Source organism: Chelon labrosus, assembly GCF_963514085.1.
Source record: "Chelon labrosus genome assembly, chromosome: 16".
Classification (NCBI taxonomy): domain Eukaryota; kingdom Metazoa; phylum Chordata; class Actinopteri; order Mugiliformes; family Mugilidae; genus Chelon; species Chelon labrosus.
In genome coordinates this window covers 26012813-26084201 of record NC_140349.1, presented here as the reverse complement: position 1 = coordinate 26084201, position 71389 = coordinate 26012813, and the positions used below count along the sequence as shown (strand labels likewise).

At 41.8% G+C, this 71389-nt stretch overlaps 4 protein-coding genes across 7 annotated transcripts; 1 reads left to right on the top strand and 3 right to left on the bottom strand.

Annotated features, from left to right (window-relative positions):
* Window positions 1-11181: 11181 nt before the first annotated feature.
* nhsl3 (NHS like 3) lies at window positions 11182-45239 on the top strand. Of its 3 annotated transcripts, XM_084562940.1 has the most exons (10): window positions 11182-11376; window positions 11927-12321; window positions 38763-38921; window positions 39065-39108; window positions 39238-39376; window positions 40460-40567; window positions 40658-40824; window positions 40934-41125; window positions 41247-44640; window positions 45099-45239. In XM_084562940.1, the coding sequence occupies exons 2-10, from the start codon at window positions 12096-12098 to the stop codon at window positions 45137-45139; spliced, it is 4470 nt and encodes a 1489-aa protein (XP_084419066.1). In that variant the 5' UTR covers window positions 11182-11376; window positions 11927-12095; the 3' UTR covers window positions 45140-45239. The 3 variants fall into 3 exon arrangements, with proteins under 3 accessions (XP_084419066.1, XP_084419067.1, XP_084419068.1); XM_084562941.1 differs by having other exon boundaries at window positions 11182-12321; window positions 40937-41125; XM_084562942.1 differs by lacking the exons at window positions 11182-11376; window positions 11927-12321 and adding an exon at window positions 21249-21613.
* yars1 (tyrosyl-tRNA synthetase 1) lies at window positions 45159-52568 on the bottom strand. 2 transcript variants are annotated; one of them, XM_084562943.1, is made up of 14 exons: window positions 51811-52568; window positions 50784-50857; window positions 50554-50700; window positions 50259-50434; window positions 50009-50138; window positions 49794-49874; window positions 49483-49575; window positions 49262-49397; window positions 49082-49167; window positions 48831-48966; window positions 48637-48749; window positions 48333-48526; window positions 47607-47745; window positions 45159-47525 (listed from the first exon to the last, which is right to left on the bottom strand). In XM_084562943.1, the coding sequence occupies exons 2-14, from the start codon at window positions 50838-50840 to the stop codon at window positions 47415-47417; spliced, it is 1599 nt and encodes a 532-aa protein (XP_084419069.1). In that variant the 5' UTR covers window positions 50841-50857; window positions 51811-52568; the 3' UTR covers window positions 45159-47414. The 2 variants fall into 2 exon arrangements, with proteins under 2 accessions (XP_084419069.1, XP_084419070.1); XM_084562944.1 differs by lacking the exon at window positions 51811-52568 and having other exon boundaries at window positions 50784-51033.
* A 1202-nt stretch (window positions 52569-53770) lies between these two features.
* LOC311501688 (SOSS complex subunit C-like) lies at window positions 53771-54513 on the bottom strand. Its single transcript, XM_084563649.1, has one exon. The coding sequence runs from the start codon at window positions 54229-54231 to the stop codon at window positions 53920-53922; it is 312 nt and encodes a 103-aa protein (XP_084419775.1). The 5' UTR covers window positions 54232-54513; the 3' UTR covers window positions 53771-53919.
* A 599-nt stretch (window positions 54514-55112) lies between these two features.
* Window positions 55113-70824, bottom strand: mfsd2ab (MFSD2 lysolipid transporter A, lysophospholipid b). Its single transcript, XM_084563842.1, has 14 exons — window positions 70581-70824; window positions 67545-67670; window positions 66150-66274; window positions 62402-62525; window positions 61668-61746; window positions 61384-61553; window positions 61171-61261; window positions 60643-60761; window positions 59748-59831; window positions 57984-58067; window positions 57739-57851; window positions 57509-57652; window positions 56969-57145; window positions 55113-56883 (listed from the first exon to the last, which is right to left on the bottom strand). The coding sequence occupies exons 1-14, from the start codon at window positions 70671-70673 to the stop codon at window positions 56829-56831; spliced, it is 1584 nt and encodes a 527-aa protein (XP_084419968.1). The 5' UTR covers window positions 70674-70824; the 3' UTR covers window positions 55113-56828.
* Window positions 70825-71389: the final 565 nt, after the last annotated feature.

Here is a 71389-nt window from a genome sequence, read left to right as displayed (position 1 = left end):
TCTGCACATTTTTATTTAATTTCACCCACAGAGCTATGATATGTTTTTTTGATATAAACTCGTGTGATAGACTGTCTTTGTGCTAATGAAACACTAACGTCGATATGCAGTACATTTGACGTGACCTGTTTGTTTTTTGTTTTTTATTGCCCAATTCATATTTCATACGTTTCTTGTAAGAACACTACTGTCAGACACCACTAGATGGCCCCACAGTTTAAAGTGAACGCCTCATAATAAGGGTATTAAAAAGAAAATTTATTAAGATTAAGATTAAGTGTCTATCGGCCAAGTATACTTGTGTATACAAGGAATTTGGTCTCTGCATTTATCCCATCCGTGAATTAGTGAACACAAAGCACACAGTGAGGTGAAGCACACACTAACCCGGAGCAGTGAGCTACCATGCTACAGCGGCACTCGGGGAGCAGTGAGGGGTTAGGTGCCTTGCTCAAGGGCACTTCAGCCGCTTTCTACCGGTCGGGGGTTCGAACCGGCAACCCTCCGGTCACAAGCCCAAAGCGCTAACCAGTAGGCCACGGCTGCCCCTAATGCTGAATGTTAAAGGTTTAGGATTGTCATGACTATACCTTAGATATTGTGTTTTTTCACATTATCTCAAATTTCTAATTGGAAAGCAATTTCCTTTTTACTAGAAAGAAAAGGGTTAAACTATCCAGTGTTAATTTACTGCAAACCCCACGTCACAGTTACTTCATATTTATTTGTCCCTTTTTTACTAAATATACTTTAGGTGCAGTTAACACCTAGTAAAATGTCCCTTGCGCTCACGACAAGATGTAATGTTTACCTAATTCATTGCTGTGTTTTGGTGTGTCTAGGTACCGGGAGACAGGCGGTAATTTACGTGACGTTATATCCAAGGTTTATCTTTCTCATCACATTGTTTAACGCTGTGGTGATGCACACCCACACAGCCTCTGGGATCTACAAAGAGACTGGGATTCTCCCTTGCTTGCTTGCCATGAAAAAACACCCTCTTTATAGTTCTTATTTGACTCTGTTCAGTGTAATTCCTTGGTAGTGGACAGAGACGTTATCAGTGTGTGTGTATGTGTGGGTGTAGAGTTAAACATGAGGGAAACCAAATATTTAAGGGGGTGTTGTGGTTGGGAGCCCAGTGTCCCACTGAGGTAGGCCATATGCTGGACTTTCATTTGGACTGGTCTGTCACTGTCTGCTCCAATTTGCAGTCCAAACTCACCAGAACATCCTGTCTGTGTGTCCTCCTTCTGTTTCTCTTCTCTTTCCACCCTTCATCATCTCACAAACAGACAAGGTATCGCTATCCACAGAAAGCCAAAATCATTAAGGTTTTTTTTTTCAGTCTCATCCATTTCCTTTATTACAGAGATGTGAAACATACTGAGGTTGTGGAGTTTATGTGTTTATTTTCTGGCAAAAAGACAGAGAGACACTTTTGTCTGATTGGCACGCAATCAGATTTTTGAGGAGGACCACTATGTGGGTCATTATACAATTTATTCAGTTATATTACCATTTACCCTTATTCACTAAATTTGTTATGAGATCAGTTAAGCTGACTATGATAGATAGATCAACAAGTGCTCTATTTAGGAAATGATTTAATGTAGAAGACATTTCAGTGGTGGCAATTTCAGTTGTGTATGTTTTAGAATAAGAGATAGATCACATGATTCTCTAAAAAAGCACCCACCTGCCTGCAGGTAGAGTTAAAATAACGCCACTCCTTTTAGTCAGCATGCGTTTCTTTTATTAATGCATTAAATTTGCTTATGCAAACCCATGGTAATGGAAATGAGACATGAAATGTTCTAAAATTACACTATTGATCCACATGAACAACAACTCTGAAATTTTACAGTACATTAAAAATTTTAAAACTATTCATTAGGTAAGGATTGAAGTGACATATATTCTCAATATAATGTATAAAATGTACAACATAAGTAATACATAAACATCTCTTAATGCAGTTTTTGTGGAACTGCCAGTGCTGACTAATTAATCCAATAGTGACAAAGTTGTTTAATGTCAACAGAAATCTTTCTGACATTGTGGCAATCAGTGATAATGTTACTGCTTTGTCTCACTTATAAAGCTATCATAGATAATGTGTCGTATGATAGAACAGAGGTACATAACTTGCCATTGCGCAAATCTATTTATTTTGTACACTGGGTGCCAAGGACAAGTCAGATGAGCATGGATGTATGCCATTTTTATTCGCAATCACACTTTGCAATCTCACTTTCACACCTTTCCAGAATATCCAGTCTTCTGTTGTTAAGTCACTATTGAACTGCCTTGTCTAAGGGCACCTTGACAAATGTTTATTGAGCTAGATCAGAACACTGCTTCTTTAGTGTTCGAAGGCACAATCTCTCAGCTGGTCTTTAGATTTACGCTTATGACCGTGTGAAAATGAAACTTTGGCCTTGGTTGTCCCTGGCTTGCTGTCATGTCATGCAACATACAGCACAGTCTAGAGAAGGTTAAGTGTGCTTTAATGACAGTGACCTTATCTGGTGTTTACTTTGAAGAGAGTGCTTCTGCTATATAATTGTCGACTGTCATCTTCATACCGTCACCAGCCACTCAGTGTTTGTACCAGCTGGCTTTTCATAGTCTTAAGGGACCACTTAATATAATGAAGTAGAGGACCCCAGGTTTTTTTCAGTGTGTTTTTCCACTGTTCTGGATTAAGAATGTTTCCTCTGTTTAATGATGTTGGACATGCTTACCATTAAAAAGATGCAGAGCAGCTTCAGCTTGATCCTACAGCGCTCTGATTAGGCTATTTATCTCTCACAGAACTCCTTTCAAAGTAGACTACTCCGATTTAAAGTCAAAATGTAGACAGAGATAGAGCCCATATTTGTCCGTATTGCATCAGTTATTTTGTTCAGTGTATCACTTTTATGTTGTTGCTCAGACACAGCCAGTTCCCATGAAGGGACACGTCAGATATGGATAGATAAGATGAGATCATTTGTGTTCAGCCAGCCAGGATCGTTCTGCGTTGCTGGTGACAGACTTGATGTACAGAGTGAACAGTGTCCACATTTATCAAATGTTCAATACTGATATCCAAAGCCTTTTAGATTTACAGTAAAGAGAGACTTCGAATTGAGTTTGTTTATGTGACCAAGAGTTTGTGTGTATGCAAGGCTGCGTGTGCAAACTTGTAAGATTTGCATTTGCTGTTGGTCTACAGAATTCCTGTAAATGAAAATAAGATCGTTTTCCGCCAACCGGGTTACATAATTCCTCTTACCTCATGAAATTTCCTCACACTGATTTGTATCAATGATGGAGGGGGTATATTTGGTGTCGTAAGAGCCAGATGTGTTGTACACTTGTTTCAGGAAATGTTTCTGCAGCCATACTCGTCTTTCCATCAGCTTTGCCCAGACTCAAATATCTCTACAGCTCTTGAATAGATGAACATGGGAGTTGTGGGATAGTGGTTATAGAGCAACTTTGGGACTAGGTTTCACATCCCTCCATGTCCATGGCTGAGGTGTCTTGAGCAAGCTCCCCAAACTGTACCCCTGGCACAGCACAAGTGGCAGCCCACTCCCATCCATTTGTGAAACAGAGAAAGAATTTTCCCCATGAGGGATCCATAAAGGAAAATAACAAAGTCCCCTGAGGATTAAACCTTCTGATTTTAATGAAAGATATTCAGGATTCAAATAGGCAGATTATTTTTTTTGCTGGTGTTATCTTTGTGACTAGGTTAAACTTTCTTTTTTCCATAAAGTTGACAATTGTGGTTTACGCTGAAATGTCTCAACATATTATCACAAATCCGAAATTATTATAAAATATGCTTATATATTATTATTAAAATAATATTTTATCAAATAACTGCAAATCTATCATCATTAGCTGTACTTGTCTTTTAGTTCTAATCACTATTTTAGTATGAAAAAACAGACTAGTCATCTCTCACCAGTCAGAGGCTCACCAAGCTCCACTTTTAGTCACAACTATGTTCGTCTGAAGCTTGCCTCTAAATCCAAACATATAAAGCTTAGAAGTCAGTGCTGTTAGTACTATGAGCCACTGGCTGGTGTGTGTTTGCATTCTTTAGGGAAACTGCAGCTTTTAATGGTATAGTGTAAATGTTAGTTTGAAGCACTACACTAAATATTGTGATAGCTACTTTGACCGCAGTAAGTTTTAAAAGTTAAAAACGATTTCCTTCCATAGTCAGACGCGCTGGGCTTGGACTGTACCAATATGTTCTTAATCCCTGTTGTTTTAAGAAACAGTTTCACTCAAGAGAATTGCCTGTCAGTTTTCAGCTCTCTTAATGAGAAGCTGTGCAAGGGCCAATCCTGTTATTTTGAAAAAGAATAGACAGAGGTCGCCCCAGGTTTCCTGGCTGTGACGTCAGTGCCTCAATTGAACGACCCCCTGGAGAAAGCGAAAACAGACATATGTCCAAAGAGAGAGACAAAGAAAGAAAGAGGGATAGTTGGATGGGATGGATGGAAAGCTGTGGCCTGTTTTTGTCCAGCCCCAAACAGCCCAGCAGCGACCACACCCTCTCAGGAATTCCTGCTGCAAAAACATTTCAAGCCATGTTTGGGAGCAGTTCAGCCTTAAAATAAAATGTTCAGTGTTTTCTTACTTGAAAAGCCTCCATGTTACATAATGCAGTGTATATGGATGACTGTGGTTGATCAAAAGCATACTGATACATTAGTAGTTAAAATATCTATCTCATAGAGATTGAGTCCTGGTTGATTTTCCATCCAAGTGTAGTCACCCATTCCCATGTGGCCGATCCCGAGCCTTTCCATGGAACCCTGGGGCTGTGCCGTGGATTTCTCCTTCAGTGCTCAAATGTCTTCATGCTCAAGCCACAGACCTTCCATCCAGATAGATAAGTCCAAAGGCCTGTAAATAGTATATACTATATATAGTATAGTGTATATATAGTATATACCCATGCAACTGAGCAGAACTCGTGCACTTTGTCCCTCTACCCAAACTTCCCACAGCTCTAGAGACTGCTCAGCTCCTTGTCCAAAATGTGTTCTGCCTCCATGGGATTCCCTGTGACATTGTTTCTGACCGTGGGCCGCAGTTCACTTCTCATGTCTGGAGGGCTTTCTGTCGTGCCTTAGGTGGAACGATGAGTTTGTCATCTGGCTTCCGTTCACAAACTAACAGGCAGACGGAGCAGGCTAACCAACATCTGGAGGCAAATTTGAGGTATGTGACGGCCTCCAACCCTGACTCTTGGAGTTCTCATCTTCAGTGGATTGAATATACCCATAATTTCCAGTCAAGTGACGCCACAGGTGTGTCACATATTGGAAAAATTTCTGGAGTAGTTCTCTGTTGTCTAAAACTACTATTACATTCCAATCAAGCTGAACCCTACTTGAGGACTTTCCACTCTCCCACTCATCGCCAGTTCTTCAGTTTACCCCTGTGGTAACACAAGAACCAGCTATTGTCGCATAGCCTATTTTCTTCGTGCCCAATCCGAATAACCTACTTTTCTGTTTGCTACAGGTACAGCCGATGCTCCAGCCTTTTTTGCCAGCCAGCTCCTCCAGATTTTTTTTGTCTTGTAACTCCACTTGAGTTTTGTTTACATTAAAGTCCTGTCCTTGAGCCTGAACTCTTCAGTCTTGTGCCTGGGTTCTTTCCTTCAAGTTGTCCACGCAATAACATAAGCACTAAAGTAGTGTAGCCCACTGACTAAAATGGAGTTGACAAAGTATTTTGTTAGTCCAACTCAATGCAGTTTAACAATACTACAAACAACAACCTCCAACAATATCGTAACCTTCATAAGGATAGGATTTAGTGCTGGACTGTTATGTGAAAGTGAATTGGTTTTCAGTAGTGTACCTAATGAAGTGGCAAGTGAGTGTACATATTGAGGTACAATAGAATACAACCATAGGTACAACATTGCGTTACCTAATTTACTGATATACAGCATACTGTAGTAGTATATTTAAAGATGACTACAACTGAGAAGGATACATATAACCAATATAAATACTTTATGCAAGAAAATGTTACTGAATGTCATATTTCTCATGTGTGGGCCTCAGTTTCTTGGTTCAAGTTAAAAATAACATATGCTAACGGCCAATTTCATGGGGGACATAACAGACAAAAAGAAAAAGGAACAATTGCAGACTTTAGTCCAAGAAAAAAGGAAAATAACAAGGAGTTCCCTTTGTTTAAGAAAAAAAAAAAAAAGGCTATTTAGTCCTAAATATTTGTGTGGGTTTTATTTGAGTAAATTGTGCATGAAGGTCTATGTTTGTATGCATGTATGAATTGCTTACCAGATGGCTTTCTACACAGCCTGTGTATTTTGGCTCTGAATGCTCCCAGATTCTGAGAAATGCTTGACCGTCCACTGTAAAAACAGTTTCACTGAACATCACACGCCCAGGACTTTGTATGTTTGTCCTGACTGGGTTTGATTATTACATCTTTAGTGAACACACATCAGTAAGAATAGCTGCTCATTCTTACATTTAAAGTTGCCTTTGTTTAATTTACATCTGTGTGTGTCCAGAAAGGGTCCAGTCAACCTGTACAGGCCAGCTTCAACTTGTCCAGGCAAAGGCAAACACTGATTGGTCAATAAAATGTGATGAAAGGCTTGAGTTGATGGCCAACATGGAGTTCCCAAACACCTCCTCCTCTTCTCTAGATGGTATCAGACAGAACAAAATCTTTCAGATGCACATGTACAAGCTAACTCTAACCCTGTTACATTTAGTTTCTGACAATGTGTGCTTCGAGGCAATCGAATTTATCATTTATCTGCCTGTCGAATTAATTTCCAAATAATAAATTTTACCTCTGTCCTTAAGAGTAAATGTCAGAGTTACTTTTTCTAGGATATGGCTTTTTGTTTTCTAACAAGTAAATCCTTTCACCTAATTTGTTTCTGTCATCTGACTCTAAATTCCAAAACAGCCATGTTTTATGTCTTGGTTTTCAATAGGTTTAACCCTTTTTTCATCTTTCTCTTCTTCTCATTTTACTTAGACTTCTCACCAGAGGCATGACTCATGATATTTCTTCCAGCCAATTAAGTGGACATCCCTCTGTCTCACTCTTGCAACCTTATAACCTAGTATTGTTGTGCCTGAAAAAGAGGGAGGTCAGAGGAATGTGGCAGTGACAGTGAGGGGCTATCGGCATGTCTGGACATGGACAACTGGAGTGCAAAGGGGTCAAAGGGGCCTATGCGCCTTTAACTCTTGGACCATATTGGTTTGTAGTTTAGTTTGTTCCTATTCTATACCGCATTTTTAAACCAGGTCTCACTGCCAACAGACACTCTCGATCTCTATTCTAGTAGGCTGGTGAGACAAAGCAGTCTCTGTTCTGCAAAGGAATACATTCTGTGTGATTTACAGCTGAGAATCAACCTGGGATAGTCCTCCGTTGTCTAAAACTACTATTACATTCCAAAGTTCTCTCTCTGTCCTCATTTTTTCTTCCTCTCACCTCCCTTGCCACCCCTCCCATCCTCTCAGCTGGTTGAAGTTATAAATAATGGACTGTGGAATTTACTTTTACTGTTTTCTTGTGCTTTCGACTGCTCGTTGGTCCTTAGAAATGCATTTCTGGAGGATAAACATGAATATGAAACTAGTGCAGTTTGTTGTTGTAGTTTCAATGTTGCGTATGCTTTGTTGGAGAAATGGACAGTCAGAAGCAGTCGGTGCAGAAGGAATGCGGCTGTCGCAGGACAAAAGCAGGTCGGGAATGATAATGCTGGTCTGAGAGAGCTTGGCTTATCCCAACCGGCAGTATGGATTTCCTGCCTGCTGCCTACTTTCAGTCACATCTAACACACGTACACACTCACACAAACACACACACACACACCCACACACAGATCACCAACAGAAAGTTCATGTCTGTTATTACCGTGTTGGTAGTGTCTAGTCATGTCTGTTTATGGTGTCATGTGTGACTGGGCAGTCTCCAGCCCATTGTTGTCTCTTATATTAGCTGTATCCTTACACCCCATTATATGAGCGGAGATGTTACATTTCAATATTAACATTTCGTTACAATTATAGTTTTAACCAGTAATTCCAGAGAGGCTAGACCACAAAAGAAATTGTGCACTTATGCTGATATTGCGGTGCTTTTATTTCAGGTTGTCAGTATTGATGGAAATATTGGAATTTTTCATGAATGCCACAATGTTTATTGATTCTCAGCCATGCTAGGCACCTAGGCTACTCTAGGCAAGAAGTGTTGATAAGTCGGTCTGTCACTATTGTCCCCTTGGAAATATTTCACTAATGATATGTTAACGATGAACACATTAGTTACAGCAATAATTAGCATGTTAACTTTGTCATTGTAAAGGTGCCAATATGCATTAGCATTCAACGCAAAGTGCTCAAAGCACCATGTAATGCATGTATTTTAAGAAAATATGCTACATTGTCATGTTTACCAATAGTGTGTCATTTACATTTGACTTGTTTTGGGTACTGGTTGCTGCAGGGCAGTGTGTTCCTGATGTGCAGAGCTACGTGCTACTGATCTGTGGACCTGCCCCCACCAACCTGCCCACTGTTTATCGCTTACAGCCACCCATTTCTACCAAACTGTTTTTACATAATGCATAATTATCCAATCTGCTTATGATATTCATACATTATTCCAGCCTAGTCACCTGTAATATTGACACCAAGCATCACTGTTTATCCTTGTAATATTTGAGCACATCTTACCCACCAAGTTATTTCAGACTCTGGGTTCTATAAAGGATCTTGTGATCACAATTTAAACTGAACTGAAAATGATTTGCAGTTACTATTTATACATAACATGTTTTGGCAAAACTATTTTTGCAACACTTAGAAATTACACTGATCGGGCATAACATTTTGGCCACATTTCTAATATTGTGTAGGTCTCCCTTGTGCCTCCGAGACAGTTTTGACTCATCAGAGAATGGACATGGGCCTTCTGAGGGTGTCCTGTGGTGTCTGGCAACAGAATGTTGTTAGTGGGGGTCTTTGGGTCCAATGGGTTGGGTAGAGGGGCCTCTGTGGATCAGATTTGTTCCAGTGCATCCCACAGATACTTGATCTAGGTGGGTGGTACATGTCTAAGTAACATCCACATGAATGTCAGGTCTAAAAGTTCCCCAGCAGAACATTGGATTGTCACAAGATGGTCAAAGTTATTTACTTCTCTTGTCAGTGGTTTTAATGTTGTGGCTGATCGGTGTAGATTCCAAGACTTGTTTAGTAGTCCTTTTGCCTATATACTGTTTATTAACATGTAATTTTTCTGTGGCACGTAACGGCTTTTTAAAGGACGTGTGTGTTTATGTGGACGTAGCCATAAAGGGTAGCTACGACAGTTGTTAGAAAGAGAGCTAGAGAGAGAAACTGTGCGAGGGTGATACATTCCCCAGTAAGCTCATACTGTTCTGGTGGTTAATGATTTCGTACCTCTTCCTGCACACACACATATTCACACAGGCTCTCCACAGCCCCCTTGCAGACACACTGAGGGTGGCTGTTTTTCTTGTATTGCCATGGAAATGTTAAAACATTTCAATCTGTTAGGCATGAGTGAACTAACCTATGACTCATTTTAAGCCCTCCCTGTTCAACAGTGCACACATACAGTATGAGTCGCTCCACCTCTCTCATTCTGTCTCACAGACACAACCTCATCACACACAGACATCATGAATTATCCCATAATCCAATTTTTGGGAGTCGCTAATTAAATTTCATGTGTTTTAAGAGGGACTCTAAATGGCCTAAATGTGACAAAATGTATACTGTGTATTTTATGAACTGACTCCACATGTATTTATTCATTCTTTCCTGAACATAATCCTCCCGTTTTTTTCATTATGCTTTTCTCTTGAGTTATAGCAAAGGGCTGCTGATGGTGCGGAGAGCGTATCATCATCTTGAGGGGTGGGGGCCATTAAACTTGAAGCATATGAGAACCATATGTTGGATGACTTCCTTTTAAGCCTGACTGACAGACATATACTTAGGCGCTGCTCCAGAAATAGCCCAGGAATCCCAACAGACAGGTAATTTGGCTGCCTCATCTCAGGAGCTAAATGAAGACAGTGACCCAACGCTCAGAGGACATGGATGAGGCAGACCTTATGATATCATAAATTATGATGGTAACCACATGGGTCCAGTGCAAGGAATTTATTCTGACATGCTGTGTGTGGACTTACAAGAGGTAGTGGTTCATTTTGTAATTTCATCATGGTTACTGAAGAACATATAGCATACATGTTCAACCCCTTGCGTCTAACCGTCAAATTGTGTCATAGACTATCATCTTAGTGTGTGATTTCTTTCTCCTTGTCCACCTTCACCTCCTATCCTCCTGCTCACCGTATAGGTCTCCTGCATATTTAAACTAGATGAGCCAGTCCCTTTCAAACACACTTATGTGCACTCCACCCACTTCAATCACGGTCTCCCCCGACCCACCCATCCAAAAACGGTGATGTCAGCTTGTCTCGTTCTCACCACTGTGCAATTTTTAACTCACGTCAGATGTCCGAGGGGGGTGAGTACAACTGAACGTGACTTAAAGGAAACTGGCCCCTTGTGACTTGCCCTACCTGTCTGCCTAATTGTGTGCGTGTTTGTGTGTGTGTGTGTCACATTTAACAAGGAGTGTCGGGTTTCCACCTGGCTCCACAGTGACAGGAAAGAGCCACCCCCTCTTATCTGCAAAAACACAGATCAGTCTCTTCACCTTTGCCAGGAGACCTTTCAGCACTGGACTGTTCAGTAGTTTCTCAAGGAGCTAGGTCATAAGATTTCCCTCTTTATTTCCTCTCAAAATAACCCAACCTATTCCTTCTGTTAAAGCCACAGGTTTCCTGTCTTATATTTTGAATATAGCGTTATCTATCTTTAGTTACGCTGATTCAAGATGTGTATTTTTCTTTCCTAGCTGCCGTGATGGAGCCAGACCCACCTATCCTGAGTGAGCCTGGGACTGCTGCACCTGATCCCCGTAAAGGTGGCTAAGAGAAAAGTCAAAGGAATATCCAACTGTGGGACACGAGACGACAAAGTAAAGGACTTCACTGTGAAGCTAAAATGCTGAAGCCCAGCTGTTTGGAATGCAGAGAGAAGCAACTATTGCTATGTGGCTAACTCCAAACAGTGCTGTAAGAGGGTGGAGGAGAGGCTGGCTCTCACACAGAGGGAGGGACTGACTGCTCAGAGAGCATGGAGCTTCATTCACTCTGCTAAACACACACACACACACACACACACATGCTCTGCGAGGCTGTTCTCGGGCTGAGAGAAAAGAGGGGAGCGGAGGAGAGGACAGCACGCTCGCTAAGTAAGTTGCCCACACTTACGTCTGACTCTTTTACAGCAAACTTTTTGTTTAGTCTGTCAATCTGACAACATGTAGAGACTGCTTTTTGTGTGTAATTCTTTGTGTGTCATTTTTTTAATGAAGTAAAACATGTGCATTTACAGTTTTTTTGTATTTCTCTCTCTTCCTTAACATGGTTTTCTGCTGATGTGAACCACATGGTTACATGCACACACATACATTGACGCTGCAGAGGTCTGGCACTCTTCCCTGGGGCCATGACGTACACAAAAATGAGAGAATAGCAAAGGGAGAGTGGAGGCAGATGAGTGAAAGGAAAACTCTAGCAGAACAATGCAGGAATGTTCTTAATACTCTGCTAGCAGTCAGTTTTATCCTCTTTTCTGATTTTATTTTTTTTGTAACAACCGTGCATGAGTTTGTCTCATTCCAGTTAATCTAATAAATCTGGACTTTTTCTTTTCTCTTTACTTTCACTCTCAAACTATTTTTTTACATCTTTCCCTCTTTCCCTCTGCCTCTCATCCTGCTGATCTCATTGTTGTCCCAGGTGGTGACAGGCAGGAAAAACAGATACTAAGAGAGACCAAAGAGGGACAGAGGCACTCATCAGACCGTGGTGAGCAGGGAGGCTGCGGATTCTGTAACTTATTGCCGACAGAGGACATACTGAACCAGGTGGAGGCACCGGGCCTTAGCTTCCAAGACCAACCTCCAGGATGTCCCGGAGGAGGTCTACGGGTGACCTGGTACCCAGGGACATCACTGAGATCTTAGCCCGGGAGGTGAGGGCTCAGCGTGGGCAGAGGAAGCCAGGAAGCTCATTTGGACAGGCCTTCAGCTGGTTAAAAGGGAGCCGGAGGAAGAAGAACATTGGCAATGGTCTGAACCGCACCGGTGTGACAGACACCAAACTGGGAATTCAAAACCATGACTCTTCAAAAGGTGAGTGGGTTGTCATGTTGCACTTGACCTTCTTTTTAGTTTAGGTATTCAGCAGATGCTTCAACACAGAGAGACACGGTAAAACCATTTGGAAGCTCTAGTCGCCAGATACTTACACTCTAAATGGAAGTTATTTTGAAGGAATGTAGTATTTCACAGTATTTTCATAGTATTTCAGTACAGTGGGTCAATAGACTTTATTAATTGTAGTTGTATTTATGAATATTTAAAAAAAAACATATCTATGTCTGCATTTGAACTAGTAAAATGACAAATTTCATCTCTGAAAGTATTAATGCTGCACAGGCCAATATAAATAAATAAAATGTCCTTCCTAATTTGTAATGATCTGATATTTGTAATAGAAATGCAGCTGTTTGGAGAGACGAACCCACACAGAATGATAATCCAAGCAAGAACTATGCTGTTCCCTTAGGTTTACATACCTGAACTGTTTATGTTTATGGAAGAGCAAAGAGAGTTAGTTTAACCAGAAACTAGCTGGTTAACAGCAGCATTTGCTGTGGTAGCTGAAGAGCCAGACATTTCCCTTCTGAGACAAAAATACTACTGCAAAATATGGTCATTGTTGCTCTGTGTTAGCTCAACCATTCTTCATAACAGCTTTATAATGTTGTGAATGTTGTGTTGTGGCTAATTTGGTAAATACTTTCTGCTGAGTGAATTGAGAGATGACTATGCAGAAAATCTTTCTGAAATTAAAGGTCTCAGCTCTGTTAGAACTTGTCACGGACATTTTTTCCAAGGTTAAGTTTAGCTGAGAATTTAAACCACGCTTTGTTTGTTTGGCATCTTTGCTGCATAATTCTGTCCTATTTTATCTGTCACGATCACAGACTGCCCTGATAAGTTTCTGAGGAATATGGTGATTTATGGATTAAGATGGAGAGATTGTGTTATCGCCATGGCATCAGTCTGGACTTTTATAACTCGGCAAAAGTGACACACACAAATAGAGTGACACAGGGGTCTAATCCCCTTTTCTGTTTACTGGTGCGTTTGCTTGGTCGGCAGCACAGAGATTACCCACAGTCCCCATTTCCTGTTTTTGTTCCATCCCTAAACCCGAAGCTTTCTCTTCTGTCACTGTGCATGTGTGTATATGTGTGTTTCTGTAGCAACGCCCGGAAATCCAGACTCCCGTTTTTTCAGACTTTTTTGGTCTGCCTTCGTTGTGGTTTTCAAACTCACTCCACCTAAAAGGGACTTCCATGCTTCCTCATTAAGCCTTACATTGTAGTTTTGTAAGGTCTATGGAGAACTATGAACATTGGATGGGTAACAGACAGTGACTAAGTTTGAAACCAAAGATTAACCAGTACTGCTTCTAATTCCCCTACAGAGGATGTGGCCACGGGCTGATGTTAAGAATGTGTGGGAACCCTGTTTTGTTGGCATTTTGAGTCTGGGATTTTTCCATTTTAAAACTAAAGAGAGCCACTGTTGAAGCATGAGAAGAAACAGTCCATAGATAGTCGTGAACATCCAGCTTGGCAAGGAGTTGGAGCTTCAAAAGTGGGGGTGCAAGGAGCCAAGTTATATTTTTGGAGCTCAATATTATATATCTACAGTAGTTTCCACAGTTTTCCATCGTAGCTATGTTTATACAAAGTTACTGGTTTTTTTTACTTTGTGTTGAACAACTGCTAGTTAATTAACTAGTTTGTGTTTTTCAGTAAGTTAATGAAAGGAAAAATCGTACTGTTTGACAAAGAGCCCTTTCTGTCTCACCTGTTTCTGTGTGTGTGTCAACGTATTGTTAGGTTTGGATTGTCTTGTTTTCTTTGGCACTTTGTCTTGAAAGTAAGGGAGGAGTGTTTTTCCCACCATTAAAAAATTGGTGCCATGCTCCTTCATTTTCTTCCCGTTACGGTTCATTCTTTCTGGACCCGGTGGGTGACTTTATCAACATGAAGAGATAAAGAACGAGTCTCTTCTGAGAAGGGTACAAACGTGTCGTAATTTCTGCAGACTCGAACACACACACGCACACACATACACACATCATCATATTCCCCTTTACTGAGTGTGTGTTTTGGTTTTGTTTGCTTATTGGTTTAAGGCTAGACCCGTGTGCCTTCTCCACGTATACATTAAAACCCTGTTTTCTACATGTAGCCTAGATGCTTGATTAAACATGTTGCACATATACAGAACACATGGAAGACAGAACAGCAAAAAATGCCAGGGCACATGCTTACTGGTGATGCTCTAATTTTGATATGATTATGTCTGGAATTTTTTGCAAATCCAAATTTCCTGTAAAATTGTGAATTATGACCAATCATATTCAGAATAAAATATAGGTTTGAAAGCGACCTAAACTGTCTATTCTACGTAGTATGTAGGATATATATGATACCATGATAGTATGATAGTATGACATTTTTCTATTTAGAAAAGTAAAGAAGTCCTTCTGAGCATTTTCACTGTTTTTGTCAGTTGTTGTCACCTCTTTCAATAAAACTCTCTGAAGTAGTGATTGCGCAAGAAGCAAGTAAAATATGACCCACTTTTTTTTTATCTGTGTGTCTGCGCTGTTACTGTAAAATCTCTGCACTAGTGTGAAGTGTGTTTAAAACTTTTCACCATGGACCAATAAAACCTTCCATGTTTCATACTGCCTGTTCATTGAACACTACTTTTTGCTTAAAAAATCCCTAAATGGATCACTTCGACTTTGATGACAGCCTTCCTATGATATGCAAAGCTGTACCTGTCACTGGTAACACCAAGTGATGGTGGCTTGGTTAGGAAATAGTTACTAGTAAAAATCCATTCATTATTTTTGCGTTTCACTGTCGTCTTGTAGCATTTGCACAAGATTGAACTCTGATGTCAACAAAAAGCAAATTCTCTTAAATAGCACTCTTTTTATTTTTCTGAGATGACCCCTTGCATCTTCCCGTCCTACGTATGTAACCTCTTGACTGGCTCAGATCTGGTCTCCTGTGATACAGAGCTCTGCAGTTCAGCCCCGACTGCTAGCTATATTTCTGGAGATAAATGTATATAAAAAAGAACCCTCTGATGGGTGAAATTCCTGGGAGCTGTGTATCAGAGAAGTTTCTATGTGTGTGTGTCAAGGTCTCTTAGTGTGCATGTGAGCGTGTACGGCAGCCTGGATGCCAGATTGGACCTAGAGTTATGCGATGTAGACCAGAGATTACAACGAATCACAAAGCCCCTTTCAGCCTTGAGAGGACTCTTAGGGAACAGTCTCTCAATGCTTTTTTAATTAGAAAGACTTTAGTACACAGTAGTACACACACACGTGCACACACACACATCTCTCTCAGGTTTTTGCAGTCTCCTTGAGCATTCATTACAGCGTATTACTGTTTTTGATTTGCCTCTAGGATTACACCCTCTATTTAGCACCACTGCGGGCGTTTTGGTCTTCAGTGCTTAGCATTGTGTAATCAGCGTGTGTTTATTGTTGTGCGTTGTGTTTGACCGAGTGCTACCCTGTATCAGAGGGTATCTCTGTCTTTGTGTGTCAGCGGCATATTGCCGGGCTTATGGCGGCGCCAAGCTAGCGCCAACATTAGTCATTACATCACCTCCACACGCACAAAAACAGACAAGGGCGTACAGATTCCTCGCAACTACCTGCTTTGTCCAGCGCAACAGCCATCTTTTGCTGTGGGCTGTTTCAGCAGTGAGATCATTTTGAGCAATCCCTGGGATTCCACTTGTGCTTCCGTGTGTGTAGTCCTTGTTTTCTGCACGTGTGAAGCGTTGTGTGTACTCATATCTGTGCTTTGTCCTGTGTCACAAATCAAGGCCTGTTTGTAACAGATCCTGTTTTTTGCTTGATTTTCTCTATCTGCATGGGAATGTGTATGTGTGTGTGTTTGGGTGTGTGTGTGTGTGTGTGTGTGTGTGTGTGTGACTGCCACATCATAAAACACAGTCAGGGTGTGTAGATTCACAAACTATAATACAGATTACAGACCTAACAGTGTAATTGAAGAGCAAACATCTCATTACACTGAGAACATTGTATACAGCCTTGGCTCTATTACAGGCCACAACTCAGCTGCTTTCGTTCAGTTTGACAGGATGAGGGCAGCAAGTGGAGGGCGAAGAATGATGTGTAGTAGAAAGGGAGGAGTGTGAAAGTTTAATGCACCCCCCGCTATGCCCCCTGCAAATATCATTCAACACTCACACACGCACACACACACACACTTTGATAAGTGAGGTAATTTTACCTGGGTAAGCAGATACCCGCGACCCTTGTCTGTCACCGCCAACTTAAAGCCGCGTCCGTGCGGTAGACATCTCCTGGGCAATGGCTTTGTGAAGAGCACGTTGCCATACCAGCAATACCACAAGGTGACAGTAGGGTCCAACTGTGATGCTGCAGTGAAATATTTAATTGTCTTTCAGGTTTCATATGAGGTTATACGATTAGTAGTAGTACGCAGAGGTATGTTTCAGCACAGTGTAGAGCAGATGGAGGTAATGTGCAAGGAAGAGGAAGATATGTTAAGAACTGCAGTCATACCCACTCACTGTTCATACGGTCCAACTAAACAAACTCATAAAGTCAGAGCAAAACATAATCTGTAATAATTTGTAACCTGTAATGTATAGGGCACTACGTGCAGCAAATATCAGTAGTTTTTAACATATTTTTTTATATTCCCATAGAGAATCGTACACACTCATGGTACTCCTTGTAAAAATTTATTTCATTTGGACTTACATGTCCAAAGGAAGAGGTTTCTAAAGCTACTTGTGATCATCATCCAACATTTTTTCCAGAAGTGCTGTTTATGGATTAAAAGGTAATTTGTTGTTTTATAGGTCATGGCGTGTGTTTGATGTGGCAGGGAAGCAGCTGGAAGACATCACTGTGAGACTGAGGGAGTGGAAGTCTGTATACACAGGGATATACAACTCATTTACCCTCAGGACTTTGTGTTTGTGGAGGGGGTTCCTGTTGCATAATATGTGGTAATGGATACACCTGTTGAAGGCTGTTTACCTGATTCAGCTGCGTGTTCTCTGCGAAGACAAGAATAGATGGTGACGAAGCAACTTCAGTAGAGTGGCACTTGGGACCATATACAGTATGTTCTACTAGATAACCCGAGCACATAACCTAGAATGTCTTGAAACACACAACAATGTCAATTGATCTTAGGTTTGTAGATGTATAAATGAAAATGTCCCCACTCACATAATATCTAATCTTATCTATTTATCTTCAGGTACTTAATCATTAGACAAGAGAACTGGATTTTATTCATCTGGAACAACAGTTAGTGTTCTACTAATAACACAAAATACTATATTAACTAGTCTATAGATAAGACATCCAGCACCAACAGTAGAACTTACATTTTCTTTTCAAGTTTTATTTGGTCTTTACATGCACATTTTATGGTCTAACATAAGCAGAGGATACATAGTGACATTCAGAACATCCTGAACTTATTTTTCCCACTGCTCAGCAGAAAATATGCTGCAGTTGTCAAAACGCTTTACAGTTTCCGAGATAAACACATTTGTCACCATACGTAGGTAAACAGCACTACGTCCTCAAGGTTGAATGTCTCTGCCAACCTGTCAAGTAGCTCTTTACATCCATGTCTAGACTCTTATCATCCTTATAGAGATGACTATATAATATACACTACTACTGTTGTCTTGGTAGAACCTTATGATGTCACAGTAGAGTTGACCCATAGAATGTAATACATACTACTCACTTGAATATAACAGACAGTTTCCTATGAATTCTTGAATTATGAACGGAAACATGTTTTGTAAAGTCATAAAAACCACCAAAGATAATTCCTTCAAGATGTTCCTGTATATTGTGTTTGTTAGAGTGGGATGGAGGGATGGTCGTCTGGAAACAAAAACATTGAAGCTTACAGCTGTTGCTGGAGAGGAGCTATAAAAACTTACTCCCAAGCAGAAATCCCTTGGGTTTTCTGATTAAGCTAAAGCTGAAGTACCAAAAACTGCAGTTCCTCAAATGGCCACTTGAGGCTTGCTCCAAAAATGCATCAGTTGCTGTGGGAAATCATGTTAAAATGCCAAACTTTAGAGCAGACATTTGGCATATTTACAGACTTGTACTTTTTCCACTCACTACGACTGCATAGAGGGTGTATTTTTATGCATAATTAGGTGTGCGGCCATTTTAGGAAACACAATTGTGGCCTCACAGGTTGTTAGCTTCCCACCTTAGCTCCACGAAGATTCTATCTCGCTTTTGAATTAGCCAGGAGATAGGTGTAGTCAGGCTCTGACAAGATGCAACAGCCAGAGCCACCACACTTCAAAACTGCTCTTCAGGAATCCTATGAGAGGCGTCACTGGGGGTGTGTCCGACTTTGCGTTGCATGCATTATCCTGTCAGATCTCATCTAGTCTCATGTGATTTTTCTTGCCAGCAGATGGCGCAGGTCAGACTGAAACTGCAGTCTATATCTGAAACGGTTGCTCTTTAAGGTCTGTAGGTCTGTGCCTGAATGACAGCGGTTTTGCATCAACGGCTTTGCATTTCTGATTGTCCTTAGGGTTTCTATGGAGATGGCAGAGCCTTGCCACAAGATGGGGGTGGTGGGCTGATGTTTGCTGGTTTATTAAACGTGAAGAGCTAACTGTGAAGACTCATACCAAGGCGAATAGGTATGATCAAGGTCATATACAGTAGGACGATGCGTGATGACTTATTCAGACAAATATCCTTATTCAACCAGCTGTCAGACACACACACACGCACACACACTAATCAAAGTACAAACAAAAACATTTATAATGGTATATTCCCTAATCCTGTCTTGAGATATTAGGGGCGGTCACCCTGACAACAGCATTCCTCTACACAAATAGTCTTTAATGTAGACACACGCACACACACACACACACACACACACACTGACTCTGCTCTCGTTTGAGTTCCCCGCAACTGTCAAAACCTAAAATCTCCCTCGACTGTGACACATGCTTTGATCACTCTCCTATTTAAATGTATCTAGGGCATGTTTGGCGCGATCATTTGCTGCTCGCTGGTGTAGACAGGTTACAGAACATCCAGTGGAGACACACACACACACTAAGTGCACTCTCATAGCCCTGTGACAGATGAGATAGCGAGCTCGGAGTACTCTAGCAGCACAAATGTACTGGGTGTGGTTCTGATGGGGCTGCATTAGGAGGAAGCACATCTTTCTGACCAATTTATTGCATATCATTTTACATTCTGAAATAAGGAGCTGTGGTGTTATCACATATGTGCGTCTTTGCTTTTGCTTTCTCTTATTAAGATTTGTTTTTACACATTCTATGAGCATTCATTTTTTGGAAATTCCCAGTAAGCCCTCTTTCACTTTAGATTCAATTCCTCCTCTAGAAGAACGAGAGATTGTAAATTCTTTACGCAGCAGCTCTCCCCTTCCACACTACACACCCCCTCCACCCACAGTCAGTAAATCTGCTTTTTATTGGAGGCTTTTTATCTTCCAGCAGTTCTCCACACAACAGAGGAGTAGGGCATGGTGGGGGTTGTGAGCAGAATAGGGAGACCATGATGAGGAGTGTGTGGTTTCATTTTCTTGCTCCTGATCGTTTCTCTCCCTCTTCCTCTTCCTCCATTTTGTTCCTGCGAGGAATCTCAGTTTCACATGATGCGAGAAGCGTGCTTCATGCAGATGGTGTCATCTATCCGCTCCCATGCAGTATATCTCTCCCTGACCTCGATCTGGATCACTGCAATTGATCCACTACCTCTGGGAGTGGTGTCACCGCCATTTAGTGACGCCAAAGACATGACATCATCATTGTGGGACATACCCTGCCAAATTATCACTTTTTAGCTGTGTCAGATAGTTCAGAGAGATGGAAGAAGACAGATAATGAGGAATGACAGAAAAAAAAAGAGTAACAGTAAGATTGGAAGTTTGTTAGCACTTATTCTATAATCCCTTCATCTGCTTCCTAACGTTTGCTGAACATTTGACAAACATCTTTGGTGCCTTTTTTTTTTAACACAAGAGATGTTTCATCTCTACAATTCCCATCATCTCTCTTCCTCAAACTCACACGGAAGCCTCAGCATCTGTATTTCCTCTAAGCATAGCTGAAATGTTTTCCTCTCAAAACAAGCTTTCATCTGTCTGATCGATTGCCCGGAACAGATTCTGCTCTTTCTGGTTTTTATCCGTGCCAGTGACTGCATGTGTACAGTCAGATGTGTTTGTACGTGTGTACGTTTCAGAATTTCAAAAGGTCCCAGACAGGAGAGCTGCCAAGTTCAGTTGAAATATTAAGCAGCCCTTCACCGTTTTAAGTCGCCTCACTCGCCTCTGCCTCAGTATTTATTCCTTATTTTTGCTACTTATTCCTGAGCATAAACACCACTTATATGCTGCTGTCGTCCCATCAGCAGCTTTGTGTGTGTGTGTGTGTGGTGGTGGGGATGGGGGTTAGACCGTGACAGACGAATCAGTGGTTTCTACATCACCACATTGTGTTGACAGGATCTGTCAGCTGTGCTTGTAATGGTTTGCAATAAAGACAACTGATCACCACTTACTACAGGAGGAAAGAGAGTTGCTTCTGGCCTCGAGAGAAAGGGAATAATTTGATGATCTGTGTGATGGAGATGAGTGTTTGTGTTTTCTTTCCTGTCTGACACTGAAAAGGCTCAGCTGAGTGAGCGCTCGGCTTGGGAGCACAGCGATCACAGAGGCAGAGAGTGGGAGGGGCACTTGCACACGCGCACACATACTCTCTCACACTCATACACATACATACGTACACACACTCTTGAGCTTGTCAGTAGCTGGATGTTGCTTGGATGTACATGACTAGCAGTGTGTCAGCTCGGTTAACAGGACTGATTTGAGATCTTTTTTTTGGCTTGCTGGATCTGCATCTATGATAGTGTCAGACCTGGATCCTGTTTGTTTTACAGGAATGGTGTCAGTGGGTCTTTAGCACAGATTCTCCACAGTGTGGTGTTGGTGTGTCAGCAGGAGTTATTCGACCACGGGAACTCAGCAGTGCATTATTCACTTGGGCAAGCTGGAGAGGGAGCAGGATGTGATATTAAAGGATGATGCGATGGTAGACCCTTTTTAGGGACTTCAGGATTGCCCCGACATGGGGAACAGCGTCCAGAAGAAGAAGAAGAAGGTCCAGACAGAAAAAAACTTGTCTCCACCTCCATCCCTGAGCTCAAGTCCCATTCGGCAAAAGCCTAGCAACTTCTGGCTGTTTGGACGATCAGACAAAGCGAAAGCAGGTAAGAGGAAATTCTGAATAGCTGGCCATAAGTGATATATGATCTACAATCATCAATCATGTCCTTCAAAGAATATCTATTCAGAAATTAGTTATTTTTTAAATTTGACTTTTGAATGTGAGGAGTTGGAGAAGAGATGAGACTGAACTGAGTTATTGAGACTGTGTGTTATGCTTGAGTGTGTATTCATGTGAATCAGTTCCTACAGTAAGCCTTTTAGGTGCAGAGTGACAGTATTCCCATGCTGACTTCACCTTAGTCAGCTTCAAGGCTTCCTGCTTATTGCACACGTGTGCAGAAGAAGGTTGCGTGCTGGCAAAAGTGTTTGGGTTTTTTTCTTCTGCTTTTGTTCCGGTGGATTCATTCTCCTGCTGACCTGAGGACTAAGACAACAGTGCATTTTTACTATAACAGTGACTCTGAATTGGACTTTTTTTTTTTTCTTTCACTGCTGTTTTTCAACCACCTTAATACATCTGTGTGGCAGAAAGAGTTGGGCATTATTTTATGACTGTGAGCTGTTACTGCAGTGGAAAGTAGAGCCTGTCCCAGGTCGGGAGTTGTCTCTGTTAAGTGTACCCGAAGCAACAATAACCCTCGACAAACAGGTTCAACACAAGCTCACACACAGATAGTCAGATAACCCCGCTGAGGTTTAATAGAGTGCCTTTGCTTTTTGTTCCATGATTTCACTCCTCAACCGAAACTATTTTTGTTTTAGTTTTCTCTTCATGATTTGAGCCCGTCTCTCTTTTTGAATTAAATGTAGTTTCTGGATAGTTGGTTCACCAGTACACACGTATTAATGTCACAGTTGAAAAGCAGCATAAAAATCTAATTTTACACATGGTGTTTTATTTTGACATTTATTCTCGGTTTGTCTCCAAGGACTTTTTGTCAGAAGCAATGAGCTTGTACTTTCCTCTTTTTTTCAGAATTCTAATGATTTGTGATTAGAGAAATGGTGGATAGATATTGATGGGCATGTTGGGCTACTGAAGACATGAACTATGACCAACACTGGCTTGAACCACACAGCACGAACAAGATGAACAGACTTGTTGTTGATTTTCTGTTGCGGTGAGGCTTTTATATTAAAGTATAATGCATTTTACAAAAAAAGAACACTTCAATTCAGACTTCAGCAAATCTCGTGTGACTGAAAGTTGTCCCAAATCCTACTTCTTTCAACTAAAATAGTTGACACATATAAACCCTGTGTGTTAGAGTTATGGTGTTTTGCATCAGCTGTCAGTAAAGGCACGAACATCGCTTATCTAATCATCAAGAATGCATTTCTGTATTTCTGTGCACAAAATAGACGATGACGGTGTGCGCGTATAGGCAAATTTCCTCTCGGGGTGGTCGATCCTGGGCGTGCCTGATTGTCGTCCTCTGTTCTCCTGCATTCACCACCTCATTCACAGGGAGTTTATTCAGAAACTTGGGGTGTGAAAGCATTCCTGCATTCCAGCCCATTTCCTTACGCATGGGCACCCGTCCTGCATGCAAACACACAATTTCTCATTGCACTTCAAAATTTTTGTAGCTGCTTTTTGCAACACAACAAACATAATAAAACCAGGCAGAGCAAGACAGAAGAGATACATTCTATCGCATATCTTTGCACACATGTTCATGTGGGTTGATGCAATGCTAGGTAATGGATTAGAGTCTCAGTAAAAGCAGCAAGCCTCACAGAATCAGACTTCTCTGCTATGGCCACTTGTTAAATAACTCAGCAACTCCATGCTCCCGAAATATCCTCTTTGTGGTTCTGGGTGCGTTCCAAAACTAAGTCCTGCCTTATGTCCTTCATAACACCTGAGGGGTTGTTTACGTCTGGAGTTTCACACTTCCCACACTGAGAAACTACTGTTCGTGACACACCGACTACCTGGCTTTTTCTCTATTTTTGGTCAAGGTCATCTAGAGGAGTGTTATGTTCTTCGTGTCATGCTTCCCTCAAAGTAATTCAGAGAACATTTTAGTAAAGATTTCAGATTTTATGGCAAATTGAATCCGCTGATATGTGATCCTCTCTTGGCATTCTCACAGGCAAATCTTACAGAAGGTAATATAGCTACTTAGCATATCCAACAAGGATGCCTGTTCATCTGATGATGTGAGCCCTGCTGTACACACAGGTGGTCAGCAGTTCAGAGGGAGACACAAACTCACTGTCATCCTTTCATTCTCGGGCACCTTTGAAGTTTTATAGAATCATGTGATGCAGCTGATGGGTCTCCAGATGTTTCATATTACTTTCTCATAACTGTCCATTCTGTGGCGGGGGCCTCGGCTTACATCACATGATAATCTGACTCAGAAAGTGCCTTCACTAAAGCTGAGTTGCCAAATGACAATATCCAATAAACCAGTGTAACTGTAACCCTGAAATTTAGTGTACATTCCTCTCTGTGTCCTCCTCCTCATGTGGTTATCCTCTTGACCTTGGATTGTGGGCGATTTAGTAATCTTCCACCGTTCGAAAGAAAAGATATTTGCATGTGGATTTGTGCTGGCTGCACACCTTTGACATTGGAAAACTGAAAAAGATCAAATAAAATTGTGGGCAACAGATGATTGAGAGGTTATGGAAAGTGAAAACTGATGACAGAATTAGGGAGGTGACTCTAGTCTCAAGAATATAATGGGCACAGAAGCAGAGAGGAACATGTTGTGTAGCCTGTGTATATAATACGAGAACAAGGCTGCAAGAAGATTTCCCTGCCAATTTCATTACAGCTGTCTTAGACGGAGTGTGCTTTTCCATATTCCATTATCCTACTGTGTGAGGCTGGCCTAAGCCTTTTGATTTCTGAAAGCGCGGCTAAGACGCTCTCTTCTTGGTCCTCCTTTGAAGATCCCATTTAGTGTGTGCCACTGTCAAAGTCACGGCTTCCCCGCAGAGAGCTTAGGCAACACAGAGGTGGATAACGAGAAGACGACTTTTCGCCCCATCTCATCCTCCAGCACTGATCTATTCTGCTGATGTTTCTCCCTGTGCATCTCATATCTCTCCTCCGCTTTACATGCAGGCAACCAGTAGCTGTAGAAACAGGTGCATCTCACTGCTATAAACCACCTTTCTTTTAGTGTCTTTTCTGTTTTTCTTAGAAGCTGTTTCACAAAACAGAGGACGAAATTCTTGAACCAAGTCCTCTTTCCATCTACAACCTGCAACTAAGCCTAAAAGCCCTTTCTTTTGTCACTCATCTCCTCCTTCCCATGACATTTTCTCAGGGGTAGTAAACTGTCTGTTAGCCTTGCCTGTTTTACTAGTTGACATAATTTCTTTCACCTGTAAGATCATGTTATGGCCTGTTGCACCAAAGCACTGCCAAGGTGCTCTTTGGGGATAAAAGGCGACCATTACCTTCTATCCTGTCCTCTCATGCCCTTTACCAGAAGAAACTTTTGTTTTCTTGCCCTAAAGGAACAGACGTTTTTAGCAACATACAATTGTGGTTTGACCGCCCATTCTGTCCCTGAATGTAGCATGGGAATTTTTAGCCAGTGGATGGCATTTCCAGAATACTTTCAAGTAAGGATAATTTGTTCTAACAGAGTCTAACAGAATTTTCATGCATGCAGAGAGTAAGTGAATGTGAATGCTCGCTGGGATGACCCAAATTTAAATTTTGCCATTTCATCCCTTGCTAAGAGCAGTTGGGAGTCCTTACATCTATTCATACATTCAATGTTCCTTTATTAAACCTGCACAAGGAACCCTTAATTAAAGCTGGACTAGTCAAAAAATGCACATTCACAGTGGATGAAATGGCTTGTCTAACATAAGTGGGTTCACATGCAGTGACAAACCCATGGAGAGCTTTCCCTTGACACTGCAGTTCTCATCTTTAGGAAGATTTTAAGCATATTCCATAATTTTGTAGCTGGAAAAATCCTCTCTAGAGCAGCAGGAAGCCGAACTGAGTATTTTTATTTTATTTTTTAAAGAAAGCACTGTATCTACTAAATGTGTAAAAAGGCAATTGTGTGATGAAACAACAATGGGGGATGTTTTCAATATTTAATGAAGCGTTGCCAGGAAAAGCAATGACTATGTTTTTTTGTGGAAGTTGCATTGCTGTATTTTTTTTCACACTGGCAAAAGGTGTGTTCGTTTGGATTCAAGGATATCATTATTAGAAATTGATGGTCAAAGGTTACTGTGACCTCACAAACCACATTTTTGGGCTTGTGATAACGCCCGTTTCATCAAAAATACACTAAATATGTCTATTAAATTCCTTCAAGTCCCTCACTACATGTATACTACTACAGTATATTACATGATCTCAGGTAGAATCATTTATTTCAGGTAAAACACCACCTGCAACACTGGGATCATGCTGTGGCTAAAATCTCCTGTAGATTCAGTGTCTGGTAGCGATCTCCGTGTCTCCAGTATAAAAGGACATAATGATTAATCTGTAATGGGGCTCAGTCCATTGGCTTCCTGCACTGCCACCTAAATTCAATTAAAGCATCAGACTATAATGTTAAACAGCACGTACACAAACAACATGCTGACCTGGGCGTGACCTCGCGAGACAAAGGTCCATATTTGAGGCTGATCATTTTGACGCAAGAACCAACTCATCTTTTATGCCTTTGTTAGGCTTCACTTTCCTGCGCCATAGCTTGCAACCTGTAATTTAAACATCCTCTGCTAATCTTGTCCTGTCATCTGATGGACAAGAAAACGAAATCAAATCTCACTGAAATCAAGTTAATTTTCAATCAAAGTAGCCCTGAATGGTCATCTCAAAGTGCTCATTTAGCTGCTAATGCAGATAAATAAATCCGGTTCAACAGCTGCTATAATTATCTTTTAATATACGTTCTGTTTGGGGTTGGGGAACTAAGGCAGGATATTTTTGCATTAATTTGGCTCTGAAATTATGATGACGTAATTAAATTTCACTGATTTCACTGATTGATTGATTGTTTGATAAAACTGATAAGACTGTAATAATTTGAGAAACTCTTAGAAACTGCATGTCACAACAGCCGACTGTAGCTGTTAAAAGAAGTTATAATACCAAAGGTTACATATTCAGAAAAACATAAGTTAAAGAAGGCATCGGGCATTTAGAAAGCTGGGCCACGATTCGTACTTGCTACTACAGTATACAGCTTAATGTGTTTGTGAGTAACTTTAAAAACAACTTTAAGTAGAGAGTTTCACCCACAGCTTTTTAACTGTTTTCATGTGTTCACAAAAGCAACTCACTGCCCACAACTGACTGCTTCCTTTTTATCTGAAGTGTTGCAGTGATTACCTATAGATGGAAAGTAGTAAATACAAAAATTAAACATACATAAAGTGAAGACAATTTGGGGATGTTACCAGACAAATACGAGCATTCATTAACCTCAACAACTGGAGTTATCATCTTACTGGAGACCTTGGACTCATGCAGGCGAAGATGTTACACTGGGGAGGTGAATATCGGTGCCAAGCAGATGGTGTGGAGCCAGTGCCAGCCTCAGCCTCTTTTGTACTTTTTCTGTACATTTGGCAGCAGGTTTACTGAAACACGCTGCCGTCTTTTCATGTGGATTTACAAGTGTTTTCAGACAGTCAAAATGTTTTTTGACTTATTTACGAAAGGGAGGCTGTTTGTTGGCCCCGCATGGGGGATTTCACGGAGGAAGAGCGGTGGAGGAAGCGTGTGCTTGTGGGACATTAATGGAGGCTCACAGTTGGCAGAATGAGTTGTTGTTCTCCGTGAGCAGAAGTCACTTGTGCAAGTTAACACGCACACACCGCGCTCATTCTCTGCATGTCTGTCTGTGTCACATACACACATTGTTACTCTTACATTGCTCATGACAAACACTGAGGCGTTCACTGCCCGTACATTTAAGTGTGTTTGTTACATGTGCGTTTTACTTTGGAAACAGGCTGCATCTGTTTGAGCTTAATGTGTTCGGTGTGATTCAGATGACACATGGTCAAATGAATCTCCTCACTTGCACCTCGCAGCTGAAACATAAGACGTCAGCTGGGTGGGTCTTTTTAATTCTAAACGGCTCCTTATTTCTCAGCAGCGCACGTGATAGTGAGAATATTGTTGATGACTGTTGATGCCCTCCAAAATACCAACAGATGATAAAAGTAGAGTCCAGTTGGTTTCATTTATTACCCATTTGATTAATAATCCAAATGTCTCACTACTGCGTGAACTCCATTTTATATTTTCCCTTTTTAAATAGCTTCTGTGTCAGTTAATCTTGATTCCGCATACAATTTAATGTACTGAAGGTCCAGTACAGAAAAGAAGAACAGATGGCGGTCTCACAGTCACACTTCCACGTGGCTGTGGATGAGTGTATTAATGGTACAAATGACATTTTCATTCAAAGGAAAGTCAAATGCAGACTCACATTTTGATTCACTAATCAGACAAACCAGGAGGTGACATTTGGATTTTGTGTCATTATTGCAGTTGAGAGAAGGCTGGCGAGGTGGGGAGTTTGAACAGCTGCTAAATGTGACTAAAATGGTGTCTTTATCTCAGTGGAAGTTTTATGGTGACAATTCCAGCCCCGTGGACGTTTATCTGTGAAAGTGAATGCATTAAGTTGTGGTTTGTCATCCAGCGAGCCAGTTGAAGTCTCCTTCTAATCAGGAGCAAAACAATCAGGAAAGATAAGTAAATCCACGAAACCACTGCAGAGCAAACTTAAGTATTTTCTACGTAAAATGGTGGTCACATGGACAAACTTGCATAAAGCAAATCTGTTTCTACATCCTAATTTGGCTCCTGATTTTCATGGACAGCATCTAAAGGAAGAGCCCACGATGGTATATGTCCAATTTGTTCATCAGGGTGTGACTATCAGCATGCAGTAGAATGGTTTTCAGTTGATTGAGAAGCAGTTGAGGTGAGGATCAGCACCTCAAAGGCTTCTGAGGCCGTTGTAATAATAGCAGATTGCTCACTGCGAGGTTTACAGGACCAAGAGAAAGAGTTGAAGCATCTTGGAATCTCATCTACAAGTGAGGGTAGACAGGAGAAAGAAGATCATAAGGTGAATTCAAGACCACCTCTTGGCGGTGCAGATGTTCTTTCATGGTAGAGCTGAGGCACAACAGAAAACACTCACCAGATGATCTATGTTCCTCTCCCACTCTGTGGTAACAAGCTCATGAGCAGCTGTGGCTGTGGTTAGGGTTAGTTGTTCCCAGTGCTTGGCAATGCTGTGTGAATGTGTGTGTGCTTGTGTGAAGGAATGGGTAGATGTGTCATTATGACTGTAAAGCACTTTGAGTACCAATAGGGAGAAAAGTGCTATAAAATTACAAGACCACGACCATTACTCTGTAGAGTGAAATTATTTTTCTTTTTAGGGTCTGTAGACTCAGAGACAGAGAGAAGAGATCAAAGTAGAACAGTGCAAGGGCTCAGAGTAGAAACGCTTCTCCATCGTGTTCAATGGATTCAGCTGATTTGGTTCAGGAGTCAGACCAGAATGCCACGTGGATGCCTCCCAAAGGAAGTATTCTGGATTTGTCAAACTTCTGTTAACTGATTCCAGATAAGCTTCAGCAGGTGGTGTTGAAGAATATGCATTAAGGCTCATCATTCTTTGATCCCATCTGTCTCGGGTGATGAATACACATGCTTTGTTACACTGTTGCTATTGTCCACATGTGACTTTAGTAAATAAGGTAACTTGGTAATGTCTGGGTTGTCTCCTACCCCCTAGAGTTTTTGCCCTTTGTTCTTGTTACCGTTTGCTCTTGTCACCTGTATGCCAGACTTGGAGTCTCATGGTCTTTTGTTTCAGTGAAGACTCTACAAGACCTTCTCATTTACATATAAATCCATACCCCATCCCTTGTTTGCAGCAGCATCTCCATAAGTGCCCCCTTTTTCCTTTGGTCAGTCTCTATAAATGTGGTGCATTGCCAATGTTCTGGGTTGGTTTACCTTCCCAGACCCACACTCTGTGTGTTTAAGCTCACCGTATACTGGTATACCAATAAACACTCCACTACAGCAAACTTTGGAATAAGGATTTTCAATATATTTCTTCAGCAGTAGATAATGTCATGGTGTTTTTCTTGATGATAATTAAATAATAAGAAGAATGCTACTCTTACAGTGAAGGGTCACAGGGGGTCTGGAGCCTACCCCTGTTAGCTGTTATAGCAAAACTTCAGTATAAAACTATGGATGCAGTAGCAACCGTTCTGTTCTGTTCTCAGTTCAGACCATCCAAAGGCGGAATCAGGCTTGAGGGTATCAGGCCAGCCCGGTCTTGCTTGGAGATGACTGCTCGGAAGCTGTAGGTCTCTCATTAACTCATCCATCACACTAAAAGAGACTATGCACCATTAGGGACGTATGGCCTCGAATAACCTGCAGCACCTTTTTACTTCAGGAACTTTTGTTCCCGTGGGCTATATGGCAACAATTCTGCTATTACAAAACATTCAGCTCTTAAGGGAATGCATTATAACGGCCTATTTAAAAGCTACTTTACTTATTTTTAAGTGAATCCAGCAAGGGAATTTTCCTAGGTTTTTCCTTCCACAGCTGGGTTTTTGTCTGCCTCTGTGAATCTGCAGTAATTATTTGCAGTGTGTTTTACACTTGTCTTCATCTGTCTTCTCTCAGTGTGTGTTTGTCTGGAGGCCTTAGCGTCGTTCCATAGCCTCTAATTTTCAAGGGTCATCAAGGGGACTCCTGTTCTCACTCCCACACCAGTTTGCAACAAATAGATTTATCATCTTTTTCTGAGTTTGCAGATGAATGTGGTGAATTGTGGGTCAACTGTGTTTCTGCTGTGAGGCATCCATATCGGTGTCTGTGTTGACGGAGCTTTCAGTTTGGCTCAGAAAAACTGCTTTTAAGTTGGAGTGACAAGCAGAGAAACAGCTCACGCTCTTTTGGTAAAAAATACCCACAACACCCTTATCGGACTGGGAGAGAGAGAACAGCAGGTGGAGAGCAAGAGAGGGATAATTACAAAAAGAGTGACAGTTACTATTTTTATGCGCAGTGGGTGCTGCTGCAGTTAAGTTTAGCTCTGTGATATTGTGCCCTCCCTGAGGGTCTTGAGGTGCAATCAGTCACCTTAGCTTGTGTTTACAGTCTGCTTCATGTAAGGATTAAGAACAACAGCAAATAGAGGATTAATCTCTGCTCAGTAAATCGTCTGAGACACCAGGGGAAGGTTAAGAACATACGCAGGCCTGTCTGAGTCATCAAGGAAGAATGCTTATTGATTTTGTTGTGTTTGAATAGTGACAATGAAAATTTAAATTTGATTTATGAATGTGGATTTACAGTTTTATTTACTGTTACCTCACAGCAAGAAGGTTCTGGCTTTGATTCCATTAGGGGCCTTCCTGTGTGGAGTTTGCACGTTGTCCCTGTGTCTGGGTGGGTTCCAGCCCCCCTGCAGAGGGCAGTAAGTCACCCAGTAAAATCAACACTACACAAAAATCCCAAAAGAAGCAGAAGAGGAGAAGAAGGAATAGACAAAGTTAAGGATCTTTTGATCGTCTTTAAAGCACACACACACACACACACATATATATCTTTCATCTTCTGTAACCACTTGTCCACAGACAGACAGACAACCATTCACATTCACACACACACCTACGGCCAATTTAGAATCACCAGTTAACCTAATGAGCATGTCTTTGGATGGTGGGAGGAAGCCGGAGTGCCTCGAGGGAACCCACGCAGGCACAGGGAGAACATGCAAACTCCCCACAGAAAGGCCCAGTCAGGCCCCTATATTATATTATATTATATTATATTATATTATATTATATTATATTATATTATATTGCAAGTAAGTAAAGTGACATCTCCCCCAGAAAGATATCTATGGTCAAGAATGGTTTCATTTATCATACAATTATAGGGGTACCGCTTTTCTTGCCGTCACACAGGGACTCTCACTTTCTTTTCTTTTTCTCTCTTCATCTATTCATATTCAACTGTCTTCCTTTCTTGTTCTCTCTTTATCTCATTTCCTCTGTGTCCCACCCAGAGGAAATCAGAAATGCAGGTGGTTCATGGGTGGTGACAGTTACTGTATGTGGTGATTTATGTCCTCTCCATGGACTGGACTCCGACTCTCCTCCCATTTCCTCAGCCCAGCCCATCTTCACCTTCCTCCTGTCTTCTTAATCCTGTTGACATCTCCAACATCTCAAGGGTCCTGTATTAGTGTTTTACATTTTGTTTATGTTTTGTTTTAATGCTCTCTTTACGACCGTTGGCGCTCAACAGATAAATGCAGTGATGAATGAACCTAATCTTACAATTCATATTTCATTCTGTCCGGGACACCTGGAGAGATGGTGCCAGATTATCGTATCAAGATACGTAAAATATTCTACGAGATACGTGCATCGAGGATGGAGTTTACCCTGCATCGCACTCTCTCTCGCTGGTTAATACTACACCCCTCAGTATAAGGGAGCTCATAACTCAAGTCCACCACAGCAGCCAGTGAATACAAATCAGGAGTGCAGCAACGACCTGAATAATAACACCTGTGTGTGTGTATGTGTGTTAGGGAGATTGGAGGTTTATTGCTGGTAACATTTTAACCCTCGCTTCCTGTACTCTAGCAGTTTCATTATAGATCTACACAGGAATGGAAAGAGCAGCAGAGACGGACTGTGGTCAGTGGACGAAACCACTACTGAAGGCACCACTAAAGTATATGAAGCATATAAACCTACTTCGAAGCATAAGGCTTATGATATTCTGTACATTCTTTTTATTTATTTTTTAATCCAAGTCCAACGCATATTACTTACATATTACTGCTACTGTAAATGTTCACTAGTTCACCAAATGTGTATTAATATGCAGCTAAAAATGGCTTCACTGTAGCTTTATGAAGACTTTTTTAAAAACATATATAAATGAATTGTTATATTTGGAAGTTTCTATGTGTTTTTTCATATCATACCTTTATTAAGTCTGTGGTTTTGGCCTTCAGCTTCCCTTTATGGAACTGAGCCATCATTTACACAAAATAGTTTGCAGTGAAAAAATGTCCATGCCGCATTCATTGTAAGGCAGCTAGGAAGTATTGAATGACACACTTACACATCTTTGACCATGTGAAAGCCATCCAGGCTATGCAGGTATGCAAGTGGATAACAACGTTTCTACTTTGCAAGCACAGTGATCAATATTTTTATGTTCTCTTTGTGTTCTTATTTCTCATGTTTGCCACAGCCAGTGACCCTGTGCCCCACACACACATCTTTTTTTCCCAGTAAACCCAATGTGCGCATTGAAATACACACCCTGGTAACCGCACCGTGGCAGTGGTAGATTTCAAACCCAATCGGGCATGAAGTGGAAACCCTGTAGCTCGTCACAGTCCAGTGGCCTGAATGCTCACCTGATACTGATGTTGAGTTCATGACAAAGGCAGTACAGTACAGCCATCCCTTTTTATTCTCCGTCTCTCTCTGCTGCTCTCTTCACCTCCTTCCTCCCACGTGCAGCAAACAGGAGGGTGAGCTGAGGACATGCGATGAGCTAATACACACCATGTGGTCAAAGTATTACATTTTCCAATCAGCGCGCGTGTGTGTATTAGCGTCAGTATTTGGGCTTGGTCAGCCCACTGGGAGTCATCTTTTACATCTTTCAGCTGCTTTATGTACGGCATCAATGCGAACTGGCCATGTGTAACTACAGTAAACAACCTCATCAGATGATCTGCTGTTTTTGCAGTCTCATACTTGCAGTGCAAACAGAACTGGAGCTGATAGAGCACTCTCTAGTGGGGCAACTGTATAAACAACAGTACGGGTGAGGTGTAGGGTATCTCTGTCTGCTCTGGTTTAACAGATACATTCCATTTTTGTCAGTGATGATTGGTTATTTTGTAAATTTTATTTTCTTCACACCAGTGGGTGAGCATGGTTGGTCACGGATCTATCTCATTAGTTTGGACTTAAATAGGTGATCCTGTCAAAACTGTTTTTGTGAATTTAAGTGTTCCAAAATTAGGAAAAAAAGCCCTGATAATGCTGCTCTGTCTGGGTTATTTCGGCTTCACACATTATTTAATGCAAGAAGTGTGCTACTATTTGGAAGTGTGGGGTTTGAAAGTGTGGGGACTCCCGTAAAAGATACAATTTTGAGACAAAATTTTCCATTTTGACCTGCACTGTGAACTAAATGACCCTCAAGTTTAATGAAGTGCAAGGGTATTAAATGAAAGGTTTTATTTCTACAGAAGAAAAAAGGAAAACCTAAAAAATCAGTGCCCATAGTAAGTCAATATTGTGTTTTATTCATTAATGATTTAATGATTACTGTTTCATCATAATATTTGCAGTTTAAATTTCTGTATAATAGGGAACTTCTCTGTTCAGTCTGGAATTCACAACACAAGATAAAAATCAGTGAAAGGGAATTGCATGTCAAATCATTATTATTACATTTATTTTAAATGTGGCTTTTGCTAATGAATCGTGTGTTTTTTGGCCTTTGACATTTTAACAAGCTGGTATTGTTGGTTGTTTGAACCCTCATTGTTCCTCTGGAGTTCATTTGACCTGCTAACAAGTCCAACAATCTGGCACTGGTGATTTATGATATTATCTTTAGAGTTACACAGAGCAGGCTATAAAACAACTTCGGATTGTCCCTAAAAAGGAACACCAGTTGAATTCAAACTGCTGAACGGAGGCGTCCAGATGTCTGGTGTGGAATATTTGTGCCTGGACTGTATTTATTGAGTTTTGGGAATCTGCATTTGCATGAAGTTAGCATATGTTGCTTTCCTCCTTTGTGATTCGCTACGTTTTGCTGCTCATGTAGTGGAATTGTGTGTTGTCTGTGATGAATCAAAGGCATGTGAAGCCCCTCTCTCCCCTCTGCCCTCTCCTCCAGGACCAGATGGTGTCTCTTTAGGCCTTCTAATGAATATTGATATGAGGGGTCTTAGTTAACAACAGGGGGGTGCACAGGCTTGGCCAGAGAACCCCAAAACTGGCACATAGTAAAGGTCTGTGCTGAGGGGATTGGATGTGGCACAGATTTATATTTGGAAAAAAAAAATAAAAAATGAGTGTTTGGAACTTAAAGGGCCACATCACTGTGAAACAAAAATCTTTTCTCATGCACATAAGTTCCCGATGTCTTATACTGGTGAACTGTTACAGAAATTAATATGGATTAGGAGTTTATGAGTGTGAATTAGTGATGTCATCCAGAGGATACGTCAAGATTAGATGTAAGGCGAAGACACAACAAAATGTGACACGGTGTAATAGAGTAAGTGTAAAATTAGGAAGGGTGAGGTGATGATAGAAGGAAAACAAACGTGAGGGTCAGTAGAGTGTAAGGTGAAGAGATGGACAGGTTAAGCTACTGGCAAAGTTAATCCTCTGGCACGGCTCCCATGTCTAAAGCTGCTCTCCTGAACGCCTCTGCTTATTGGCCTCATCACGAGGCTGAACCACTACCAGGCTGGTCAGTTTGATCCAACACACTGGGGTGGGGATTTCTTCAAGTGGAGAAGCTCAGTATCCCCCTGTTTGCATTTCTCCAGTGCCAGGAGTTTTGTGTTTTATTTGTGGAGGGCTGTTGGGTGAATGGCTGAAGGTAATTGTGTTACGACCCTTCAGCTGGTCCAGGCCAGCTGTTGGCCCCTGCTGTGCCACTTTATTGGAATAAACATCCATTCAGAGGGCAAGTGGATGCAAGTGGTGCTTCTTTGTCGCAAGAATAATCCAAGGCCACAGCACTGGTTGTTTGTTTGGCACAGAATCAGTGTTTTGTTTTTTATATATATATTTTTTTTCATTGCCGTGTTGTATTTCCTACCCTCTGCAGTTTGTCAGGAAACATTAGCAGGCGTCCGAGAACTCATCCACAGATGACGAAGCGAAGCCGCCTCAGCTATTTATAACTCACACTAGACCTTTGTGGGCTTCAGGGCTGAGGGGCAGAGAGGCAGAGACGGAGAGAGATGTGAAGGAGGACAGGTCGGGAAGAGACAGAGGGGCACGAAGGAGGGCAATGGAGACAGAGATGCAGTGATACAAAAGAGGATGAAACATACAGTGCATTAAAGCGGTTGCTTAACTTTTCACTGTGAGGACACAACCTTCACTGTCAAATGCAGCCCCCATAGCCACTTTATAATGAGACACAGCGTCAGACGGATGCATAATGCTGGAGGCTTCAATTGGGAGAGAGACAAATAGAGACAAAGACAAATAGAACTTTATAAATGTATCAAAGAATATGAGGTACTGTTACCTTTATGCACATCTGTCACAGACAGATTTACACAGGTGTAAACACAATTATTAAGCTTCAACCTGGAGAAAGACATTTTTAATTCAAATGTTTTTCAACTAAAATGAGAACATTCATAGAATCTTTTCAAAGTCATTCAATTTTATATTTTAATTTTCATGTTATTACAGTTATTAACGCACTAAGGTGGTATTTGACACTAAGATTAAGTGTAAATCCAATAAGAGTTGGCCAAAGGGTTAAGTCAAAGGAAAGACCATTGCCATTAACTACACCATGTTTATTTTTGTCTACATCTTCGCTAATCATCTCATTTCCAGGCTCAGAATGTACTCAAACTAATCAATATCAGAAGGGTTTAACTGGATGCTCTGTGCATACAGCCTCACACGTGTCTGTCTATATTGAGGGAAGTGGGGGTGGTTGCCTCCTGAAAGCCAAACTTTGACAGCCGTTTTGCTGGTGTGTGTGTGTGGGGGGGGTTTCATTATTTGACAATAGAGAGGGAATAGCAATGGAGAGAGCCAGTGTGAGCAAAATAGACGAACGAGAGAGGGAGAGAGAGAGAGAGAGAGAGAGAGCAGAGGGGGAAGGGAGGAGGGTATCAGACTCAGGGATAAGGCAGCTGGGACAGGCTGCTTTGGCTGGAAGCAGATCTTATTGTGCACTTGTCCTTCCGAAGTCACTCTGGCACTCTGCAGAGGTATCAGGGCTAACTGACAGACAAACTGCTGTCAAGCTTTTTATTCCTTTTTTAAAAATCCTCAGAGGCAAATCAAACTGTTTTTTTCTCACCACTGACAGAAAGAGGACTCGTTGGACACTGCTTTGCTTCACTAAAATAATCTGACTCTTGCATCTGCTATGGTGCTGGAGTAGGTATGGTGGTCTACTTGAGGAAGAGCATCCACTCTCTGCTGTCTGTCTTCAAGAAGAAGGGTGAGTGCTGACTCACATGGAGGCACCTAACAGGCAGCAGCTTTGACTTTAGGCAGCTGGTTTATGTGGCAGTGATACTTTGTTTATCTGAGCATTCTCCAGTACTTAATATACCCTACAAGTTTCTGTTGCATTGTCGATGCTACAAGTTGATGGACGGGCAACATGTTTGTGCTTTAGTGAAGATCGTTCTCTCTGCCCCACAAACACCGCGGCACGCAAGAATTAGCGTTGAAGGCAATGTGGGGGTCCCCTCTAATGAGATAAAGGGCTTTACTAGATTTCTTGGCGATCGTCTTAATCAGCCTAAAATCCCACAACCTTCTGCAGGGCTTCTGGCGGAATCTCAGGCAGCGCTACTTTATCAGTTAATCACAGATGGTGGCTATAGCATCTTATACCACCTGCCTAATATTTTTTAGGTCTCTCTTGTGTCGCCAAAACAGTTGTGACTCATCAGAAAATGGACGTGGGCCTTCTGAGGGTGTCCTGTGGTGTCTGGCAACAGAATGTTGTTAGTGGGGGCCTTTGGGTCCTATGGGTTGAGGGGAGGAGCCTTTGTGGATCACCTTGTGCTGTTTTTCATGTTTTCTGAGTTGTTCCTAAACTGTTTTTGTATGTGTGTCTATGTCAGGCTGCATCCTGCTGGGGATGGCTGCTGCCATCAAGGACTGTCATTGCTATGGGGTGGGGGTGTCTGGTCTGGTCTAGGTAGATGGTACATGTCTAAGTAACATCCACATGAATGACAGGTCCAAAAGTTTCCCAGCAGAACATTGCATTGTCACAAGATGGTCAATGTTATTTACTTCTCCTGAGTGTATGTGAGTAATGTGTGATGTTGAGAGGAGGTTCTTGGACTTCCCCTCTGTTTCTTGGATTGTGTCAGGCAGGCAGGTTTAACAGAGGTTTCCCACAGCGACACACAGAAGAAGACATTGTGTCTGGCCTGCCTCACCCGTGTGAATGTGGAAGGATAAGGGTGGGAGTGTCTGTTGCCTCACACACACACACACACACATACAGTATGTACAGTCACACATGAATATTCTTACCTAACCAGATGAGACTGAGGGCCAGTGTTGAAGGTGACAAAGGAGGGAACACAGAAACCTCACTGACCTTTTCTTAGCTAAGCTTTTAGCTATTTTACATGACTGATTTCCCATACAGTAGAGTCAGGCTCCCTACACTAGACCCATTACACTCTTTTGTCTTGTTTAATGTATAGAGATGGCTTCCTAAAGATTGCTGAGGTTGTGAGAGAATTGCATGGTTTTGCCTTAATCCATGGTATACCATTAATCCATTTATCAAATTCAGAAAATGATTATCTGTTACTTTATTTAAGCTTGCTATCAATTTTTTAAAAAGACATAAAAAGCTAGCCATTTCTAGAATTCCACCCACAAAGTAAAGCCCAAAATAAACACATAATTGGTTTGGTCTGCTAACTTTGGCTGCATTGACTGCTTTCCAAATAGCATTTAATGTTATTTTCCAGTATTTAAAGTTTTCCCCATACATCTATTATCTATAGATGAGTAGGTCCCACAGCAGGGAGACCAGCTGTATCTTTACATGCGGACAGTCCAGATTACACAGTTCTCTGGGGACATGAGATTAGTCAAGGCATAGTTTACTACTGGGGGCCTGGCAAGGCTGGGACATATGCCGACCAAACTTGCCGATCAAGCTGAGTGGATTTGATGAGTGTTCTGCGTCAAAGGTGAACCGATAAACACATACTCACACAGGTGCAGAGGATTCGCTTTAAAGCTGCTAAATATTTTGGCAAATAGACAGCTGCTGAGTGTTAGAGGTACCAATGGCAAGACATCACAGAACAAACTATGGTTTAAATGTCTCGTAAATAAAGCAAAAGCTGATTTTTCAAGGTTTCCATTTTTTATCTTTTCTTTCTGCAGCTGGTCCGAAGGGGAGTGAAGAGCAGAAGAGGTTGACGGTCCACTATACGGCCTCACAGCACTATCAGGAGAATGTTTTCATTGAGGGCAGCAGGCCACAGTACCTGGAGGATTTGCACACAGAAGCTCAGGAGGGCCTCAAGATACTACAACAGGAAGGTAAGACACATCCAGTGGGTCTTTGCTATAAATGTGAAAATAAAAGCCGAAGATTATAGTTTATGATGATAGATTGTGTACATACACACAAAACGTAATAAAGTTTTAGCGGATTCAAATTATTATATCCTTGTTTTTGTCAGAACACAAGAATGGAGTGAACTTTACTGACGATGAAAGCATTGCTGTAAGTCCAAAAGCTATGTGGATCATTTTTCATCCACTTTCTACACACAAAGAATACCACCAAACTAAAAACTGGTGTGTGTGTGTGTGTGTGTGTGTGTGTGTGTGTGTGTGTGTGTGTGTCCTGCAGTCCACGGACACTCTCTGTCTGCAACAGGATATCAGCTCCAAGGACGGAGGTTGTTCTCCTGAGTCAAAATCCACCTTCGGGAATACTGATCCCACAGTAACTTCTGATGTGCTGACTAGGCCTGCGCTTACCCGTCAAGGTAAACAGCTTTGTGTGTGGGTGTGTGTGTGTGTGTATCCATGCTTGGAACAGAACCATCCATGTCTTGTTCATTTTACAGAAATAGGAGCTAATCATAGCTGTTGCAAAAACAGTTTTAGCTTAGTTTCTATATACCACTTTACAGCGGGTCATAGATGGGTACTTATTTAGCATGCACGTCTCATTCTTAGCTACTTGGTGCCTCTGCAGTTACGGTGTGAAATCAAAGGAAGATGACACACACTCATTGGCACAGCTGAAGCTGTATCTGAAGACAGCAGTAAGGCAGCCTCTGCATATCACAGCTGGAAGGCAAAGCATGTCATTCTGTGCGTGTTTGAATGTCATTGGTATTCTGATCATATTTCAGACATCCATTTTAAAATGTTAAAAAAGCTCCCCAATATTCATTATTACGTTTCAGTCCATTATTGTGCTTTGCTCCTATTATTCCACCAATTTGTCCTCCTGTGCTAAATAAAAATGCCAGCCATTCCAGCAATGTGGTTCTAAGTTTGGTCAGTCTAATACTTTGATCCAGACTAATATCTCTCAACAACAATTAACAATTTATGAGACCAATGGGTTCTCATAAAATTGTGTTCAGACACTCTTTAGTCCAACTGATTTTAGTGAAGCACTAGCTTTTCCTGCAGTACAACCATGCTATTTATGTAATTAAGTATCTCGACATATCGATGTTAAGACAGTTTTCTTTTAAATGTACTGCACACACTGTTTGACCCTAAAGAATTATAGCTCTCCTGACTTACCATCTAGCTCCATCATCTAGTCAACGTTTTATTTTGTCCAATACAATTTATGACCAAATACCTGCAAAACTGATGGCATTTCCATCTGCCTCAGTTGTGTTTGGTGCTAAATTGGTAAATGTTTTTATGCTAACTGGCTAAACTAATATGGTGAAAATGATAAACATTATACCTGCATTATATCAAGGTGCAAGCTTTATTGTTGTAAGCATATTAGCATGCTGATATGAAGATTAAGCTCAAGTACATCCTCAGAGAGCTGGGGATATGTAAAAATAGCCACAAATTAACAGCTTCCCCTCTCTTAGGTTCTACATTCAAGCCTCTGAACCCAGTTAAAAGATTAGAGAAATGCAGGAAGCGGAGCAGGAGGACCACCATCATGGGTATTCCCAACCAGGTGCAGAAAGAGCTTGGTACGTTCATAGCTTCATCTTTTGCTGACAAGAAAACATAATAAGCCTTGATAGCAACACGTTACTGACAGTGATTCATCTTTGTTACAGCTTTGCACAGAATCTCCACTTTTCAGCCACTTGTTCCTACCCACCTCCCAAATCTCGACAGGCAAGACAGTAACAGCAAATCAGGGGTTGTTATCATTCCCACAGTTGATGGAGGGACTCCAATAGCGAATAAGGAGGGCGCAAGAGTGCACCTTTCAGAGCTGGAGGTAAAGGGTTCTCCTGAATTATTGGATTGATTCTGTTTAGTCGTAACGTACATTACAGGCTGTGCATGTGTTTTCATCACTTAAGAATTGTCTTCTCTTCACTCCTAAGCAGGCCTTCAGAGATGAACATCTTGTGAGGAAGCACCTCCAGGAAGTTTACCAAGATGAGCAGTCCTTCGGCCACTTTGGTTCCCATCTCTGTCCTAAAACCACCCTGAGACCCAAGTCTCTTGCAGTACCTGGCATCACCACTTCCTCCTCATTTTCTCCTTCAGTGTTTAATTTCCTCCAGGAGCCCCAGGTAAGAATGGCAATGAAAAGCAGGATAAGGATATGGATGAATTTTAAGGTACTTTTTATATAAGTCTTTAGGACCAGATTGTATCTGACCATTTGTGACATTTAGATATATTTTCTTCCAGGGCCCAGTGATGTCCATATCTCCTCAGGCGACTTACTTATCCACAATCATCCCTAATGCTGTCTTGCCCGCCTCAGTTGACGTTATTGAGATTGACCGCAGCAACAGTCGGAGTCGTGGCAGTGCCAACCATGGCAGCAGTATTCTCACTGTAAGCAAAAGCAGCCTGACGTCTGGGGAATCATCAGTCAGCCCTTTGTTGTCGAGAAGATCTGATGGTGACAGTTCCCAGACTAGCAATTCCCACAACAACTGCTTACTGATGCCCACATCAGCTTCGGGGTCAAACTGGAGCGAGTTGCAGTCTTCAAAAATGATTATTTCAGACTCCTCCCCAGTCTCCTCCAAGGATAGCACACGTAGCGGTAACTCACAGAGAGTGGGTTTTAATGTGCAGGAAAATCAGGTAGAGCAGTCTGGTGGGGACCCAGACCATGTCAGTCTCCGAAGGCCAGTTATTAGCAGCCCCAGCAGTAAAAGTGAAAATCTTGTTACAGGACAAGGGTCCGAGTCCGGTGCATTAGGGTCAGTGGATGCTGGGGAACATGCAAAGAATCAATGCAACAAGCGTAGCCTTTCAGTCATGAAGACAAAGCAACCCCCAACACCTCCACGGAGAACAAACTCCCTTCATGGAAATAAAATCAGGGTTAACTCCAGGATCATAGTGGATAACAAAGACCTTGACAAATTGTCTTCAGGGGAAGTCACACTTACCACTGACAATATTGTAACAGAGAATGGCAAAAATACTTCTAAGGTTCCAACACCTGCATCAAATTCAGTGTCCATCTCTCAAGATTCCTTCTCCAATTCTCTGAGCCCTGCTTCTAATGAGGCTTCAGGAGTGACAGAGCCACCACCAGAAGCAAGCACTTCATCCCCACAGAAAACTTCCTCAGAAGGGGAGAAATTTGAACGGACCATGTCCCCTTCAAGTGGCTACTCTAGTCAGAGTGGCACTCCAACGCTTTCCCCAAAAGGGATCTCCCCAACCTCCCCAGAAAAACTGAAGAAGAAACCAGTCAAACCAGAGAGGTCGGTGTCTCGGACCTCATCTTCAGCAGCTTCTCCTTCATCCTCACTTACCTCTTTATCATCTGGTACATCTGAGCTTGCCAATCCGGACATTTCCCTGCCTCTACTGGGACCTCCACCCACAGTTGCTACAAAAGAACTAACACCAAATAGCAATCCCTTATTTAGGCAGGAAGTCAAAGAGCTGCTGAACATACCACCACCCCCAAAAATCAAAGCACCATGTCCTCCTCCTCCAGAGACATGGGCCCATAACAGATGCACTTTTGAGCTCCTGTGTGGACCTCGCACTGTCAGCAAAGTTGCTCAGAAACCAGCACAGATACAGGAAAGCACTGGTCACCTGGCAGAAATCCAGACTGAAAGCAGAAAAGAGATACAGGTTTTAGAGGAACACCAGACAACTGTAGGGAATTCTGTCTCCAAACTATCAGAAAATGAAGCAATTACTGAGGCATTAAAAGTAATGCATCCAGAAGCTGTCCACATGCCACAGGAGGTCAGAGAATGTTCAGTTACACAAGAAATGAGGGCTTCAATCCAGCACAAAGGAAATGAAAGTGTAGGGGTTCAGACACAAGAGCAAAGTAGTAGCTCTGTATTGAAGGACCCAGAGAGTGAAGCAACAACTCCAAAGAAAGATCCACCTCCTGTCATGAAGAAACCTACAACAGTACTGCACAAAGAGGATACTGTGTTGACAGAGCAGTCATTAGGGGCACAGCAAAGGGAAATGAGTAGCGGTGCCACAACAGATGATCATTTACCTGTTGAGAACCCTGCAGCTTCTCAGAACGGTGTAACAGTTTTAGTGGATAATAGCGAGAATGAGATGGATAAAAGCGAAGTTCCATCAATGCAAACACTTACAATGGATGTCCCCAAAATGAATAAGGTCTCGCCACCACCTACCCCTCCCCCAGCATACCAACCGACACCTCCTCTATCAAGGAAATCCCCTCCCTCGTCAGTTTCTATGCCACCAAAAGAATTACACAGGGTACAGGAGGAAATACATGTTGTGGAGTCTTCCTGGCCACCTCCTCCACCTCCTTTGGAAGGGGACTCCGTTTTTGATGGAGGGGATGAGGTAGACTTTCCTCCACCTCCTCCACCCTTCATTGCAAACAGTGTGCCAGATGTGGACCTGCCTCATGGGAGTGCTGTGGAAAATCCAGATTTCCCCCCACCTATTTCCCAACCACTTACAACTGACAACATAACAGTAGCTGCTCTTTCAAAAGCTAATACTGAAGATGAGATTCCTTGCCAACTAGTGCAGAATATCCCATCTGTTTCAGAAAATGTCCCAACTCCAGAATCACCTCCTTTACTGCCTATTACAAGTGTAGAGAGCACAGTGTCAACCATGACTGGAGTTGCTCCTAGCAGTTTCCTGAAGCGAAGCTCTCTGAAAATTGACGATCAGTCTCTTTCTGTATTTCCTGTCAGTGCTCAAACTTCCACTCAGACTACTCTTCCAGCAGCACCCCCTCTGCCACCTGAGAATGTAGGCCATGGGGTTAATTTCAGAAGGCAGCCCAGTGTAGCAGGTCGAGATGCCAGGAGCAAGGAGCTCCTCTCACGCCACAAAAGTGCACCCATTCCTAAAGAGGATGCCAACATACCCCTTGTCACCCCTTCCCTGCTTCAGATGGTGCGCCTCAGATCAGTCAACATGACTGAAGATCAGGTGAAAGCTCCGTCTGAGGACAAGTCCACAAATGACAGCGCTCCAGTTCAGGAGAATGGTCCTGTCTCAACCCAAGGACCTCAAAACATTCCTCAAAAGCCTATCCGCAAGTCTTTGTCACTGAAATCTCCTCCTCAGACAGTAAAAACAACCTCTGCGACATTGAACCCTCCATCACTGCGCTTACAGGAAGCCATACGCATGAAAACTGCAGCCATGACAAGAGATGGTCTTCCCTCCAGACTGGGTGTAATACCGCCCATGTACAGCTATGTCAATGAACCAGGAGCTCGGTCTCTGAAATCTCCTGAAGGATGTAACATGTACAAGTCCCCAGCCTCTACCGCCAGCTTCATCTTCTCCAGGAGCACAAAAAAGGTTGTCATTGAGACTGCGGCCACCACCTCCCCAGAGGCTCAGGCATGTCTGAAGCACAACTTGGCAGCCGAGCTCATGAAAGTTTCCGACCAATCAAAGGTGGCTGCTCTCTCAAATGGTGGGTTGAAGTGTGATAAAGTTCCTCCACCAGTAGCTAAGAAGCCAGCCCCAGGCAGCGTCAGTCCTTCCCAGAACTTTCCCAGTTGTCCGGATAAGATGGAGAACAATGGAAATGGGACGATAGGGGCACAATACATGAGTGGGATAATGCCTCCTGAAACTACAAGTAAGCGCACTAACCATCTGTTATCATTAGAGTTTTCAGTGTATTTCTACTGACCTTGTGATGTCATGTCACAATGTCAGTGTTAGCATAAACCAGTAACTCCCACTGCTTCTCTGCATCTTGTCATGAAAAAGCAGAATGCAAATTCTTGCATTACCATTATTTTAAACAGCAAAGCAGTTTGATATCGGCTTACAAAGCATGTTTTCTGCTCTCCATACCAACAAAAAGAATTTGCACCCACAAGCAATCTTCTGCAAAAACCACAAAACAAACACTGCTGGCATGGTTTTCCAGTTAAATGTGTAAGCATGTGCTTTAATCAGCCTTAACCTGAAGCTCATGATCATGTCTCAGTAACTCAATTGAAGCGGGACAGAGAACTCATTACGTGTGTTCCTGTAACTGTATTATGGTGATGCCATAATGTCTAACCTCCTCTTGTCTTTCCCTTCCAGCTATAAAAGTGACAGCGGACACAATTGAAACACTGTTTTGAAAGAGCTCTGCTGCAAATTAACTGAGAAGCAGACTCGTGTCTGGGGAACAAGACCACAAGAGAGTAAAAGGACAACTCAAAGTGAGGACTGACATAACCGAAAAATTAAGCTCAACTATCTGAGTGTTGCTGTGTGTTACGTCTTCTTCAAAAGCCTTAGCCTGCAATGGCCTTCCTACATATTTATGCAAAAAATATGTTGCTCCCAGTTTCTTATGATAGCTTTATTGTGGAGTATTTTTCTAAGGTATAGTTTATCTCCTGTTTAAGGCCCCTCAGGGTGAAAAGGTGTACATTGGCTGAACTGATACTATTTGGCTTGTGTGAGATCGCCTCCCAGAGGATGAATAAGAAAGTTGTAACTGGAGCTCAGCGAAAAGGATGTGTCCTGGCAAAGCATTTCTGTACAGTTTTACTGTCTTTTTTTTTCTCTGATGTAACATAATGCAGAATTCATGGTGATTCATACAGCTGTCAGAAAAGTCTGACAAAAGCATACATGTTTCTTTCTTAGACATCTGAGTGAAGAAATTCTGAAGCTTAGTTTCAGTCCTGCTTTTCACTGTGTGGAGTAGTAGTTGAGAAAAAGGGATGCTGCACACTCACAAAAAATTACATGTATTGTCAGTTAGGACAGAGGCACTTTGGTAAAGATAATGATAAATCATTACATATTATTTTTTATTTTTTGCTTTCTACACAGTTCTTGGGTAGATTAAAGGCCAGCCCAACACATCCTGAGAAATCCTGTGGGAAAACAGTTACGCAAATGATTTATTTATGTGTGGTTCTTTCCACTGGTAGCACTGTCAGTCACCTTTTCCTACCAAATATGAAATATTTAAAAATCTGTTTCAACTGAAAACCACTTATAGGGCACCTGATGTGGATGATTGATACACTGGAGCAGACTTTAGTGTGAGGTCAATATTTTTATTAGATTGTCTATCTAAAACTTCAGCCCAAGCCTTTATAGAGGAAAATCTAGTTCATCCCTCTTTGCACAAAACCCTTTCCCCCAGCAGAATCATAGGTGGATGGATTGTACTCTTTGCAATGGGTCAAAATCTACATTTTGGTGATTATAAAGAGTTATGTACAGCTTTTACTTCTATAAATAAAATGTAAGTGTATTAAATGTTGTTTCCTGCTTTTGTGCTTTAAAGATGTGACAAGTTTTCCCATTCAACACAAAAACATTTCATTCCTGCAGACCACAGAATTCAGCATTTATTTCATATTAGAGATGATGCATTATTGGATTATGACAGTTTCTCTGTTTATCTTATAGTACAAGGCATAGAGATCTTTTAAAGACATCTGGCATTTGAAACCCATGAAACCGTTCTTATTCACCATGTATTACAGATTGGGCCCTACCCTGACATTCACCATGAAGGAAAACAACAATATTGGTTTAAGCTGGAAAAGTACTACAATATTAGGCTCTTTTGGACCAAACCATTGTGGCTACGCTCTGAGGACATGCAACTACCAAAAACAACTTTAAGTCATTTCATTTTCTGCATTCGCACCACGTATTGGAAGCCTGAATTGATACAACTGCCGGACGGGGACGTCACTTAGTTCTGCACAACACACTTCAATGAGGTGTATAACTTCTATAAAGCCAGGACTTCACTGCTGGTCTCTTTTGTTAAGCTGCTGTTACTATTGTTACACCGTTGTTATTTTCTTCAAGGCAGCTGCTAGTTCTGCATTCATGTGTCTGATCAATCAACACTTTACAAAATGTTCCTCATGTATTGGAGCTGTGAAAACACACAGTCCTAAGAACTATGATCGCTCTTTGTTCCTCTAGTGGAGACACACAAAAAACAGGGTTATAGCCACCAAATGTTATAGGAACAGTGATAAGTATCTGCGGTCCAAAAGTGCCTAGCAAATCCTTTTCGTAACCTGAGATATTCCCTATTACCAACACCCTTGAATGAGCAATTAATACCACAGTCCTTCAAGTGAAGTGTGCAGAATTTGCACGATTCAAAAGATCACTGACACCATAGAACTCAAAGAAGAGGGGGAAATAATTAATCACAGGTTTTTTGGATATTAAAAACTTGAAGTCAAAGCACAGTATTTTTCTAAGCCAGCCTGGAACATCTGAGAGTTTAGGCACCAGTGTCCCATCATTCTCCAAGAAACATCCAGATGAAATTTGATGTTGCTGCCATGGTGATTTTTTGATGAAAATATTCTTGATGTCGTGGCCGGTAGGAGCAGCTTCAGTGGTGGATGTAATGAGTGAGTGTATTTAGCTGATGTTCCCTCCTTTGAGTGTCTTACATGTGATCTGTCCAAGTTTGGTCATCAGTGTGTTGTCTTTCCACTGAGCTACACACTCATCTGACATCTTCAGGTCCACCTAAAATAAAAACATTATCCCATATTTTAAAAGTCCAGATTATACAGTAAAGTCACACTTACAGATCTGGCTAACACATACCTGTAGTTTCTCCCAGACCTTCTTTTTCGGGTTAAGTTTATCATCTGGCTTGCCTTCGTATCCTTCCACAAAGACACGCTCCCCTGGTGATGAACCCTCTGGAGGGTCCAGAGGCTCCACCCTCCTGGGCTCCCCTTCACTGGAAAACAAGCAGAGTGCAGAAGAGTCATAAAATAATGCTATGGGATAATGTTACATTTGTCTTTGAGGAAAACAAATATAAAACTGTATATCAGAGATGGACACAGTGAGCTCCGGTTTGGCATTTGGTGGTCAGCATTTTACATTTTTTGGAAGCCAGGAGTAAACATACTTGGACAAGAGCAAGGTGCTAGAGATGAGCAAGGGGTGGAGTGGAGGGGTGGATTTGACTGATAACACAAGGACAGCTTGTCAGTCACTTCAGGTCTGACATGTCAATCAACCTAAGCACATCCTTAAACATATCTATATTTGAAGATTAATAAGATATTCAATGATTAAATTATTTTCAAAAGAACCACTGATCAGAAGAAGTAAATTTAGCATTATCATGATAAAATGTACAGACCCGGGATTTCATGAGGGAAATTAACAATCTGAGTGGGAGCCTTTTGGAGCCAGCACCTAGTGACCATCAGTGCTATTACACTTCAAGTCATGTTCACATTAGATCCACTTTTCAGACTGGTTGGCTGCATCCATCTTTTATATACAATCTATGGTAAAAATGGGAATGACACCTACACAGAGGCACACAGCAGCATGGCTTGAGACTCGATCCCTCTCATCTTCTGGGGCTTCAGATTGCACAGCACCAACACCAGTCTGTCTTGCAGGTCCTCCTGTGAAATGTAGGCCACCAGCCCACTCACTACAGTCCTTGGCTCCGGCTCGCCCACGTCGATCTTCTCCAGGTAGAGTGAGTCAGCGTCTGGATGCTGCACGAGAAAGACAGCAGTGATACGGTTGCATCAACTCCACATAAATGATGTGAAAAATAAAATTCAGATCACTCGTTAATCAGCTGATCAGTTGAAAAATCTCTTACCTTCTCCACACTGATGATTTTCCCCACCCTAATGTCGAGTCTGGAGGGGATCAGCTCATCATTCTCTCCGCCTCCTCCTCCACCACCCCCTGCCTTAGCACCCTTTCCTGCTTCTGGTAACACACGAGAAAAATAATGTCTCAGCAGGATAAGCTATACCATGATCACAACTACTGATGCAGGTGAAAACTGACTCGTCTTAGAGGGATCCGGATAGGCAGAGTTGGTAAGTTTGCGGAGCTCAGGAGACTGGAACTTTTTTCTGATTGGATCCAGTAGCTCGTTTAGGGCACTTTCCACTGAGGCCTTAAGGTCTCCAGGGTGGATCAACTAAAAAGAGAGAGATTAAAAATAATTACACCAGAGTATGCAGAGAAAATTGAGCACAGATGTAATTTGACAGAAACTCCTAATCTTCAAATAATCTAGTAAGGCTGTACTTCACCTCCTCAGCAAAGTCCTTTTCCACTTCTTCAAAGATAGTGTAAACTTTGTCTCCACCCCACTTGGGGTCTCTTTTGATGCTGAACTCTAAAAGACAATGATCCCCGTTATCAACTCGTATTACAAGTGCAGGAAAAGAGAACTCAAGACAACAGCAGGTGATTTAAGAGGCAGTTTGTACCTCCTCGTAGAGGGAAGACGACATATTTGACAAAAGAGAGAACTCCATTATTCTGGATGTTGCCCGGCTCGCAGAAAGCCTTCTTTAGCTTCTTCTTTACATCCTCTTTGGAGTCCAGTAGATCAATCTTTGACTCCTGAAGCGGAAACATAAACATAAAGTTATGACTGGTGTTTAAGAAAGGTGTCTACACAAATCTGAAAACATTTCTGTAGGCTTACTTCTTCTGAGGAGCTCATCTTAGCTCCCGTCAGTCCTGGTACCATCGGGTTCATCAGATGGGCACGTTTAGCATAGCCAAGAGTAGGCAGGTACTACAAAAAAAAGAAAAGCTACAGTTCAGTTTAGAGTTTATGGATCTTACTCTGAAAAAGGATCTTGTGCTATTAATGGACAAATATGAAGCAGGCAGTGGTTTATCTGAGCTGCTAAGAAGTTCATCTCAGCATTTCCATTCCCGTTTTATTTGTACCCAATGAAGCTAGTGAGTTGTGCAAGCTTTGAGATAGTGGAAAACCCCTGTAAATGTTACCTTCTCTGCCAGAGTGAAAATCTTCCTCTGGTCAACGCCTCCAAACTGGGCGTCCACCTTCAGGTACTCCTCATCCAGAGCCTGAGGACAGATACATTTGATAATCAATTCTAACTGGATTTCTGAGAATCCATTTGAGAAATTTTATACCACAGCTAAGGATAGGTGTGATGATTCCAGCTGCTCCTACTCCATTGGGAACAGTGTTTTTTTACCTGTAGGCCAGGGTACAGCAGACCGCTCAGCAGAGGATGCTCCACCTGCTTGACGACCTCAGCTCCAGCCTTCTTGGCGTCGTGCTCCGTCACCATGGAGGACAGGCGGTACACATCCAGAGTGTACTCTCTGACCAAAATGGAAAGACAAGCATACACTTTCAAAATAAGATGTGGCTGCAAGGCTGTTTTCTGAGAGTGTGATATTACAAAGGTGCATGTTAAGGCAATCTGTGTGAGCACAACTGACCTGCTGAGTTGGAAGTCGGTCCCTTTGACAAACTTGAGTTTTTGCAGAGGCACACCAATGCTCTCCAGCATGGCCTTGATGACCTGCTCGTAGTACTTTACCCTGAGCTCCAGCAGCTCCCAGGGAGCCTTCATGTTGTCTAGGTAGGCGTGCAAGTCTGCGAACAGAATTGTGACCTAGGGGAAGGAAAAAGAAACAAAGACATGCATATAAGAGCCTAATAAGTGAGAGCTTTGACATAGCCGGAGCTACAAGTAAAATGATACAGACAAGATGCTCAGTGAGCTCCACAAACCTCACAACCAGCCTTGAGGAAGTCTGCTATCTTGGACATGGGGACAAAGTAAGCTACATGGGGTTTCCCAGTGGTCGCCGTACCCCAGTACACCTTCAGCTCCCTCTCCTGAAGAACCTGCTTCAGCTTCTCCTCTCCAAGGACCTCCTGCAATACACACAACCAGATACTCATGAGACTGAGCTATAGGAGGGATTTGGTCACTACTGATAAATGTTTGTATGTCTGACCTGGAGGTTTCTGGTGATGAGGTGGAACTTCTCATCGGGACTCATCTGATCTGCCATGGTGCTGGGTCCTCTGACTAAATGACAGAAGAATATGGGATTTGTTTTCACTTTCTTTTTGTTTTGTTATTCTAATACTTGAGTTCACATTGAATCCCTTTCGGTTTTATGTTGACTGTTGTTATTCACAGACAAAGTAACACAGTAACATTTCTTAGAACTGGTTTGGTTACTCCGTAACAATCACTGAGACTTTAGTGACAAGCAACAAAAAACCACTGGAACTTTTGTGTTGAAGTGGACAACACAGATTAAAAAATAAATAAAAAAGAGCAAAATTCTGAGTCACAATGATGTACACAGATGCATGAAGACTGGTCAGCAAAGAGCTCCTGTAGCACAGATATTTCAAAACCTCGAAGCTTGCTATGATAGAAAGGTGGCAGAACACACAGTGTATTTCAGTTTCCTGTGTGTGGGGTGGTCAGAGTGACAATGGTGACGCCTGTCAACTGCTGAATGTGCCTACAATGGACACATGTGGGTCAGAATTGGACAATGGAGAAGCGGAAGACGTGGCCTGGTGTGATGTGACGTTTTCTTTTAAATTACATGGATGGCTGGATATGTGTACTTCATAAACCTGGGGAACACACAGGGCACTAGAATGTGGAACCTAAACGGTTAAAACACGCTTTAGCTAGCAACCTATAAAGATGATACTGGCGTTGAATTTCTCTGATCTGAATTAGAAGACACGAAGCGTTGCCATTTCTCCCATATGTTAAGAATATACCATTGAGTCAGGTTCAAGATAAAGTTGAGGCTACCTTAGTGGACTCGTCATCGTTCATGAATGGAGAAGCCCGATTGGACTATGTAGCTAGTTAGCGGCAAAAACCATGTGCAGCTAACGTTAAGTAAGACACATTAAAACTGCTGGCGATAATCGCTACTAGCTTTATTTTCGTTTTATCTCGCGGCAATACCTGTCCACCTCGAAGCCATACTGTTAAACGAGCTTACTTACCTCAAAACAGGTCTTTACTGCGAGACGTGTGTGAAAGAAACCGGCTGAGTGGACCTGTCAGTGTGTTGCATCAGCGGCAGACACCACTCTGCTATCGACTCACTTCAACTCCAGGCAAAACTAGTCGAGTGCAGACCGCAGAGCACCATCGATTGAGATCTATGCATTGACTGCGGACAATTATGGAGTGTGTGTGGAGGCAAGTACTCCAGCTTCCTCCCACCGTCCAAAGATATGCTTGTGGGGCTGACTGGTGATTCTAAATTGGCCGTAGGTGTGAGTGTGAATGGTTGTCTGTCTCTCTGTGTTAGCTCTGTGATAGACAGACGGAATGTCCAGGGTGTACCCCGCCTCTCGCCCACTGACAATGACAGTGAGTGTCTCTGGACTGGAGTTGTGTGTTTCTGACTTGTGGATCTCCATACTACTCATCTGTTGTTCTGGTCCTCAACAACCTGACCAGTCTTCATGGCCAGCAGTTATCCACTCCTACCTGAATGCATCATTCTCCAACCTGCCTATGATTCCTGTTATATTCAATCATTATAGCAGCAAACTAACCTGTAACAGAATCACAATTAGATTCTTCATGTACAATTCAGTCCAATGTATGTATCTATGACGGATGTATGTTTATCTCGTTGCTCCTGCTGCTCTCTTCTCTCTCTTTTTTGTCTTTTCCCTGGCCGGTCTTAAACAGATTGGTCCTTCCATATGAGTTGGGTTCTGATCAAGGTGTCTTCCTCCTCCTCTTCTCACCTCCTCAGTCAGTTCCCATTAGTTATAGTATTCATCAAAATACCCAGAAATCACTCAGTATCACTGGGATCAAATATGTTGTGTGGTATAGTAGCATGACATACAGTTTGTAAGTAGCGTGCAAAGAAACATGTCTTAAATCCAGTTCGACATGTGGCCTCTTTAAAAGATTAGGTCAACAAGGTTACCTCATGATCCTGGTCCTTGCCTTGGTTGTTTTATATACAGCTCAAGGACTTAAGGCACATCAAGGTCCTTTAGCCATTGTCTCGTACTTTTCATGAGCTTTTAACTTTCCATACTCAATTTTACTTAATTTTAGTTAGCTCCTTTGTTGCTTAAAAATGTTTAGTTTTATTATTCATTCATTCATCTTCTGTAACCACTTATTCCTGTTAAGGGTCGCGGGGTCTGCTGGAGCCTATCCCAGCTGTCATCGGGCGAGAGGCGGGATACACCCTAGACAGGTCGCCAGTCTATCGCGGGACAGACAACCATTTTAGAATCAACAGGCCAATTTAGAATCACCATTTAACCTAATGAGCATGTCTTTGGACAGTGAGAGGAAGCTGGAGTACCCGGAGAGAACCCACGCAGACACAGGGAGAACATGCAAACTCCACACAGAAAGGCCCAGTCGGCCCATGGATTCAAACCCGGGACCTTCTCGCTGTGAGGCAACCACCTCGCCACTATGCCGCCAGTTTTATTATTCATTATTTTTATATATGTTTTAAATATGTCTGTGTGAGTCAAAAGCAAGGCTTTCAGATGTTCAGGATTAACATAAAAACAATACTTTGTGAAAGCAGCTGGCTCCTCAGTCATATACAGACTCAGTACCCCTTTATGCTTGTGTTGACTAAGTTTTTCAGCTAATTTTGTAAGTACACAAAATGTTTCAGTTATTTTTGTGTTTTATTTTGATTCCACTGAACCTAAATGTTTGTATAGTTTTGTCTAAGTCTAATATCCTTGTCTGCCTTTGACTGGTCTAGCCTTGTTTTGTTTAAATGGCCTCTAAGCGCTCTGTTATTCAGGTAACAATTACATTGGTGTAATAATAGTTGGTAGTAACTGTATAAGTACTGCATTGATATGACTGTATAACAGAAGGGCTGACAGCAGAGCTTCTACTTCATGTTTACATCCCTGCTAACAGAACGCTCATTAATAAACATGTCTTATCTTATCTTATCACTACGTTTAAATGTTTTATTCAGTCGGAAGTCTTTTAAGATCTTAAGATGAGATCAATTACACGAGAATAAGCACAACAGGACGTTCAGGTTTGAGAGTTTAGGTCAGTGTCCACCCGTGTCGGGCTACAGTCTGGGTGAGTGTTCAGAGTCACAAGTCGGGCTCCAGCCGTGGAAGCACCGGGAGGATGAGATTCCCAAACGAGGAGTCCTGTGTGATGAAGAACCCGGAGGAGTGGACGTGGGCGTGCTGCAGGGCGGCCTTCTGCTGGGCAGCGATGTGCTGCTGCTCCGCGCTGTCCCTCACCTCCTTCAGACTGGGTCTGGACGACAGCGGGATGTTTGCCCCGGGACTGTTCATGGACTGGTTCTGCATCAGCCGCCTCTTCTCCTTGTCCAGCTCCGCCAGGATGGCCACCCGAGTCTTGTTCTGAAAGCCTTGTGCTGGAGGGTTGGTGGCCATGTTAGCTTAGCAGCTAGCAGATATTCACACGTCCATGAAGCAGATGCAGGTGAACGTTAGTGTTGCTTTTCATGCGGAATGTATTTATCAACGTGTTTTGTCTGTTATGGGCACCCAACAAACACAAAAAAGTCCTCCAGAGAGAATTCAGTGATGAAACATGTGGATCCTTCTTGCTCGCTGCTACTAGCAAACACAACCGAAGCACTTCCGGTTTGAGCGCGAATCGAGTTGCGATTGCAGCTTTTAAAATAAAAGCCTATCCGTTTACTTATTTTATTTAATCATCAAACCAAAATAAGTCTAGATTAAATTTTAGTTTTGTATTTATTCTAAAAGCGCCATTGCATGTAGGAAATATGGGGTTTAAAATAAAATTATTAAGATTTTTTTTCATTTATTTTTTATGTTATTGTAAATATATTACCACAAATGCAGCCAACATAGCTGGCATAAAACAGGTTGAAAAGTAGTGGTTAATGATTTTCCACATATTTACTGCAACTTGAATCTTTTTTATGCTTCGAAATATTTTAATGAGGTCAACAATAGATGGCAGCAGTTGACCATGAATGAGAGTGAACGTGTAGCGTTTTCAAACTGCACTTCATAGTCAGCCAACACTATAATTGGTAAATTTAGTTAACAATTTTCCTTCGTTATTTTGCGAATTTGTCAACGCTACTCCTGCAATCAGCCTCATGTAGTGGTGAGGATAGTTTATAATATTCAATGGCAGAGTTTATAAGAAGCTACTAAAATATTAGAATATGTATAATGTGTCTTCTGTAGGCATTTAAATATCCATAATGCATGCATGAGGATTAAATCTCCTCACTTAAGTTGCTTCTAGCAAATAAGTCTTGACAGCTTGTTCATAGTACACATTTCAATTAGTATTTATTAACAACTTTTTTTGCCATCTCAACTTTGTTTTATCTTAAATAACTACAGTACAGTAGATTCATTTCACTTGCATCCACAAATACCAAAGATATTTACAGGTTGACATATACACTATTTACATATGCACAGGAGGCGTGTTCACAAGGCTTCTGTGTGTCCCTGTGGGATTAAAGCTCACACATTTGGCTACTGCCTCAGAGTCACCAGGGAAATCCGTAAAAGACACTACACTGACAAAATAAAACAAGATGTGCAATTATTACAGGATTAGTGAGTGACCATGGCACCGTGTTAGCATGTACAGTATCCTCTACTAGGGATGTAAGGAAGGAGGAACAAAATTCAAAACTATAAACATTTTCACACGAGCAACTCAGTTGTCAGAGACAACAAGTCAAAGATGTAATAGTATGTATAACATATGACACTGCATGTACACATTTCCATATCAACAGATACGAAATATGTCAATCTTAACTCTTTGCAACACAAATTGAGATGTTCACAGAATATATACAAATGAAAAATAAACATTCAAAGAAAAAAAAAAGTTCATGTCCCAGTCCCCCCAACAGTTATGCACTTCCCTTTCTTTAAATGCATATAGTACAAAACAACAACAACAACAACAAAAAAACGTAGTGATGCCAACACGCAAAAAAAGCGTGTGAATGTTCTAAAATTCAACTCCACTCCATTTTGAAACAACCTTACAGGCTTTAAATATATTTAAATACTGCAAGAAGCGTATGTATTTCTGACAAACATTAACAGAAAGACAGTAAAATCATAACTAATAAATACTTAAATAATGGCATCACTAAATTAGTACCAGATGTTGACAGAATTTTGCTCAGTGTTATTGAAATTAAAGCATTTTCAGGAAAAAGCTTTTCCCTGTCTTCAGTAGCACTGCTATAAATAAAATATTGTAAGTAATGCAATTGGTGGATAAACATTGCAGTTATGTGAGCCAACTAAGTGTTGTTCACTGCTGTAGTGGTTTCAGTACTATGGTGGGGAAATAAAACAAGGCCTTCAGAGTACAGTTGTTACTGTTTGGCCATTAGTTCCAAAAATCACATTATTACTTCCAAAATACACCAAAGAAAGTGTGTGAGGTGGGAAAGAGCCAGACTGGCCAGCAGGTTTCTGTAAACCATCAGGTGAATTTATAAAAATGACAGCAAATTTAAACATGGTCAAAAGATCAAGTCAACAATTTGTGCCACTTCAGGATTTTAAAACCCCAGATTAGGAGCAGACATTAAGGCGTTAACCGCTACAAAGTCATTTTCAGAACAGTGTTCAAGGTCATTAATGTTCCATACCACGGGAGCAGCTCAGCTCAAGGGAGTAGCACCAATAACTCTGACAGAACATGCTCTAGTCACATCTCACCGTTTTGTGCAATTTCAACTGAATGGGAGTTCTTTTAAAATAAATTACACAGTACTCAAAAGTCAAGATTGTTTTACAAAAAGTAAGGCTTTCGAGATGTGACTGAACAAAAGGAGAGAGCCAGTGTTTTGCGTCACTACTACAGTTTTGAGTCAAGTTTTGTATGTGGAACAGCAGCAGCAGCAGCACAAGGCAGTGTCCGTACGATCCGACTGGCCCAGGTCCATTGGTCCACCCAGTGCAAAATGCCAGTCGATCACCCGGTTGGTCCGTGGGTTAATTGAAATGTGCTACACAATGTTGGCCAGTTCAGTGGACTCCGTTTCTGAATCTGTCTCGTTTTCCCTGAAACACAAAAAGAGGTCTCAGTTAGAGTTTAGCTTTGCAGATGCACACAGACTCATGACAGCCCAGTCTTTCATAGACATACCTCAGTTCTTGAAGCAGTTTGCGGTTGCCTTGCCTCTTCTCCTCGTCGATTGGATACGTGTAAAGTATGATCAGGCCAATTAGGATGAGAGCTATGGGGGCAGCCGAAACCAGCAACTTCAAGGTCAAGTCCACTTCCGCCGGTTGAGAGCAGCCTCTACTGATGTAGCCTGCAAAGCTAAATATAGAGACATCATTAGAAAACTGACATGGAAAGTGTCCTGCACATTTTGTTCTTTAGGATCTAGCATTTAGAGATGTACCTACTAAAATGATTCATTTGTTGGTAGTAATGGAGATCATGCCAAAAAATGATCAGAAGCCACACTGCTGTAGCCAGTCATGTGATGCATTCACACAGCACACTACCGCCTTAGAGTTAATCTAATCAAAGTGAAAGAAATTCCTTGCTTTGATGTGGGATTTGGGCGCTGGGAGAGTTGACTTTTTTTTTTCTTTTAATATATATTTTTGACACAGTGTGTTGCTTGAAAGACATGATTTTTTTTTTTTTTTTTATTGTGCTTGTGTGAGTTCTTACTCTAAACTGAGAGTAGAGATGCCCAGGGAGATTCCAGAGGCAAACTTGGTGAAGAAGACGTAGAAGGAGTAGAAGAGCGCTTCGTGGCCGGTGGATTCAGGGTTTTGCACTTGGAAGTCGTCAACAACATCAGGCAGCATAGACCTGAACAAAAAAAACATTAGTCAAGATTAGCCATGTATGTGCATTACTAATGGAGTCGCCAAATAATGAGCCTGCAGGGATCTTACCAGGGAAGCAGGAAGGCAGCAGCCACTCCAACCCCAGCAGCGAAGGAGACTATGTAGCTGACGATCAGGCTGCTCTTCAGGCACACCACCAAAATCATAAAGGGAACCACAGACTGCAACAAACAGAATCCCATTAGGACATCAACATCTCAGTGGCACTACAGATGATATCTACAACTCCTAAATGACACTTAAATCCTGTCAACCTTACAGGCTTTACATTTCGATGGGATTGTTGGCCTTACCAAGGAGCCAGCGCAAACCGCCGTCTTTTTCCCAAAGCGAGTCAGAAACCACTGCCAGAATGGGATGGCCAGAGTAGCAGAGAGCTGAGTTGGGGGAGAAAACATTACAAGTCTGTTAGCCACAACTGAAAAAAAGTTTCCATAATACCCAAAATTCAGGAAAAAAGCAGAATATTTAACACAATTCCAAAATTTCTCCGTTCCTCCTCATGGTGATGCAGAAGCACATTTGACCCCTCATAGCTGCCAAACACAACAGTGGTGATGGAAGACAATATGGCTTCAACAGCTCTTCCCAAAACAAATTTGAGCTCAGTTCAATACAGAATTCCATAGAAGTTATCGTCCCACTCTATGGGGGTGGGACGATCGTTTTGGCCTCTGACCCCTGCTTGTTTGGCTAAGGTGGAAATCACACGAAGCCATTGTGCAACAGTATTTTTCCACCTTTTCTTATGGATATGAGTGAAATGCTATGCCGAGATGAACTGCCTACACGAGCCGTTTCATGTAGTTTCTCACTGTGAGTAAACATCCATTTTAATTCCACTTCCTTTTCATTTACTGTACGAGTTCAAGCTTTTTTATATACTTATATTATGCTGTATAAGCAATACGTGAACCGAGTGAACTTCATATTCAAAATCTCCAACCTTTGGTACTTCCTTGCACGGACACCACCCTTGGTCCTTGGCAAACTTTCTTCCAAAAACATTTATTACCATGTAATAAGGTTTAACGTTCCATCAGAGCTCATAAAACATGTGTTATGGAACCAACCTGAGTTTATATATTGAAAATGAAATTGAGGAGCGCAACCAGGTCACTTCTCTGATATGAACATTGCATCAAGGTTGCAGGACAATGTGCTTGTAACTGCATGTTCTCTGCAACATGCCTCACATTAGCAAAAAGGGCGCACAAGGCTATCTTTGTTTGGTGGCATTTAATGAACTCCCCACTGCTCCGGCGCAATGTTTCATTTCCTTTGACCTTAGTTGCGATCCAGTAACAGGAGGCAGGTTTGAAGTGCAGGTTCTTAGATAAGACTTGTTACTTTGACTTGTTTAACTTTGTTCTAATAAGATCTGAAAGGCGCGCATTAGTCTCAACATTTCATCAAATTACTGAAGGTGAGGATTAGTGTCTTAGTGTTGATCATGGAAAATTTGTCCAAAAAAAGTCATTCTCATTTTTCCTAATAAATGTACTTTAAGAAAAGGTCACTGCCTTTCCTCTATAATCCTTTCCATAAAGTTAAGACTCAAAGAATGTAATCTTTTCAGCCTCACTAACCTGTACTTTCTCACCCTGTACAGTTCTGCTGTGTGACCTAAGTGCATCTATGAATTAATTGGGTTTAATGCCAGTCAGGATGTGAAGGCTGAAGGCAATTCTTTTATATGAGAGAGCTTTACATGAACGGGAGGCTCTAACAAGAAAGCAGAAACAAATGTGGCTCCTTTGCAGTCTGTGGGAATGAGGTGGCATTCAGGCCGAGCAGTCAGAGTGCACACACATTATGGAAGCAGTCAGCCAGGAGCCTTGCTTTATAACCAAGTATAGAGAAGCCTTGTAATTGAAGACAATTTATGTGTTCGCCTTGGGAAGGAAGGCTTTTGTCTGAAGCTAATGGTTTAACTTATTCCACACAAACAGGGTGCTCAAGGTTTCATATGCCGATGGAGATGCAGCCGTTGCCATGGGAACGGTACACCTATCTGTCTGAAAACATTGTGCCTTTGTGCGTACGAGTGTACTCACCATGATGACCAGCAAAATATTCTGGAAGTCGTTTCTAAAGCCCAGAGTGTAGCTGCAGAACAGAGCAAAGTTTCCCTCCAGGAGCTGCAGATTAAAACACAGGGGCTCAACTCAGTCAAGTTTTACTGCGTAAACACACAAGTGCACATATTTTATACATGCCAGCATTGAACCATGCCAAAGAAACTCTAGGTGGGAGCACAAGCCAATTGAGAGAGTCCAAGCATCTAGTTGGCAGAGTTAGGTCAAAAAGAACATACTGTACATAACTAAATACATTTGTTTTCTATAAAGAGTGGTCATATGAAGTGCACATCAATAATCAGTGTATTGTCTAGGGTAGATGGTGACTGATACGTCCAAGTTTAGAAAAGCAGACATGAGTCCTGTTGCAGAAGCCAAGCTTTATACAGCTGCGGAAGGGGCCAACGGCAAAATGTATTTGAGCCACCTAAAATCAGGCCTACTTCAAAAAAAAAAAAGAAATCTCTCCTTTACTTCAGACAGCCTTTTACTGCATGGTACTGAAGCCGTTATATTGTTTGCTTCAAAGTCACCAGACTCCATTTACATGGCAAAAAACAAGAGTTGCTGGTCTGCAGATGATACCCTGCTGAAAAAGGATGCCTGATAGCAAGGTAAAGCAGTGATAATATTATAAATATAGTGTACACTTAATCAGATAGATTGATAAAATAAGTAACACTTTGCTGCTGACCCCATTCACAGCAGTTCATTGCCAGTACTCTTGTCCGCTCCTCCAGACTAGAGTGGTGCCAAATACCATCTACTGTAGTTGATACACTGACTAGGAATAAATAAAACTCAACTTCATAGAAACTAAATCATCCCTTTGAGACTGTACAGTCATTTGTGTTACTGCCTCTATACGCACCATGAAACCTAGTGAGGTAAAGAGGAAAACCATGACCAGTTTGGCGTATGGTCCATGCCCCATCACCAGCTTAATCCCTTGGAAGAAGGACATGGGCTCTGACCTGAGACGACATGAATCTGGAAGGAGGAAAGAACAAACAAAGAGGCAAACTTACATTACTTATCATTCCCCCTACCTTGTTTATGAGTTCATTTTCACAAATGGCTGCTTTCAGGGCCAGTGTTTACTGGACAAACATCTTATTAGCCCATCAGCAGTCACAAGGCTTTGAATTTAACCAAAGCCTTCACACAGCCTGTCAGCACAAAGTTATACCATAACATGAAGCTATAACTGTGTATCCTTACCAAGCTAGAATAAGAAGCATCAGTAAAAGCTCTGTCACATGAAAGATTTGTTCATCTAATCCAGAATTTTGAATTTAAGGTTTTTGGAGTTTTATGACTGATTATGGTTTGATCAATAACTTAAAGGAATGGATAACAGAATGGTGGAGTCGGGTTGGCTGAAAGAATAAAGTCTTACCTTTTTGCTCTCTCACACCACAAAGTAAAATGACAGCACACAGGATGTAGATCAAGCAGATGACACCAGAGGCAATCATGTAGGCAGCTTTCTGTACAGAACGAACAACAGAAGTTAGCAAACACAATTTGCAATTCAAATGATAATTCAAATATCTATAAGTTATTATTAGCCTTCACTGACAGGACAAGAAAAGTAAATCAATCTGTTTACCGTGTGCTCCAGGGAAATGACTGAGTCATTGGATCCAGTAAGGCTGGTAATGTTGGTCAGGTTTGCCAAGACATCACCAGGTCCTGGGACGCAGGGAGCGTTTGCCATGCCTACGATCTGCCCCTGGATAGCAGTACCGAGCACAGTCCCCAGAACCTCCACCGTCATCCCTGATGAGAAGAGAGATCAAGTTTAGATTAGAGGCGGCATACTAGATGACAGGAAATTCATTTTAAGAGATAATGGCTTTAAATGAGTACTTGTGGTTTTTCTATGATACTCACTGTATGCAGTGGCAGAGTCTCTCTCTTTCTGATCGGTGCTGATGAACATGGTGAGTGCAGAGTATGGCACATGGAAGCACTGATGCGAGTGGAAAAAGAGTAATAAGGTGAGAAAATGATTCCACTGTTTGGTCATGCAAAGACAAACTGAAGCAAATGATAAAACATTTCGGCGAAATGTGTTTATTAAAATTAGAGGAGAAGTTAGGTACCGCTCGACTGTCTTTACAATAAATATGAGGCTACTCTTAGCAGCTGGTTAGGTTAGCTTAGCAGTCAACCTACCAGCATCCCTAAAACTCTTATTGACACCTTTAAGAATCTATAAAGCTATCCATAGGAAACCAGCAGGAGCATGAGAAAGTTACTGTCATGTACCAAGACATAATCTACAGACCAACCCTTTATAGAATTAATGAATGAATTATTGTTTTTAACCTTCATTTTTTTGATAACTTAGGATTCATTTCCAGTAAGCTTCAAGGTTGCAGCTCTTCCTATTTTCAGTCTTCATTATTTTAAATTATTTTGAAATTAGAAGATTTCCTAAAGAAATGTTGCAAGAACTTAACTGTAACTGTCAACAATAAGGACCTTTATGTTATGGTCAGATCAGTTTAAACATGAATCACATTTACAGTTACGTCCTCTAAGGATCTTGATGTATGATTCTGTAAAGGGTGTAAATGCTGGATGTATTTGCCATGGTCGTGTATTACAAGTGTGGTACTCACAGTTTGAAGAGTCTGGAAGAGGCAGTAGAAGAAAAGATACCAGATGACTTTGCCGTTCTCGAAGGGAGGAACGTACCATATCAGGAAATAGGAAAGCACAGCCAGTGGGGTTGAGAACAGGACCCTACACATGGATGGGACCGAGGGGAAGGGGAAAGAAACAAAAAGAGACAACAACAACAAAAACATTAGTGGACGAAAACATGACCCTATTTGAGCGTGAAAACAGTCTTACTCTGCAAACACTAACGGTCTTTGTAAAGACAGGGGTCCATCATTACGCAACAAATTGTGCCCATGTCTGTCATTGAGCTTGCGCCAGCTTTTATTCTGCACTTACACTTGATTTAACCATGATCATCACAGGGATACTGTGTTCCTTGTTGTCACATGCCAGAAACAGACTGAGCACCATATCACCCGATATTATGTGTCTTTTGATGATTGAATGAACACCTCCCTGTTATGCAAATGATGTTCAATGAGGCCATTGTATGTGCCTGTGTCCAGCATTCCCTACATTTACACCACAAGGAGTAAGAGTCAGAAATCTTGTGGGAGGGAGATTCCTCTAGTCATTTCCTGTTCTCTGCTCTTCCCGTGGTCAGATCAACACAGTCCAATCAGAAGTGCAGCCACACCTCTGCTGTGTGGAAAAACACTGTCACGTTTGTGAACCTGAATTCAGCGTCCTGCTCATACGTATATCCTGTACGCCAAACCTTATCGGACAGGATATGAAGTCATGCTCGCATCACAATGGTCTTTGAGGAAGAGCGTGCCAATTGTTGTATGTAAATACAGCAGTGCAACTTCTTTCCCTTGAGAAGGCCAACATGCAGTCAAAGTGTTCAGCGACTGAACAGCTTCATGTCGACTCACTGCTAATCAGCTCATTTAGAATCAAAAGCAGCATGAAGTCTGCTCTCTGCTCTCTGATGCACGTAACGTGATTAACTGTACACTGTAGGAGTGGTGGGCAAGTCAGAACAGATGTTTATATGTGGAAATGACTGCACACTTAGGGCTGCACCTTTGTAATCCTAAGTAAAACAATGCCACACGACATAAAGACATACCAAATTATGTAAAGTGCATAAATGGGCTTGAATAACATGCATGTAATCAAATTTAACTAGTAAGATGTTTTTTTTAAATAGTCTTTCTAAAGTATCCTTTTTCAGGCTTGGTAGGGCAAAGTCCAGACTTCCACTGTCCTTGCAGAACTGCAATGACACAGCGGGCCATATTAGTATTAACCTAATACGGCTCCTGGAATCATATTAAATGTCCTCTGAAATAGCTACGCTGACGAGGGAGGACTCCATCTTGGCTCAGGTAACTTTGCAGTTTTTATTTGGGCGCCTCTCAACTGTCAAAACCAGTTTTGTTGAGAGGACTGTTTTTTTTTTAAAACCTTTCTTTTTGGTGGACAATACTGGGCTGGGTGGCTAAAATAACATGTTCAGTGATGAACTGGATTTAATTCTTTGACATCAATGAATCAATGCAAGGTACAACACCAATATCCACATTCTGCATTTTTTAATTTATATAAAAAAAAAAAAAAAATCGATACTAGATATTTAGTGTTTGTTTTGCATTTTTCATTTGCAGCGATTCTCCGAGTATAACTTGAACTGCAGTAACCTCCTAGATTCCTCAGCTCAGCTGCTCTTTAAAAATCCTACAGAAGCCGTCACAGCCGAGAGCTGAGGCGCCATTGGCCGAGGTAGGTGGTGTGTTGTGGATAGACCAATGAGAGAGCCCGACTCCAGTCATCCTCCCCCTCACTTCCTCAACACAGAGCTTTTAAGATAGAGCAGCTCTCCTATTTCTCCTGCTTCCTCCCTGCCCTCGTACACCGCACTCATCTGCTCGCATCTTTACGACTGAACTGATAGTAATGGGACTGAACATACCAAGCATTCCTCCAACCTCTTCTTCTGCACCCCCAGACATCCCACCACAACCCACCTCCCACTGACAACAAATGAACGAGATGGATCCCGATTAGCAAGTGCAGCATCCTGCATGACCCACTTTTGATTTGAGATTCAAATATCAGTATCTCGACACTGACTGCAAATGATGATAAAGATATACGAAGCATTACACTCCAGCCAGTTAGTCCAGTTATGGACAAGATCTTTACGTTTCTAAGAACGCATGAAAAAGGTAATTTAAATTGTACATGTATGACAATAAATGTTCTCAGTGGCTACTTTACTGACTGTGTTTTTCTCCATGTGAAGACACTAGAACTGCCTTAGCGTGAATTAATTCTCAAAGGTATATTTCCGGCATTCTCAGGAACTGCTATCAACCATGGTAACAATATATTTATTTTTGAGGTGTAAATTAATTAATGCGGGTATTCTCATGGTACGCACACCAGCATTAACATGGGAAATTGAGGAGCAGACCACAAGGACCTTCCTGGGTGCATCTTGCCACTTCTAAACAAGGTACTCATAAGCAACTTGGGAGATTAGATTTTTAATTACCACCGATATCCTGCATTTCCCTATGGTGCTCATTATAGACATTTAACTCTTCATTCCATTTCACTATTGGTCACCCTTTTGCCTCCCCTTCACTAGCCCATTCCACCTAGCATGAGGTACTGTATGTACTGAAGCAGTAACTCTAAAACATCGTCTGTGCTGACAGGAGAATGGCAACTACTGCTATAACTAGCAGCTCCACTGACACCCTACACCTTATACCTCCACCTTACCTAACATTGTGAATTCTTATAACCGTCAAGAGGGTCTGCAGTATGTGACAACACAGGAATAACATTTAAGAATGTCCTACAATATTTATGATCACACTTTTAAGTGTGAGATAATCCAATAAAGTACGCTCAGACGGGAAACCCCATTGGGGGAGGGGATGTAGACCAAAAAGAAAGGGGTCAATAACCTTTTCATGAAAGAAGCCTGAAGCATAGCATGCCTCCCCCTCCCTTAGCCTGGCTGCCATACAAACTTAAAGCAAAATACTGGGTATACATTTTTATGTGAGGTGTTTTGTTGATATTTTCAAGCGTCTTTTTGCACAAATGATAGTGTTACGAATGAGTTGAAAGCAAGCGTCATACAGAGATTTAGATATGCGGGATGGAATTCCTTCCTCCTGAAAAAAAAGGTTTCTGTTCTTCCAGTAAGAAGCAGCCTTGGTAGCGGGCAGGAGTTATATTTGTCAGTGGCATGACAAAGAATAGCTGTGGGAAATGTGCAAAATCAGCCCTGCAGGAATTCCCCGTATTTGTTTTAGTTAAAATAAAACACTAGTTTTGGATTCGGTAATCCAGATTATTTCAACTAACTGTCTGTATGCTTAGCAGCAGCTGAAGGTGGGCGTGAGACAGAGAGAGTTGGGGTTTAGGGAGCCTAAATGGACATCAGCAGTTACTGCGTCAGACCAACCCACAGTAACCCCTCGTGGGAGGTGCTAGCTTTTCAAATACCACGCCCCCAAACACTGACACATGTACATGGAATGGTTGGGAAACTTCCACCCTTGACTTACCAAGGCTGATGGGAGCCCCCACTCAGCATTTCCAACACAAATGTGCGTGCTTGAATTACATAACCCTTTTTCGACAAGGTAATAGGAATGGTTTTGCAAAGACCCAATATTACGTCAGGAAGAGGAGGGCTCTTCGGACAAAAACACAGCTCTATGAAAAAGCTCTAGTTCTGAGTGTTTCTCACTGACTGTGGCTGGGAGTATAACATACCAGGGCAGCATGCGTCCAAAACGTGTCCATGGGGTTCGAGAGACCAGAAATCCCACTGTTGGGTCTGTCACGGCGTCCCAAGCTCGACCAACAAACAAGATGATGGAGGCATAGAAGGGATCCAGCTGTGGAAGTATAAACATTAGAATACTCCGTAACAGTGAAAATACACAATTGTCAGTACAGTTACCGTACATCCTCCACACTAGATGCAATCTGAAATCCCACTGGCTGTCATCGCATGACAGTTGTCAATGGTTAATATTACTGCATTGTAGCCAGCATTGTATCCAGATGACAAATATCTGGAGTAGACTTCCTGTTCCATGCACAGGTCATTGTTCACAGTCTGACTAGAAACCTTAGATATGGAAATGGTGTTGGAGTTAAGAGACAATGTCTACAGCCAGACATCTTAAAACGCTACACTGGCTTTGCGTGACAAACACAACATGTTATGACAGAGCATTCTGCCTTTTTTGCTTTGTACTGTTACTGCTTTGTACTGTACGCAACCAAAGCCCTCTCAAACACGACTGGGCAATACTGTTCGCACGGAAATGGAAAGCAAAAAGCTTCAGGGAAACCAAAATGGTTTTCTTTGCCTTACACCAGACGCAACAAGCATGATGACAAAGCGGTTGTAGTTAAATAGAAACAGTGCTACATATAACAATAAAGCCGACCTTTCAACGAGCACTGTTCAGTTACCATGTTTACCATGTTTCATTATTCAAAGGGCAAACTTTAACAAGTATCAAGCCAAATTGTAAAGGTGTCACTTGGCAGCTTAGACCGTCTTTATTCATCAGAGGAGATAAGCCAGGATCTAAGAATGCCTGACTCCTGACTGTACAATCTACATCACGCTGTGTCACCCAATAGACTCTTAGTCAACAGACCAATGTTCTGGCAAGTGGAACAAAACTAAACCCTGGGAAGCCATTTACTTACACGCCATCGTGGATTTAATCATCAGATTAGTGTCGGAGCCCATTAAAGCTAACTCCTCCTCATCATACTACCCCCCACCCCCACCCCTCACCGTTTTTCAGAACAAGCCCCAATAAGTCTTTTGATACAATAAGCCCCATCACCAATTCATTAATGGAAACACGAGAGAAAGTTTTTCCATCACTTCATTTCTCGGACAATCATCCCCATTGTAGCTACCTTTGCCATCCACAATATTCTGTATGTGTCCTTATGATGATGGCGCTTTGAAGGCACAGGGTGTTCCTGTCCTCAAGCCTGTAAATAAAACCTAACATATAATGTGGTAGGAAAAGAGAGCGGAGAGGAGGTGGCCATTTAAAGACAGCAGAGAGGCTATACTTAGCCACAAATGCGACACTAAATGTCTGAACAGTTCGGAAATAATCTCAGTTTACTCACCTGAGCTACGTCCAGTAGATAGATCTGGAGAAAGAAACCCAGGGCACATCCTGTGATCTGGTAGGGCGCCCCACCAAAGGCATAGCATAACTTGTTGCAGACTGACAACCTGTTCCTATTCTCACGCTGAAAAAAAAAAGAAGTGGATAAATACATTAAGGTCATGGCAGAATCAGAGAATATTACATCAACACAACAGCAAGATAACACCTTTAAAGTAATCACTGACTGTAGGTATACCGCACATTCAACATTAATCAAACTTTGGAGAAAGTGCCCTAAAGCATTTGCAGCTGTCTGCAGACCTCGGCAAGGCGAGCCCTTGTAATTATAGGAGGGGTCAATTCACCAGAGTCAACGACAGCAGCATAATCTTAACAGGGTAACTGCAATACAGCACCATACAGTACAGATCCACCAGCTTATAAATAGGCAATTCAAATTCTGTCTGAACAATTCAAATCTTCAGTTCTGCCTCCGATTCTAAATTGGCCGTAGGTGTGCGTGTGAGTGTGAATGGTTGTATGTCTCTGTGTTAGCCCTGCGATGGACTGGCGACCTATCCAGGGTGTACCCCCGCCTCTCGCCCGATGACAGCTGGGATAGGCTCCAGCAGACCCCCGTGACCCTTAACAGGACTAAACGGGTATAGAAGATGAATGAATGAATGAGTTCTGCCTCTTTCTCACTAGTCCGATTAAGACAACACACTTTTCAGAGCCTCATAAGGAATGTGGCCTAAATTGTTAATTGCCAGAAATCTTAAGAGCCCAAGAGTTCAGCTGGTTGAAAGCTAAGTATCGTGTAGAAGTCAGGGACAGCCACTGGGAAACAAGAAACCCTTGGTTGTCTAACAAGTGTTTATTCTTCTCCATTTTCTCCACGGTAGATGTAATAATTTCCTCAGACAAACTCTGAACAGGTCCTCCTATAGCAATGCACATGTGCGTCGATTAGTGCCAGAGCATGACAACACCATGGAGTCACTCACACAGGAAGTTAGGGTGACAGCACCTTGGCAGTACTCTGGACTGGCTTAAACCCTTAAGGGAGGACTGCCAGTTTGTCCAGTGCTTTGATCAGCGTTGGCCAAACAGAAGGGAAAACACACCCTCCTCCTGACCAATCAAAAGGTTGTGTTCAGTGCTGCTTCGTCTACCCTCTCTTTAGCAAGTCAAAGATACTCTTCATCTCTGGTGCTGAATGAGGAAAGGGCTATTACTAACAAATGAAAATAATTTTCAGCTCACATCTCCTCAGTTCTTCCAGACCTGTTCTACCTGTATGGAAAATACTACATGTACATTTCTGCCACTCCCAGTTTTAGGAATACATTGCATCGGCTGCACCGCCACTGTCATCACAGGAATGTGTCATGCGTCAGAGTGTATTACTGTAACCCTTTTCACATGTCTGTGAGGCAACCGATTTGAAATACTCCTCTTTGCAGTGTGCATCCTAATTGCATCAGTGGTAGGGGCAATGAATGGTGGCATCTTCTGCAAAAAAATAATTTAGTCTATGTAGTGAATAAAAAGGTCCAGCTGTGCTTTGTAAACATGAAGGCTAGCATCTTTATTGAACATGCCACAGCCTCTGTTATCAGTGCTACCAGTACTGATATGTTACTACTGTAAACTGATAACATGCTCTGGTCTGAGGCACCCACACTGAGACAGGTGGTGTTTTTTTTTCTAACATTCCGTGCTAGCCAAAAAAAAAACAAAAAACAAAAAACAAAATCGACTATGTTGTAAAAGATTTTAGCCACTATGGACGAATTTAAAAACGGACAAGACATAAAAGTGAAAAACTCATTTCAAATGGGACCTTTTAGGTAAGGGTCCTGCCTGCACTCCGTGTGTCTGACACGTCGCCTTGATCAGTACTTCCTGTTACCTTCGCTTCTATCGGGAAAAACGGATATCAGCACAAGAAACACGCCATAAAAACTAATTAAACCTTCCTTAGTTGCCTACGTGACTCTGGGAGTAGGGATCACGTTAATAAACTACCAATACCGAATACCAAAAAATATCTATTTTGTACCGTCTCTTTAGAACACCTTACTATGTAAATGAATGTAAACCTTCTACTACTTACATACAAATAACACTCGTTGTATTATTTATAGCAGAAAGATGAATCATTACATATTTCTTTCGGTAGGATCTTCTCACAAACACTGACACGCGACAGAGTTGCGAGTCAGATGCGCACGTGAACGCAGCACTGATTAAAGCACACTCGTCTCATTTAACCCGGTATTGAGAAGGCAGCCTGAGATATCTCGCGTTGTTTTTAGATAAGACAAACAACATTCCCCGTGGCGTTAGAGGGAGGCTCACATTTTCAGCGCGATTAAAAATTAATTAATTATTAATTAATTAATATAAATTTAATTGGAGAAGCCGCCATGCAAATGAGAAAGTCCGGAATACACGAGTAATTTGAAAACATAAAACGGACGTGACCACATTTAAAAGGCATTTGTTAAGAGACAAAGGTATTTTTTTCATTTTTTTTTTTTCATTTAAATTTAGCTCTGTGCGGCTGGGTGAATGAGTACAAATATCTCGAACATTACAGCTTTCAGCTTTCAAAATTATGACTTAAACTGGCTTGTGCAACGTCTTCCAAAGCCCTGGTTTTAAAGATTTGAACCATCTGAATAATGTCTCGACCGTTGCTGAGGATCAGAGGGAAGAGAGAGTACACTGGAAGCTGAAGTAGATTTGATTTACTGAAAGAAATGAACCACATTTGCTTCGATTCACGCGTTTTATCTAATATTTCATTCATGTAATGTTCTTCTGAGTTAGTATTTTGTCTCTAAATAACACAATGAACGGTGCGCGCCTAGCAGGGCTTAACGTCCTCGAACACTCCCTAAAAAATGTCAGCGAGCCGGGTGTTCCATCATTCATTCAAATGGTCGGCCAACCCGATTCTTCTCCATTCTCGCTCACCCGAATCAAGTTATTGAAAGAAGAAGCCTTCACTAAAGACTATTTCTGAATCAATGGATTAACTCACCTTCCTGACGTGGTTGATGCCATCCAAACTGACCGGTTTATTAGTCAGTAAATTGGCGTTGGAGGATTGTTCACAACCTTCCCCCTTTGCCATCGCAGAAAATATGGTTTCTCGGCTGAACTTGGAACGAGAGTAATAGGTAAAATAATATCCTCAAACGACTCTTCCCGATAAGGCTGAAAGAAACGCGTCCTCTGATACCCCTTTGGTATGCAATCTGTTTGAAAACTGAGAAGATGCGGTGGCAGCGAGAGTGGATGTAGTAATTTTTAGAGCTCCCGCCCCCTTTTTCTTCAACGTGCCATTCACACCACCGTCTTTACCCCGCCCCTCTGAATGACGCCGACCGAGCCTCGCACTTGATGCTTTAGATTAGAAAGATGACAAGGATCTCTCGCTAAGGACATCTCATCAGAATTTCCGACTTAACAGGACGAGACTCTTCAAAGTCTGTTTACATTATTGACTGGGAGGTTTATCAGAACCCTGCAGCACCACTCCATGACTGTTATATTGTGGTAGGCCTGTCTTTGCCATAAATAGATAACTTAGCTCAGCCCCTCCAATTAAAGCTGAGGATCTGCAGAACTATAATTTCAAGCCATATAGATTCATATTTATATACACTCGCCAGTTCATTGGGTACACCAGTAAAAACTAATTCATTTTAATACAACAGTCCTGCACAAATCTTATATTCAGCGTTTGTTTCAGATAACCGAGAGCTGTGGATTCAACTGGGTTTCCATTTTGGAGGCTGTTGTACTATGTAGTACTATATTGTGTTGTACTGACACATTATCAGCAGG

Bases quoted from the DNA above. Each gene is read 5' to 3' on its own strand.
- nhsl3 (XM_084562940.1), top strand. From the start codon at position 12,096: ATGTCCCGGAGGAGGTCTACGGGTGACCTGGTACCCAGGGACATCACT. The intron at 39,109-39,237 runs GTAAGTCCAAAA...TGTGTCCTGCAG, and splicing joins CTGACGATGAAAGCATTGCT to TCCACGGACACTCTCTGTCT. The intron at 44,641-45,098 runs GTAAGCGCACTA...TTTCCCTTCCAG, and splicing joins AATGCCTCCTGAAACTACAA to CTATAAAAGTGACAGCGGAC.
- yars1 (XM_084562943.1), bottom strand. From the start codon at position 50,840: ATGGCAGATCAGATGAGTCCCGATGAGAAGTTCCACCTCATCACCAGA. The intron at 50,701-50,783 runs GTCAGACATACA...TGTGTATTGCAG, and splicing joins TCATCACCAGAAACCTCCAG to GAGGTCCTTGGAGAGGAGAA. The intron at 48,527-48,636 runs GTAAGAGATTTT...TTTCTCGTGCAG, and splicing joins AAATCATCAGTGTGGAGAAG to CATCCAGACGCTGACTCACT.
- LOC311501688 (XM_084563649.1), bottom strand. From the start codon at position 54,231: ATGGCCACCAACCCTCCAGCACAAGGCTTTCAGAACAAGACTCGGGTG.
- mfsd2ab (XM_084563842.1), bottom strand. From the start codon at position 70,673: ATGGCAAAGGGGGAAGGTTGTGAACAATCCTCCAACGCCAATTTACTG. The intron at 66,275-67,544 runs GTGAGTAAACTG...ATACTTCCACAG, and splicing joins ATCTACTGGACGTAGCTCAG to CTGGATCCCTTCTATGCCTC. The intron at 57,146-57,508 runs GTAAGAACTCAC...CTCTATATTTAG, and splicing joins ATCTCTACTCTCAGTTTAGA to CTTTGCAGGCTACATCAGTA.